At 40.5% G+C, this 72,089-nt stretch overlaps 1 protein-coding gene across 1 annotated transcript; it reads right to left on the bottom strand.

The window, feature by feature from the left end:
• Positions 1–15,126: 15,126 nt before the first annotated feature.
• Positions 15,127–60,944, bottom strand: LOC124170904. The gene is made up of 3 exons (XM_046549950.1): positions 60,810–60,944; positions 31,695–33,135; positions 15,127–15,567 (listed from the first exon to the last, which is right to left on the bottom strand). The coding sequence occupies exons 1-3, from the start codon at positions 60,927–60,929 to the stop codon at positions 15,320–15,322; spliced, it is 1,809 nt and encodes a 602-aa protein (XP_046405906.1). The 5' UTR covers positions 60,930–60,944; the 3' UTR covers positions 15,127–15,319.
• Between the last annotated feature and the right edge of the window lie 11,145 nt (positions 60,945–72,089).

The following is a 72,089-nucleotide window of genomic DNA, read 5'->3' as shown; positions in this document are numbered from 1 at the left end:
AATGACCTAAAATGGAAGTGAACTACGTGCTCACTGGTTTGTCTTGGCGTCATTTGCGTTTGAGAGCTCGGACCTCGTCCGGCGCGGATGACCTGAAGCATGGGCGTACCCAGCGAGGGACAAGGGGGGGGGGGGGCAGCTCCCTAGAAGCAAAAATCGCAAAAGTCTTTAAGCAAAATCGATACTGAATCGAAACGAAATTATTCAACAAATTTTCTTTAAACCCACGAAAAATGATGTGTATTAGTATAAGATATGTAACTAAAATAAAACTATTTTTTCAAGGAAATAATCACATAAAATAATGAAGCGCTGTTACAATTTTCTTAAAACTTTGATTTCATTCACCTTTTACGTGCTAAATGTCACAACTTCGCTTGCCCCCCCTAGAACATGGCTTCCCCCCCTAGTTATCATCCTGGATACGCCCTTGATCTGAAGCAGCGACCTTCAATGCCAGGTAGGCATTCGAGGGCGGGATTTTTCGTGATTTCTCACCTCGGTCACTATTTGTTAGAAATGTAGGTACATATCGTAATTTTTTTTACGTTAGAAACCACTAGTAAGTTATTTGGATGCTAGAATCCATTAATTTGTGGAAACACTATTGATTCACTTTGTTACAGAAGAAGATCCTCCATATAAATCCACTGATTAAATATGTATCTATGCACTAAAGCCACGCGAATTTCGAAATAGTTCGCTGCAAATCAGTGGCATAACTATGGGGGGAATTAGGGGATAGATCCCCCTCAAAACCTTAGAGAAATAAAAAAAATATTTAAAACTATTGTTTGGTTTTACCGAATAATAACTGCATCTGCTTAAAGTTAAGGATCATTTATTAATTACGTAAGGAATATCATTTTTTTATTTCCCCGTTGCATCTCCCCTCCCTTTTCCCCTTTAATATCCCCCAAGCCTCCCCATCCTGCCCCCTAAGCATATTCCTAGCTACGCCACTGCTGCGAATGACTGTCTACATTTAATTCTGCTCACCAGTACACATTCTCAGTATTTTCTCTCCCCTCCTCCAATTGCTGCATTTCGATTAGCCGTCCCTGACCAGCGACAATCAACCCTTGACCCCTCCCCGCGCGTCCTGCGAAGGTGAGTGCCGAGGCGCTCCCTGCTGGGATCATCCCTCCCAACCATCAGAGGCGGGCCTTTCGCGGCCATTTTCACTTGTGCGTTGGAGGCGGGCGATGAGGGGGAGAGGGCCCTCTCCACTCCTCTGGCAGCTGAGGGGAAAAGGGGGGGGGCAGGCAATGCGGTAATCGGAGCTACGGCAGTGGCGGCTCGTGAGTCAAATGCTGGGGGGGGCGCACTCCACCGGGGGTCATAGTTTTTTAATATTTCGTGTATTTTATTAAGTTTTTACGGCAATCTAGGAATAAAATTTTGTGATGCCATATGTTCCGTTTATTTCAACAAAAATACCTTGTTTTCCTAATAAAGCTTGATTAATAAATACTAAATGCAGTAGACTCTCGGTCATACGGATCGGCTTAGTCCGGACTCTCGATTATATTAATCAATGATCTTGAAGAATAAAAATATATTTGCTGCGATATTTTGCGAATACAAACGAAAATACGTAACTTTAGGTTTTAGCGCCTAAATTCTTCGTGCGGATATGCCCGCAATACACTTATGTTGTTCATTTTGCAATCATAATGCGTTATTTGTCAAATCTATTCAACATTTGCAAAGATTTAGGTAGCAATGACACTTGTAACACCTGAGGAGGGAGGGGAGTGTCACTGACTTCCACTAGGTAACAAACACTACTAGAATGCGCGCGCTTTGCTATTGCAGATGTAAACTTTGATTGCGGTGTACGCGTTGCTTCTTGAATACAGTATGATTGAAAATCAATAATTAAACATTTCTCACACATTTTTAACAAAATCTGAAATACTCACATGCCTTTAGTTATATTGCAGAAGTCCATCCTTCTTTCCTTTTGTCCAGCGAAGTGATCAATTACACGTTCGTTGAAATCAGCGCCGGACAACAATTTCTTTCCGATTGAACATATGGTAAGGGGCACTAGTCTATAAATAAACAAGGGACGACACAAAATGGGCCGACGAAAAATACGACCAAAAAGAACAAGGTGCCTGGACACAGATTTGGGGACAATTTTTCCCTATATTTCCCTATAACAAAAACGAGCACTGTTGCTTAATTCAAAATTGTCTTCTTGAATGTACACATAGCACTAAGAAACTTCTTAATCGGCAATTAAGCACAGTTAACTCCTCAAAAATGATGTCTGAACTCATTTCACTCCGTTCTTTCCGAGAGTCTTGCCGTTACTATAAGGAAGACTCAAGGGAGAAGTCGTGGTCCACTAATGCTGATTCAGCTGAGGGACGAATTTAAGGTCAGCAAAGGCATTCAAGCAGACGTCACGGACCATCTCCTTGAGTCTAAGATTCATATGTGGTAAACACACGAAACGCCAACGGTTCGCACTTGGAATAACCATGTCTTCGAAATCATTGCCATGATATAATAGAATATAAATTCTAGATCGTAAAAGAAGACGACTCTGAACCACAGATAGGAGCTGTAAGGATATCCGCACTGATATGAACTCTTCGAAGCCACTTAAATCAGACCCAAGGGGACATTTTCCGTCAGACAGCTACCGCTCTGCCGCTGAGGAATTAGGTGAACATGAACTAATAGAACAAGGATGGCTAGAAAAATGATGACCCTACACACAAAAGGTGCATTGTACTCGGAACTTCTTGACATTCATTGAATAACTCCATTTAAAGTCACGTTTTACGGGTTAAATCATGTTTAATCCTTCCCTATCATGCACGCACCTATTTCTTAAATTATAAATCAGTGGGGAATGTTAACTGATTTTCCTAATACTGCAGGTATTTTGATAAATTTATCTGAAAAATAGGTACCGCATTTCTAAACATCGGGAAGATATGAATACATTGTTCAGGCCTAAACATTATAATATTAGTTTCCCCAAGGTTCTTGAAATTCGTAATCACAATAGAACTGTGGCAAATACTCGGGAATAGTTTTCCTACATCAATACGGCCTTTAACTGGTTGATTTTATGTATTCCGGAAACCAAACACCAAAAAAACGCAAGCATAATGGGATAATTTATTTTCTGTAGCAATACCTACCAGTAATTAAAAATTAAAATCGTATAACTACACCCAGTACAGTGACCATTCTGATTCCGTACGTCCCTTTTCTGTGGCAGCACCAAGTAGACGCCAGATTGTACGCCCGCCGGCCTGCGCAGCGATGTCAACTCACACGTCGCTCTGCGCATTTTCGGACGACGTCCCAAGAGTTCCATAAGACACAACGTTAGACGCGTCATAGCACCAGCGGCCCCCACCACTACCACTCTCCATATAACTGCATGGGGATGGATTGGGACGTTCTGGCCAGCGCCCCACGGCTACAAATACGAACTTCTCGCGCTATTTCTTTTCGTGTTTTTCCAACACTTTCGATGTATGTGACTGAAAAAACACTTTGATTAATTAGATATATAATTATAAATTCATGGATATTTTTTTTTTTTACTTTTTCAAATATTTGGGAGGGGCGGCGTCCGAGAGTCCTTATGGGCAAGCCGCCACTGAGCTACGGTTGTAGGAGGTGCCGACCATAAGGTGGCTTATTATTTATACTTTTCTCCATTTTCGGTCCATAACCCCCTTAACCAAGCTTAGATATTATGATATGTAAAGTATGATGAGTAAAATATCAGTTTCATTGTTTTATATTTTGAGGTAGCTCAATAGGATGGAGAAAATTTTTAATTTAGGGAAATTTAGGCCTCTTAAGCGGACTTTTGTAGGTTTCGAAAAAAATAGTGTAATCCGTTACTGCTACGGAAATTACTTACATTTTCTTTTTGGAATTTTTTAAAATTATTTTTATATTTTTAAAATTATTTTTGAATACACAATAGAAAATAGCTATTGTGAAACATGCCATTATTATAGTATTTTTTCCCATTTTTCTTTCGATAAACAAGGCAGTGAAACAATTTTTACCTTGAGGAAACAAGGGCAAACGCAAATAATAACCTGTGATTAGAGGAAGGTTAAGGCATACGAAAGACACATCGACGCGTAAATTATTTAAGGCAGAGTAATTTGTAAATGAATAAAATTTCTGTAATTTTTTATTTTTCCCTTCCGCCTGGACATTATTGGGAGTGGATTACAAGTAGTTGAGACAAGAGAAATGATTTTTTTCGGCGATAGAATTAAGGGGAGGCAGGTGGGAATTGATTCCCAAGAACCACGAAAGCAGTTCTTGGTTGTCATTGGCGGAAGGCGGTAAAGAGTAGTTTTGGTGATTATTTGAAAGGGAAGGAAAATCTGAGTTTGCGGCAGCGGCGAACGATCTCGTCAGCGGAGGTGGGGGAACAAGAGCTTGATGCCACTGCCGCTTTTGCCTCTTTGCGTTTCATGCAACCGCGGTAGCTGGCAGGATGATCATTGGAGCACAAAGCACATTTTGCAGGCAGTTCTTTGGGCTTGGCACATTCATTGCTAAAGTGGTCTTGGCTGCAGCGTACGGACCTCGGAGGGATAGTGCAGTGGGTCTTGGTATGTCCAATGCCTTGACAACGATGACATTGGACAGGGACCGCGGGTTTAACAAAATTAGAAATTGTTGCTCGTAAACCAAGGGCGGATTTAATATTATGGAAAGCGGAAATATCAATTGACAGAATCTGTGGCGACGTGACAAAGATTTGTTGGGTATTCAGGAACAGAATTCACGCCGTTTTCGCGTTGAGTGGCTGAGGGCCGGGTGGGAAAAATACGCTTGACAGAAGGAACGGGGAAATGATTGGACTGAAGGTCCGATAAAATTTGATCGTCCGTCATGGAGGGAAGGGTGCCACGCAGCGCGAAGTCACGACGACGATTTTCCGGAAGCTGATAAGTGGTGAAGGGAATCGACATTTCTTTTAAAATTGATTTGGCAGTGTTATAATCGGAAACAGGATGACATTGGATGATGGCAATGGAAGAACTAGTAGCATGGGAAACCGGGGTAGAAGCACAATATTTAGATAAACGTTGGAAGATTGTGGGCCGTTTTGTAGTGTCGGCCAGGAGTATGAGAGGAATTTTTGGCTTTTTAGCCGGAAAAGTGGAAACCGAATTAGAATTGTTATTAGAATTAGATTATGAGTGAATGGAGTCTGAAGGACAAAAAGAAATATTTGGGTTCGTTGAAAGAATAGCATACTGGTTGTTGATGGGAATGATTACGGGGGCAATGGGTTTGGCTTTAGCCGGGACGACACCACAGTGAAGTTGTCCAGGCTGTTACATGGGTCATGCGCTCTCAAAGACTGGCTGGAAGTGGGATTTTGAATCACCACTTTGGAAGACTGGACAGCGGAAGGACAGGCGAAGGCACTGGGAAGCTTGTGGTTGTCTCTGGTAATGGTCCTCTTTAGGGCCGTTGATATCTCGGGAGGGCAGGCTGTGGGCTGAAATCGAAAAAAGCTGGATAAAAATCGCTGAAGTCTTAAGTATTGCTAAATGAATGAAAATTTTTGCGAATTGGGTATTTTATGGACACATAGAAACTTATTTAGGATGACTTAGTCCAGAACATTGCTTAGGAGGGCAATAAAATTTAAAAATAGGGAAAGTAATGCGGGAACCATAGTTACCGGGGGCAAGTCGAAATTTTGCTATGGAAATATCAAGGGAAAAACAGAATTTCTTCCATTTTCAACTATGTTTAAGCTATCTAGTAGCTTATAATAAGGTATGTGATGATTGAAAATTGCTATTGAGTCTTTTAAACCTGAAATTTTGGTCTTTGAAGAGTAATAATAAAAATGAATACCATTGACAAATATTTTTATTGCAAATTTCTCAAAACAAAGGTGTGCCACATTAAATTATATTCTGAGTCAGAGGATAAAAACTCCTCATGTTCTAAAATATTTTCGCTATCCAACAGAAGATTTTTCGTCTCCTCTGGTAATTTTTTTACTTTACGGGGAACCCCCGCAGAACAAGAAATGAAAGTATCTGACGTAAGCAGAAGCCTATGGAAAAGGTCATAGTTTGTGGCCATTCTAGAAATTTTCCTGGTGTGTTTTTCAAATATCTTCTTATATCCTTGTGGCGGGCTTCCAACGCCTTTGAATTATTTCGCGAATTCCATTGAAGTTGCTACACTTGATTCCTCCAGTGAAATAGAACTTCTCAGTTTTATCACTTCTCTACGTGTAGACCTCTCACTTATATTGTCAAAATGGAGTGACGGTCTTCCACGAGGAGTGCTTTGAGTTAAGCCTCAAACAATGATAAATTACGAAATAATTAAAATTTACGGACTAAGGCAACAAGGAATGAAATACTCGCGCAGTTGTGTATGCCTATAGTACATATTATCATTTATCCGTAAACATTAGCATTCACCTGAAGGAGACGAACATTTTAACACAGCGTCAGGAAGTGTTGTTGCCTGTTTTAACCAAATATGATCCAACTTCAGAAATCTTCTATTCACTCTGGTGCACGCATCCCACTTTCGAAAGTATTGATGAAAAAACACTTTTTGAATCAAGGCCGCAAGATAAGTTTTTAATTTCTCATCTCCTCCCAAAAATGTTTTTAATGTAAAAACTCCATTACTAACGATTTCTTCTGCTTGATGGTCCCCTTCTATTTGCCAATATAACACTATGTAAATCTTGGTGAGTCACTAATGCTGTATCCATAACTGGGGAACTAAACTGTGAACGTCCTTCGGCACACACTTCAGCAAGGAATACTGAAGGGAGACTGATGCTGAGCACTCGGCTAGAAATGAGCAAGCCAATCGCATATACGGCGTATTTTGGGAAAACCCAATTTGTAGAATGGAAATACTTGCACGTAAAAGAACATAGTAAAAGAACAAATCTGGGTACATGAAGGGGTAGCCGCCGAGGACAAAGGGCTTTGAGAGCCCGCGAACCGTTAGGTTTTTTACCATACACACGCGACTCCCGCGGAAAGAACCGTCAGAAGAGGGTACAAACCATAAATAACAGCAAATAACAAGTAGTTGAGTACAGTGCACTCGCAATTAAGGGAAAATCCAGTCTCTCAAACGGACTGCGACCCATGTCATTATAAGTTCCCGAGTGTCTACGCCGTGCATTGCGGGTCATGGGTCGAAACAACCGCCCTACATCATTTTGCTTTACCACGAAAAAATCGGAAGGGAGCAAGTTGGAGCAAGATTTTTCTTTTCTGTTTAATAATATAGACTTCAGTCTAACTCCTGGTGAAAATATCGTAGGAGCGGCAAGCGGCGGTAACTACTTTCATCCTAGCATTAGTTATAATTAACGAAAAACAGTGATATTTTTAACAATTCATAAAGTTAATAAATAACAATTGACTAAAACAAAAGTTTGCTCTTAATTAACTAAAAGAGTGGTACTATCAACAAATATCCTCGAAATTTCCGAATTATTCACTGTTTTCCATTGCATGGGGAACAAGCGTTGAACTTTCACGTATAAATTGCGCACTCACGATTTCATAGATTTTTATTGATGTTTGGTGAGCTAAAAAAATTAAACAAAAAATTTTGACAAAAAATTAACTTCAGATTTAAATGCTATGTACCTTCTAAAATGATAATATAGCATTCCCGGTTCGAAATTTAAAAAAGTCGATATTTTGATTTTTGGCCAGCTTTTTTCGATTTCAGCCCACTGTGAGGCGTGATTCTAGAGGTTAAAATAGCTAATCCAAGGAGAGAGAAAGCGATGTCTCATATCCACGTGCCGCGGCATTGCGAGCAGGCGTTGATGGGCGCAAAGCGTTGGCTGCAGAGCGAACTCACATGATCGAGTGGAATTACGACTAACAATAAGTAGCAGTGAAATAATTGGCTGCCTTCACAACCTTTCAACATGTCTGAAATCTGACACTATCAGACTTTTTATCGCTTGAAATACACTCCCCTCCCCGTATATGGTTGCCTCATATCATCGAAAAATCGCTTTCGTAAACCTAATGTCATCACCTGATGTAGAATTTGGCATCTGTCAGAGTGAAGGCTTCGATTCAACTTCGAAATTTTTCGCTTAAAAGCTGAAAAAATATTCCTGCTCTATATGGTCTTAAGTTTTCTTGGTAAATGATATTCGAAAAATATTTTTGCGTATAGTATCGAGTCATGAATGCGCCAACTGTTCAACGAGCGACTTCCTCATTGTAACCAAAGCTAAGTCCGATTAATCTTGACCCAAGTTAATTCAAACAAAATCAAATACGTTATTTATTGAATCCTATGCATTTAAAAGACTTAACTTGTACCAAGCCAGAGAAATTTTACGGAGTTTTGTACTACCTTAGAACTTTTTGCAAAAATAACCTATGTTTAAAGTGTTGGTAGAATAAGTCTATGTTCCTTTGGATAAATACTAGTGTTGCACCTCGACACAGTTTAGCAACATTACGCTAAATACCCTTACTAACCTCGAAAGATATATCATGCAGGAAGAGGTACGTAATAGATTCAATTATCATTCGTCTTTCTGCCGAGGTGATGTCAGTGGCGTGGCCAGGAATTTTGTTCGGGGGGGGGGAGGTCCAAAACCAGAGGTGAAAGTTTCTGAGAAACAGGGTACTAAGTAGAGGGTTTTGAACTAATTTGTCACTTTTCATAATCGAAAAAACTTCATTTCTTAAAGATATATTTTGTCAATTCATGATTTTTCAATATTTCGTTTTCTTTTATTAAGGAAAAATTTTTTTTGGTTATATTTCGGGGGGGGGGAGGGGGGTCGGGACCCTCAGACCCTCCCCTTGGCCACGCCACTGGGTGATGTACTCTACGAAATTCGAAATAGCGCCATCATTTTCTCCTAGCATGTAAAGTATAAGCAGAATAGCAAGTGTCGCTGCACAGTGGGATGAAATCGAAAAAAAGCTGGCCAAAAAACGCTGTAGGCATAGATATTAAATATTAATAAATTAATTTAACTTTTTGCGAATTATGTATTTTAGGGATACAATGAAACTTATGTTGAGCGATGTAGTCCATAATATTTTTTAGGAGGGTAGTAAGAATCAAAACTAGGTTAAAGTGATGCGGGAACCCTAGCTGCCAGGGGCAACTCGACATTTTGAAGCGGGAGTATCAATTTTCCATTGTTAACCGCGATATAGCTATCAAATAGCTTTTCATAAGGTGAGTGATGCTTGAAATATGCTAATGAGTCTTTTAAACTATAAATATTGGTAATTGAATAGTTATAATAAAGAAGCATGCCATTTACAAATATTTTTATTGCTACTTGCTCAAAAAGAGAGACATGCCAAATTATATCCCATTCTGAATCATAAGGTGAAGACTTCTCATGTTATAAAATATTTTTGCTATCGATTAGAATATTTTTCACCTCTGGTACTTTACGGGGAATCCCCACAGAGCATGAAATAAAAGGATCTGATGTAAGCAGAAGCGTATGGGAAAGGTCATGGTTCGTTGCAATAAACTTTCCTGGTGTGTTTTTCACGATATCTATTTATATCCTTGTGGCGGGCTTACAACGACTCTTCGGAAAGCTCCCCATAAGGAAGTGTGGCATTTTTCACAATTTCCGCTCCATGTATTAAAACTTTGTGAATAGTTGGTGGCATCTGATACCATGGATAAAGTGTTACATACAGTTTAGTAGCTTTAAGGCAGTAAGCTAATAAAACCGTATCATTTACTCGAAGTTCTATCGATACAGCTCTCAAAATTACTGAGAAGCGGGTAATTAGATCTCCCGACAATCCTGGATGAGGATTGTATATGGTTGTACTTTATCAGGGTTGTCGATAACTAATAGTTTACCAAATCACGCAATGATAACATCCATACTAATGAAGAATGATCGTAGGATTTCCCGGCGTATTGAATTGTGGAAGGCTACTCGGGATTTCCACCGGGTCAGGTTCTCCAACTCCATCTCGCCCATCGAAACGTCGGCCGAGATGGAGTTGGAGAACCTGACCCGGTGGAAATCCCGTGTAGCCTTCCACAATCCAAACTAATGATTTAGAAAATCCACTGCGTTGACAAGTTGTCACAAATCTGCTTTTCATTCAGAAGCACTCATCCCACTTTCTAAAATATTGATAAACACATTTTTTGAAGGAATGCCGCAAGCAACGTTTTAAATTACTCATCTCCTTCCAAAATAAGTTTTTTTGCGTAAAAAGTCCAACACGAATGATTTATTCTGCTTCATGTACCCCCTTTATTTGCCAAGATCACCCTATGCCAATCTTGTCGAGTCACTTTCGTTGTATTCAGAACTTGGCAAATTCTCTGTGAACGTCCTTCGGCATCTACTTCAACAAGGAATACTGAAGGGAGACTAATGTTGTCCTCTCGGTTACAAAAGAGCTAGTCAATCGCATAGACGGCATATTTTGGGAAGAAAAATTTCTATGATGGAAACATTTGCACGTGTTTATATTAAAAGAACAAATCTGGGTGCATAAAGGGGGAGCCGCCGAGGACAAAAAGGTTGGGGAGCGCGCGTACCGATTATGTGTACGTTTATTTCCGTACGCACGCAGCTTGCGCACAAAGAATCAGGGATAAAACCATTAACCACAACCATAGCTACACCGCAAATAACAAGTATTTGAATGCAATGCACTCAAGATCAAGGGAAAATTCATTCTCTCTAACGGACTGCTATGCATGTCACGCTAAGTTCCCGAGTGCCTACGCCGTGTATTGCGGGTCGCGGGGTGCGACAACCGCTCGCCATCATTTTGCTTTACCATGAAAAAATGGAAGGGGTGCGAGTTGGAGCAGAATATTTGTTTTCCATTTTGTAATATAGACTTCAGTGTAAATAACTCAGGAGCGGCAAGCGGCGACAACTACTTTCATCCTAGCAATAGGTTTAAAAATTAACGAAAAACGGTGATATTTTAAAAAAATCATAAAGCTAATTTTTTTAAATTGACTCAAGCAAATTTTCGCTTTTAATCAATTAAAATAATATTTCTATCGAGGAATATCCTAAATAATTCCGAATTATTCATTCTATGTCATTGCTTGAGGAACAAACATTGAACTTTTTCGTAAAAATCGCGCACTCAAGAATTCGGAGATTTTTTACGATTTTTGGCCAGCTATAACAATTAAACAGATTATTTTAGAAAAAATATTAATTCAAGTTTTACATTCCTAGGGCATTCTAAAATGATGATATACTACTCCCAGTGCGAAATGTAAAAGTGGATATTTTGATTTTTGGCTAGCTTCTTTCGATTTCAGCCCAATGTGCTCTGGGCGATACTTCACACATATGCGAATATAGTCCAAGATATATATTTGTCGTGGAAGTAAGCACTTAAAAATAATATTTTAGATAGTAGTCTAATTTTTTCTGGGTAAATTTTCCAAAGTTATTATCGCTGGAAACAAGGAAGCAGTCAGCATTTAACACCTCCAGCGCCGTGGGTATTTAAATAAATCCCATCCCAGCGGTCGGATGAGATTTCAATGAATTCGACTCTTTGGCATGCTATCATTCAATAATTTATAACTTTCATGATATACAATCAGTAACGTTGTAAATTTTTTGTAAATTTGCGCAAAATAATGTGTTACTTTATGATGATTTTTCAAACAATGTGTATAAATATTTATTGGTTTATGTATCTCTTTTTCTAAAAACAATGGATAAACTTTCAGTTTTCAAAATTTTGAATTTTTTCCACTAACCAGCGAGATCTTTAACATGCCATGCATTAATTTAAAATAATTACATTGTATAATTTAACGATCAGCGGTTAAAAATTTCTAAACCGATTTGATATTTTCGATATGACTACCCGTTTTACCTACATGAAAATTCATTATGTCACCCATTTCCTTGACTTTGTCGTATTATTACCGAATCATTTCTTTTAGGTACTTACGTTTTGTTGTTCCAAATGTCAATATGGAAATATTAAAATGATTTCACCTTAGTAATTCTGCTTCGTGTGACATGGTGCGAAGTAATGCAAGCATAAGTTCTCTACACACCAGTACACGCTATTTCTTCTTTCCCATGCTTACCACAAACTTCACACCTCCTTTGGTGCTTTGATTTCTTACCAGCAGCAGGAATTCTCCATTGGAAATGTCTTTCTGTGAGTCTTGGTTCTAAATTATCTATGGAGTGGCAGCCTTGTACACACTGTCCGTATGAAGTTGCATGTTTCAAAAATATTCCCTTGACCAGCTGCACGCGGAATGATAAGAGGGGCAACTTTTTATACATATTTTCCCTGTGAAAAACGTTTTGAATTTAGGACTGCGGCATTCAATTGTCTCCTAAATAACTTCATACAAAACTTGTTATTGCTTTATCTTTCAATTAAGTACGAATGTAATAATAGGGCCTTGAGATCCACCCCATCCATGAATTCATTATAATCTAAAGGCCTGTTTACTTGAAACCTTAATATTTACGAGTTAATGTCTGTTTACTTGAATGAATTTTTTGGACCGGAACGGAACATGTACGAATGCATGAACCAAATTAGACCAGGTTCTATTTTCTGTGCATGCATTCACACAAGTTGGGTGGTTACACGGTGCATTTTGGCGATCATTCTCGCGTTCATACATTTAGACATTAACCCGTACGTATTCATGTACCGTGTAAACAGACCTGAACACACAAATAGACTTCCGAGTCTCTTTTTTTCCTTCCAATTTCTTCCATTTTGTCATTGCGGAATGCGGAGATCATGAATACAATTTTTTGCCCTCCATTTGAAAACAAAAACGAGCCCAAAATGTTGTCCATGTATTTCGACCCTTTACAGTTTCATCTCCTTCGCGTATTTTGGGACATCCTTTCGGTTCAACCTTGTGCTTGCTTTTCAGTAGACTTTTGAAAGAGCAGGAGAACTATAAAAATTGTCCATTCACGTCAAATGTCAATCCATGTCAAATTGTCCACAGCGTCCTTCATGTAGCAGCGTTTCAGCCGTATGTGTTCATTGATGTAATTTTCTCCATCATTAGCCGAACGTACGCTTTCGTCTGAATCACTTGCAAGTAATTCTTCAATATTTCGTCAATCGGGAATTGCAACCTTTTCCCACTTGTTGAAGCCATAGTACGGATCCCCCATTATAATAACCACACGCAGGAAGTGCACCCGACGAGAATTGCAACTCACTGCCTGAAAGAACACCACACAGCATCCGGGGGACTGAAACGCGTGGTTTCGAAACTCTATCAAGAGAGCATCTCGAAGGGGCCCTAGTGCACGCTGACTGTTTAGAAGGACTCTTATCTTCGCGGATTGCTGTCCACGAAATAAGAAAGAAAGAAATGCAGAGCGAAGCACGTGGCCCCTTCGCTTAGGACTAATGATGCGAACCAGGGGCGCAGCTAGGAATTAAGGCTGGAGGGTGTTTAGGTGCAACTAATACCGGTGTGTGTGGGGGTATAGTATACCTACCAGGATAATCGGTAAATGCGAGATTAAAAAATTGCGTAATTTTAAAGATAAATGGTTCAAAATGGTGAGTTTTTCGTCTTTAAGAGGGATATTTTATTCATCCTTACACTATTCCATTAGTTATATCAATCCAATTAAGTAAAATGGATTAAACTAAAAAAATTCATAACCCCCCCCCCCCCCTCGCTGCACCACTGATGCGAACAAAACACACTTGGGGCTCGAGGTGATGACACATAGGGGAAATCAAAGGGAGGACAGAGAGTAAATTAGGATGTATCGTATTTGTATCTCATGCTAAAGGAGCTGGCCCTTCTTGACGTCTCGTAAGCAGAATAGGCTGTAGTTTTCAAGATAGTACAGTTTAAGATAGACGTTCATTTTTAAGACCAAATTCATTTACTCGCCGATTTAAAACGGAATTTCATCGATAAAAAATCTTGCGTACATATAATCACAATGAGTATTTTATAGGAAAGAAAAAAATCCATAAAAAACAGAGTAATTACTTTTGATTTAAATTACAATATCCGACGGGGATAGATTTTTGGATAAAGAAGATGAGGAAGTGGACTGGGGGCGCATTTGGGCGTTGAGGGGTTAACACTCCCTTTCTTGGCTCCAGAAATTCGCTCGCTCGTTCGAAGAAACGGCCGTGCATTCAGAATTGACTGTTTCGGCAAAAATTCATTTTTATAGTTAGATAATTTATCGAGAAGGTAGTATTGAATTAAATTTCAAATTTCATACTTAATAAAAATGCCATATTTATGATAAAAATAAAAAATGTGGATTTTTCGCACAATTTGTGCATTGCGGGTGACTTCGTAAAAGTTATCACCGTGGCTAGTCCCGGTATACTTAAATATGTAATATTTACTTCGTAATAACTAAATTCGTAATTCGAAGCCTCGAATATTGGGTTTAGGCACCAAAGAGTTGAAATTCAAGCGTTGGCTATGGAAGATATTCGTTAAGCCCTTGCCGGAGCGTAGCAGAGCCTCCGGCTGCACCTTGGAGATTGCTCCCCGATGGCAGAAATTCTGGGGTATGTGTACGATTCTCTGGACCAAGAGGCTGCACTGGGTGCCGTGGGAAGGGTCCTTTGGATTCCCACGGAAACAGTTTTCCAGGGAGAGCAACTGCAATATTCGGGCAGTGTGCAGGTGGCCAATTAAACAAAAAACCCTTATTTCACTTTTAAATCCCAACACGGTTTGACGGGACGTCTGCCAAAATTAGGTCGCCTGACCAGTGGACCAGACCACCTAGAAATGAGCAGCTGGACCTTAAAAATCTCCCCTTCGCTCTAAGCGTGACCCTCGAACGTTCCAACGCCTCCTCCTCCAAGAACCCATAAAGTACCACGATAATTTCAACCAAGATACTTACAGCTTGAAGATGGGGTGACATGCTTAACGATGGGACATGAAGTTCTCCTTCAGTAAATGATATCCATCAAGTGATGCGACCAACTGCCATCCTACCACCCATCTGTACAGCTTCCGTAAATACTCTCAGGACACATTTATTTCTACTGATTGAGAGCAGACCAAAATTTGGAAATAAAATGGCATATAATTAATTTTATTTTAGTAAATGAATGAGGTACCTTTGATTATTTTTTTATTTGGCTTTAAAATATATATTTCATTTATTTGGTTTGGATTTATAAGTTATGGTCCAAGATTATTTTGACAATATTGGCTACACGGCTTTGTTTATTGGCTCTGAATACATTATTTTATAATTGAACTCTTACAGTGCTAAAAAATGCATGAATATAAGTAGAACACAAAATGCATTTCATGTAATTGTTGATAGCCATTTCTTCAGCTCCTTGAGGCCGTCCGATGCAGCAGTAGCCATTGCCGCTTCTGAAGACCCTGCAGGCTCATACTTCAGTATATCTTTGGCTTCTTCTAAGCATTTCAGCACTTCCTGAAGTTGATTCAGAAGTTCCCGTTTTTGATTTTTGGGATTGATCCTACCTTCTTCTAAGTCTCTCGTGATGAGCGTCATTAACGGAGCATGAAGTTCATAGAGTGTGATGCCTGGATGGGAATAAAAAGTTAATTACTTTGAGCAACTTTGTATAATTTTGTCAGTATTAGTTGAATAGTTGAACTTTGGGGTGAGTTATGGTCATTAAAATCACCTTTAATGGCTCGTGGGGATATTTTTTTACTAATTTAAACTTGAAGTGAAATAGGTTTTTACTTCGACTCAGCGAATACGATCTAAGCTTCAATAAATTTCTATTCGAGCGTTGAGAGCGTTGGCATTTCAGTCGAACCTTTCTCTCAATCAAGCGATGGCGGAAATCATTTCTTCAGTCGATAGTTTTCTTCTGCAAGAGTTTTATTTTCATCCTCTGAACTGACTCAATTCATTAATTTTCGGGTGTTAAATCAAAATCCTGAAGAAATTAAGTGGTAATTAGTGCAATAATTTCCTTCAACGGTTAGCATTAATTTACAATAACATCATATTTTAAGTGGGTACCTACTGAGATTGCTTTACCCGTGAAAAATTATTATGTGGCAGAAATCGATAATGGTAGTCTAAAATTGAGTCAGAATTGAATTCGTAGGAGAATATCTACTCATTAGTAATTTTTGTACGACTTTGGTCTCACCCCATGAGAAAACAAAATTTTGGGAAACCGGTCTTCGATTCAGCGAAGATCCGCTGCAAAGAAGCTCTTCTCGCTCAAGAGAGGTCTACTCGACCTGTTCAAGGCCCCTTCCACAAATTCCGTGAAACGTCATCGTTCTACAAGGTCGTAGCGAGTGGGCGGGGGAGGAATCAAACCTCCCTCCCCCGGTATGTTTGGGAGATACACTCTTAATTATAGCCCACTCTGAAGACAGTCCCTGAAATTTCTTCGCATTTCCAGAAATTCGAAACTTGAATTTTGTATTTAAATGAGAAAGATTGCATGTATTGAACTGGATTTTCAAGATATTGCTTGTGGTAGACTAGCTCCGAAAATTGCGAAAAACTTGAGATTTGTATTTTACTGGAAATTCACTCCCGTTGTATTGGTGTGCTTTCGGAAGAGCGAATGCATCCATTGCGCGTGTCTTCCCGCGCCCGCCGCTCTTGCCCGTGGCGCTGGCCTCCGTCGAGCGCCATCATTCCACTCTTTCCCTACCACGAGGTCTATGTCGCATGAGTTACTTTCCTCTCTCGCGGTTCGACGCCAATGATTCTCATGTGTCTGACCGCATGCGCCTCTCTTCATGATAAGTAGTCGTTTTCATTCGGCTATAATCTCACCCGAGAAGCACCTGTTGAAGGACAAGTGTCGATTCCTCCAGAGGTTCTATTGATTGAGTCCATTTACTCGCGATTCTTGGCCCTTAGTACAAATCTTTTTACGAGTTAGTGGAGTTCGGAAGGTGATGCTCGCAAATGAATGGATAGAATTAATCCGCCTAACCATTTGATTGAGACTACTCAATAGCTGAGATTTAGTGTACTTTCCGGATGCAATAATCGTTGTATTTGATACAACTCTTCTTCTGCAGTCTTTTGAGCTGAGCACCCGATGAAGATCTGACATAACGCATCAGTTCCCTTTCAGAGATGGGCTGGATATTTGGTGAGGCATGTCACCTGCCATCCTTGCGTCATCTTCGAGACGCTCAATCCTTTCTCTCCCTCCGCCCCCGCTTCTATCATCAGTTTTCATTCTATCCATCTCTTGGAAGTAATGCCATTTTTTGGCTCCCACTCTATTTGCCCTTTCGGATGTTTCTGAAGAGTGACAATGTTCCATTTTGCAAAATATTTCTTTGATGAATGTCGGAGGGCATGTCAAATTCAACGGTAAAGATGCTGTTTATATTATATTTGGATAATGGGAAAAGATTATAACCAGAAACCTCCTCATGTCGTGAAGGACCGTCCATTGCCGTTGGTCATCCGTCATTTTCTGCTCTTTAAATTCCTCAAATTAACCTTTTTTTGCTCTCGCATTTCAATTCCCTTTAATTCATGCGAAGTGTACTTTACCTAGTTAATTGGTGATGCATTGAACAGATAGAGACACAGAAACGTAACCGCCTATACTTTTCTTTTCATCGTAGTGCTCATTGAATTATTCTGTGAGAAAATATTGCTATTTTATGGCTGTTTTCGCATTTATTTACTTGAAGTAAAGCAGATTAAAGAAATCGATTGTGCCTGTTAAGCTGGATTTTCGATTGAATTCATCATTGGAAACAGTTTTCTGCTTTTTGGAGATATTTTCACCCTGATAATTTTTATGATAGAATGGTTCCAAAAAATGGAAACTTTTCCATTCTTTTGCCAAGTCACTACAGGAATTTTTGCCTCCAATTGATTTTTATAAGAATAAGAGCAGGTATTTCGCCGGTATAACCAATTACAGTATGTTAATTTTTTTTGCTACAATAGGATATTCCCTTTCTTTAACTGCTTCGTAATAAAATGAAGTGACTTTACGGCACAAACAACAAGCTCAGTCTTTTGATTTTAGGCTCATTTATTTCTTTCGGCGTGTCGTAGGTTTCCGTTGATTAATTATTTTTCGATATTTTTTCTGTTATTTTGTACTTTATGTGTTCAGTCGATATTCAGTTTTGTTTAATCATGAATTTTTAAATATTCTTATCATTCATGTGACGATTTATTTTACATGTTGCGATTATAAATTATTGTTTTCGAAGATTATCTAGTGGGTGTGGAGAAGGCTGGAGAGAATCAAGTGGATGGATTAAGTGAGGAATGAGGAGGTGCTGGAAAGAGTTAGGGAGGAAAGTCTTACAGAGAACTGCAATGAAGAGGAAGGGGCATATTTTAAGAGGGAAGAGGAATTTGAATGCAGCAGTCGAGAGAAAAGTGGAAGGAGAAAAGAGAAGAGGCAGAAGAAGGCTGTGAGGATGACAGAAGCGGTGACGTTAGGAGTTTTATTTTCCTGGGAATATTTTTTTCAACTTTTTCGAACATTACTTCATATTTGGTATCTTAATTCCAATAGATAACTAGGCGCTCCAGTATGTTTTGTTCGTAAGTAATGAAAATCGTGATCATATAATACCCATAATGGTACAGAAACTTCCGCGGTTATTAAGTGACCGTATTTTCTTCGGGGTTTGACCACGTTCATTTTGAATCCGAAGAAAATGCGGCCTTTTAATAACCGCGGAAGTCTTTGTACTAATTGTAAGTTATCCACTTCTTCGGTGAGGATATGCTCGGAAGTAGTAGAAGATTCTAAAAACTCAGGAAGAAGAAGTTCAAATTTCTGTCTACCTCAACCTTTCATGCAGGGACCCGATAGCATCTTTTGTGAAAATGGAGAGTCGTATCCAGGTAAGAAGGTGCAGTGAATTCTCCATGGGTCGTGGTCTGATCTACTGATTGTGAGGGTAAGAGTGCGTCACTCTCCAATCACTCTCCACTACTGCTCCAAGGAGCAGCTCCACTGCCTTTGCGGTGACGAGGGATAAGCAGATTAAAAGGTAAACCATGGAGTAGCATCCATCATCTCAGAGTCCACCCGTCACAAACAAGAACGTAAGCAGATGATACCAAATGAAGCTACAGCCTCCGTCCGAGCCAAAGGGGTGGCTCTCGAAAATGCTAGACGACCTTGCTTACAAAGACCTGAAGTCAGGTCGTACAGGAAAATTCAGAAGAGCATGAGAGAACCTGCGAAGCAGTGATCGCGAGGTGAGACGGTCAATGATCCAGTCGGTCCTGAAACCTCCACGATGACACGGCGTTCCCAAAAGACGTAAGGATGGGATTACCACACAGGCCAATCGTGAGTGCCATTGATTCCCCGCCACATCAGCTAGCGAGGCATCTATAAACAACTTGCGGCCGTTCTTAGGCCTAACTACGACACACTTGAAGAACTTCTCCAATGTCATCGAAGTTATGAACAAGGCCAAAGTTAAAAGAGAAGAGTTATTCGTCAATTTTGACGTATCGTCTTTATTCGCTAGATATCCTATTGAAGATGCCCACCAAATTACAATGGGGCTACCAAAATAAAGCCTCCCAAAAGACATTGGAAATATTTGGAAAATGGTGGAAGTTTTGACTAAGGAACTGTTACGTTTTGTTGAACGGGAAATTATACGGACGGTGTGAAGGAGCGACAGTTGCTATCCCCTTATACCAGTCATTTTAGGCCCTCATATGGAGGAATTTGAAAGGGCAGCTATGAATGCTAATGACAAGAAGCAAAATTGTTCGTTCGATACCTCGATGACACTTTCGTTCTATGGCCTCGTGTGAGTGAAGAACTACAAAGCTTCCTTCTGCACCGAAACAGCCGGAGTACATCCATATAATGAAATTGGAATAAAGCAACGAACGGTTCTACCATATTTTCAAGCTCCTATAAGACGCACGATTATATGTGTACTGACATATAAAACACAACGTAATCATATAAGGTATCATTATTATTATTGCTGGTAATCCTCTTTACTTCCGTCATAGGATATATCCGAGGAATTGTATTATTAATGTGCTAATTCAAGCAGCTTTTTCCTCTATTCGCGGTGAGGAGGGGAAGAAGGCTCGTGACCTGTCTCGTGCAAGGAAACGAAATTGGTAATGATTATCATAGGGAATTAAGGCTCCCGGATACCTCGGCGAAAAACTACGCTAGAGACGTCTGGGCGGATTCGTCTGAGGCCTCTGCTATTCTATCTACATAACATTTTAATGCTTCCGAAGAATAAAAACCGATACTTATTTTAAGTGTAACAATTTTTAATGTCACAATTATCACGCTGCAATATTGACCACGGTAAAACACTAATTTCGGTTAAATTAGCTGCCTGCTTCGGCGTGTATGACGACGTAGTTCAAAATCGTTTGCATTCATGTAAAACGAGTATCTTTTATCTCCATTTTAGTCCATACCATTTTAATATACTCCCCACAGTAGCGGAACTAACAAGAGGTGACCGCGTACAATCGTTTTCAATAATATGTAGACACCCACGAGTCCCACTTAACTGATGGGGCCGGGTCAGTGAAAACTTGGAAGGTTGGCACATGAAGCAACCTGCATCCTTTGCCTTCACGGCACCAAGAGCCGACGCAGACAGAAGCGGACGCGACCGATCTACCGAAGCTGTAGTCAAATCCAGGGGCAAAAGGTCCAGCGAATTTCGGATTATCGCAAGGAATACAAAATATACTGCCGTGAGGAAATCCCCATTGCAAGCCCCCTGGGTGAGAGTCGACGACGCTAACCACTACAGCAACTAACCAATCTGGAGGGAGGCGCTCTTTTGGAATTAAATAAGGCTTGTTAAATGTACCGCATGAAAATTAATTACAGCCAAACTAAGACCCATTCAATAGAACCACTACTAGTTCAGAGATGTATTCGCCATTCCGAATACCATAAAAAATACGGCATTGAAAAATGCGGAGCAAGTTACGTGGTCTCCCCTTGTAAGTCAATCCAGGCGAACCAATGCACGCTATTTTTGCGTTCTCCTCGGCAGCAGCATTCTCCCGTTTACATCGCATTCAGCCACTGATTGTGAGCGAGACTCAACGTGCGGGAGGAGGGGCAGAGGAAGGGGGGAGCGCTGGCACTGAGTCTGTTGCCCCAGTTACGACCAAATATGCTATGACTGAATATTAGCTTGAAACAACGAAAATTGAAATAAATAGTAGACAGCCAATGGCTGGGAACAACTGATAATAAGAACAAGTGAAATACGTTGCGTGCGTTCGTTGCCCTCAGTTCGCCGGAAGCCGCTACGTAATATTCGATTCATTAGTGTCCCTTACGGCGTTTTGCGAGTGATACGTGCTTCAGGGTCGAATTCTGACTGTCACTTGTCATTTTCACACCCGATGTTTATTTTTAAGTTGAAGTTTAGGGATTTGATCAATGGATTTTTCTTCCTCATAGGAAAACCCTCTAAAATCGCTCGCACATAAATGGCTTATGCATGGTTTCGCTAATTGTAGGGCCCTCTTCGCTTCTATAGCGTTGGGGTGTTTTTCCCTCGTCCCGTCCCTTTCCTCTCTCAGAGGCGTCGTCGGGCTCCTATCGCGGTGGCGCCTCTTTCCCTTTTCCCTTCCTCTCCAGCCCCTCCCCGGGTGATCGGGCGTATAATCCACGGGCTTGGTTCCCGGTCCCGGTGTGTTGTATCCTTCGAAGGGTTCGCCTGGAACCCTCATACTCTGTCACTTGTCATTTTCACACCCGATATTTATTTTTAAGTTGAAGTTAGGGGATTTTTTACTCTGTTCACAAGAGTATTCTTAATAATATTCACAGTTACTACTGCGACATTTATCGAAAAAAATTGCTGAAATTGCGAGAATGCGAGCTTGGAATTGGAGCAGGGGCTGTTTTGCCGTCTCGCAGCCACGCATTCTCGCATGTGTTCTAGCAATTCACCGCTTTACACGACGCAATTTTGATTGCGCCTTCGTACGTACGTCAGATTGCCCAATGACGTGCCCCATGTAAAGCGGCCTTTATGTTTGCATGAAAGTAGGATTTAGACGTATCCTGTGGTAAGTGCAGCCAAATCCTAGTGAATCCTAGTTCTGGTTTCACGGTCTAACGGCCGTTTTACACGGAGCACGTACTTGCACAATCTGACGTGTGTACGACGGCGCAGTCAAAATTGCATCGTGTAAAGCGGTGAATTACAAGAACACATGAGAGAATGCGTGGACGTGAGATTGCAAAATAGCCTCTGTTTTAATTTCGTTCATAGATTCGCGCAATTCCACGCCATTTTAGAAATTAATGCAGTTCTATACTACGCATTTCCGTGTAAAACGGCCTTAAGTACCTAAGGTTCCTTGTGGCACGAGTCCGCTGTGCGATTATCGCTGCAAGCTGGAATAATGTTATGCTTCAGGATACTAAGACTTCTCTGGGGCTTCAGAGGCAGGTCCTCTAGTTCATACTGTACACAGTTCACAAAGCATGGGCCTTTTGCTTCTGAGCAGTTTCATCTTTGGTGTGCCGCGGATATAACCACTCATCAGCGAAATGAAGTTTTTGCTTTATTTTCGGGATTTATCTTTGGAGAATTATGATGATGTTAGACTCGCATTTTCCAGCAGTAGAAACATTTTCCGTGGCGCCCCGTAACAGTGATAAGCTCTCCGTGCATAGAGTGGCAGATCACACATGGATGATGTATGCAATACGGGTTAGAGGAAGAGGAGAGACTATATCCACCTATATTTTGTTTGTATAGAGGGTTAAATTTTGGGAATTTTACTGAGATGAAGATACTTAAGCTTCGTGCTAATCTACAGGCCGTCGTGGAGGACGAGGAAAAATCTTGAGCTCCGGATTGGACCGCCCCAAAGGCTCTCCACAAAGTGCACATCTGCAATTGCAAGAAATCGTTCCAGGTGTGACTCCGTGAAATTTGTCAATGCTCATTATGGAACGCTGAACCAATACTCCAAACTCAATTCAATATCAACCGACCCACATTTCAGTAGCTTAGTGAGACCTTGAAAGTTGTTCTGAATTGCAGAAAACCTGGTCGGGTAGTCAGGGGCGGTGCGGGGTAGTTGGGGGTCCTCGGCCAGGGCTCATGATGGATTCATGAGCCCTGGCCGAGATCAACACAAATTTCGGACATTCATATATATTTTGAAAATGAGGTTGGGGACGTAAATATAGATTTTGACATTGACGGAACCTTTGAAATACAGGATGAAAAATCAGATGCAGTGAATTATTAGAGCGGTCGTCTTTCAAAAGAAAAGGTATTAGTGCTATTCATCGAACTCATTTTCAAAAAGCAGAGTTGTCTCCTAAGTGGAGGAATCATCTAATATGACGATATCTGTAAAATACGTGCCAAAAAAGACGTAGGATTATATCTGGCAAATAAAAACGCCACATTCCTACGAGATGGCATTATATGACGATGCGGGTTGCATAACTTCCTTTAGATACCTAACTCTACCAAAATTGCGAAAACGGAACGTTATGTTTTCGATCCGATTTTCACTTAATGTTGACTTCCCGACGAAATATAAGCTATAATATCTAGTAATTGAAATTTTGACTAATATATGGACGAATAAAACACTTAATAAAGGGAATGGTTACTCCTAGAAAAACATTTATCTTGCGTATCAGGTGACTTGATAGTTGACATATTTTTAGTATTTTTTTAAATACAGAAATTCTTATGAAATGCCAATATTATCTCACTAAAATCATTTTAACCTCATATTTATCGAAAAAAGCAAATTCTATATGAAGAGAATCCGCAAAATTCAATTTTTTTGCATTTCTATATAATATTGCGTTTTCGCAACTTTGGCCGTAAATGGGATAATCTGAGCAAATTCACGGCGTGCCGCGGCCGCGTATTCCTTGCAGAGGTCGTCCAACTATCCCCATAAATGTATATACTGTGGGGTGTGAACATAAAGGCGACTGATGAAGCCCTCGGGAGTTACGATAACTTCGAACCTAAAGTGGGGCACAAATACGAAATGTTGTGCCTGAGTCCTGAATAAGTTAGGATGCCTCTATAACGGGAAGATTTTCAGGCGAAAAAGTAAAGGAGAGGTACTATTACGCAATCCTTCGGCCACACCATGAATATACAAAGACTTTCAGGGTTCAAGGCGAACCCTGATGAGGGTACAACGCACCGGGGCCCGGAACCAAGCCAGGGGCTTATACGCCAGGAATCCCGGGGAGGGGGAGGAGAGAGGAAGGAAAAAAGGATGGAGACGCCATCGCGATCGGAGCCCGCCGGCGCCTCCAGGGAAAGGAAAAGGGATGGAAGGGAGGGAAAGAGGGATAAAACACTCCAGTGCTATGGAAGCAAAGGAGGCCCAATCTAGCGAAACCAAGCAAAGCTATTTCTCTGCCACCATCCCGGAAGGATTTTCCTATGAGGAAGAAAAATCCCAGATAGGGACAGTGGGAATACCATGAATATACAGCGAGCATATGGGATCCGGTGAAGAAAGATTTAATCCGTGAACCTAATAAAGTACAAACGAAATCTGCGCGACTCGTCAAAAACTGCCGCGGGCGTACAGATAGCGTATCAGGGATGTTGAACAAATTGAGTTGGGTGCCGCAAGAGACTCGGAGGCTGCGCGCTGGGCTTAGAATTCGAGAATAGATATCTTTAAGTGTGACACAGAGAACATCACATTCGAGCCCCACTGCATTTCTAGGCCCGACAGAAACGATCAATTGAGAGAAATATTTTATCAAACGGAGAGGTTTGGGAATTCATTTTACCCTCGCACAATAAAGGAATATAATAAATGCTAGGCGCAGTTTTGTTGGAACATTTCCTTTTTATATGCATACGGCTGGTGTCCTAACACCCCCCGCCACACGCCTTTTAGGCGGCTAACGTGGTAGTATGTAGATGTAGAAGAAAATGAACTCATATGCCTCTGGGAGCAGCCTTTACAATCAGAAGGCAAGAAACAATTATTAAATGTGGCATGTAGTAGAGAAACGATTTAAGAACCAGGGGCGCAGCTAGGAATTAAGGGTGGGGGGGTTAAGCGGCAACTAATACCGGGGTGTGTGGGGTATAGTATACCCACCAGGATAAGCGTTAGGTGCGAGATTAATTGCGGAATTATAAGTTAAATGGTTAAAAATGGTGAGTTTTACGGCTTACTGAGGGATATTTTATTCATCCGTACACTATTCTATTAGTAACATCAATCCAACTGAGTAAAATGGATTAAATTAAAAATTTCTCTGAGCTCTGGGGGGTCCCCCAAATTGGGGTTTATCCCCCCCCTCGCTGCGCCACTGGTAAGAACATATTTCGACACATTAACTCATGCCATAAATTAAAATCTGAATAAATAGGACATTAAACTATTTGGAATGGAATAATATTTTATAATAGCCGTTAGCCGTAATAAGTGAATATGTTACAAGTGAGCAAACGGTAGGTTACATACTTTTTACTTTTAAATAAAAGCAATTAAACAATTTTTTAAATAATTCCAACGCAATGAAGCATAGATTAACGTATCTGCATTGAAAATACGCATTTTGAACAATCTCATGGGAGATTTGTGGGAGGGGGTCGAGCCAAATCTCACGATATCTCAGAAAAGGGAGAGTTAAAAAATCCCCAAAATCATCTCACGTGATCAATGGACGCCCCCATTACAGAATCTCCATTGGAATACAATACGTTCATAACTATTGAATGCATTGCTATTACGATTCCAAACCTGAACGTGCATGTAAACTGTAGACGCCGAATGTCTCATGTTAATTAGTAAATTTTTAAATATATATATGGTCGATTTTTTTATCAATTGAATACATTCGCAGATTAATAACATGACGAGAATCCTTGTCCAATATTTCTTGGCGATTTTAAAATTATTTTCAATACCTTCAAGGCACTGTTGTTGGTTGTGATAACTTTTCTATATTTAAAATATCATCTTGCCATGAGTATTTTGTAGCCCAAAACTATATAAATTAAGGGTAATTACGAAAATTATTTGTTTTGGATGATAATTTTAATTCACTATGGTTTATAATATTTTCAATTAGGATGTTATTGTAAATTTTAAAGTATTGGTACACGCTTGTGACAATCTCTGACATGGTGAAAATTTTGTGAAGGATTAAAAAAATGTTACAATAATAGGTGAACGTTTGGTAGTTGGTAAGAGATATTGGTAAATTAATTGCGACCTTAAAAATGGATTGCAAAAGTCACCTTCCCAATATTTTTCGCAGAATTTGTCCATTGCGGGTGACTCCCGTAAAAGTTATCACCGTGGCTGCTCCCGGTATACTTAAACCATTGCGAATATGCTTAGGTAATGTACGAGGGCCGTTTTTTTCAACCTCCGTTTGATTCGCACAGCAATCAGACGTGCGACAGGATTATCGTAATGTGCAGCACTTCTTTTTTCATCTCCCCCACCACACGATCCGTCATTGCCTAGTTCAAGACAACATTCTGTGTTGAGCTACAGTCACATAAAGATGGCTACCTTAATTGATTCTCCCGGCAAGTTTGAATTGCGAAGTGTTATTCGTTTTCTTCAAGGAGAGGGGATTTGTGCGGCAGAAATGCACCGAAGAATGTTCCACGTGCATGGAAAAATCTGTTTAAGTGATGGAATGGTGCGTGAGTGGTGCCGGAAATTTAAAGATGGCCGAACTGACGTGCTTGATGGAGGGGGGTAAGGGCGCAAGTCTGTTACCACGGAAGACATAGTGCAACGAGTGGAGGAAGTGGTCAGAAAAAAGCGTAGGTTTACAATAAATAATTTGCCAATACAATTTCCTGAAATTTAAACGTCTTCTTTCTAATCAGTTATTCGTCTACATTTGGACAACAGAAAAATTTGTGCCCGCTGGGTTCCGAAAAAACTGACTGACATCCAAAAAATTCGTCGAATGGCTTCAGCCTTGTCATTTCTTGAGCGTTATTACAAAAGAGGAAAGGATTTCCTTAAATCAATTGTAACCAGAGATGAAACTTGGATTCAATATGGTACTCCCGAAAAAAAACCACAATCACAAAAATGGATGCACTCACTTTCGCCCAAGGGACCAATAAAATTCAAACAAACCTTTAATAATCGAAAGATAATCGCTACCGTCTTTTGGGATGTAAAACGCGTTCTGCTTGTTGAGTTCATGCCACAAGGGACCACAATTAATGCAGCTGCTTATTTTGAAACTGTGAAACGTTTGCGAGGAGCAATTCAAAACAAAAGAAGAGCCATATTGACTTCAGGCATTGTTCTCATCCACGACAAAGCCCGTCCTCACGGCGCTGCTGCAACCCAACAAATCCTTCATCAATTTCAATGGGATGTTTTTGATCACCCACCATAAAGTCCTGACTTACCACCGAGCGGCTTTCACCATTTTCCTGGTCTCAAGAAATGGCTCGGCGGGCGGGGGTTCGAAACTAACGAGGAGCTTCAAGACAACGTGAAAGCTTATTTCAGTTCGTTGGCGACTACACTTTATGAAGAGGGAAATGAAAAGCTTGTTCACAGATATGATGAGTGCCTAATCTTTACGGCGACTATATCGAAACGTAAGCATAAGTAGAGTAGGGAGGGGCAAGAGTCCGCATGGGGCAAGATTCCTTTTCCGAAATATTTCTCTAAATACCGGGATGATGCCACTTGGAGTCAAAAGGTTTCATTTACGTGACCGAATGTAGCAGAGGGGTGCTTTCAGTGGAAGACAACGAACGAAAGAACATGAGTTTTACTTAATTTTCATTTTTACGCGACTTTTATCTAAATTGTACCACCTCGTAGTTCTTATCTGTTCTTCAGGCATTTGTTTCACTACTATATTTGTCTAGCGATCCTATTTATGCATTATTTGCCTCGAAAATGGATGCAGTTCGCAGATCGCCGCTCACCATGTGGTTGTGCAATGGCGTATTAGGTGTAGCAAGTGCCGTTGGGGCAAGAGTCCTAGGGCAAGTGTCCGCATGAGGACTCTTTCCCCACGGGCGCTGACTCCTGCCCCAATTTATTCCATTGCTTTATATATAACCTGATAGTTTCTGTAATACATATGACGTGTATTTTGTTGATAAATGTATTGAAATAATATGCGGTACTTAAGGAGAAGAACCTAACGGAAAGAATTTGGAGAACACATTTTGAAAGTAGCTACACTGAGGAGGAACAAAGGAGAATTCGTGCGTGCTATTGCAGCTGGTATAGAAATTGATGAATAGGGTGGTTTCCTATCATTTTTTATTGTCTAAATCGAGAGATTATTACTCCTGGAGTATGTATTTCACGCTTTTAGATTTTTAAATGACAATATCTATTTTTCGCGATTAAATGAAAAGTCAAAATTTTCAAGCGCACGAAAACGCGACGGCTAAGTATGAATGCTAGGAAAAGCCCGTGTGACGTCATTCTGGTTCCGCCTGCCGCCGTGTGAGGCCACCTTGGTGCGTGGCTATGAGCACCGCTACGATGCAGGCTGCTAGCAGGTAGCGGAGTACTCAGCTAGCAGGTAGAGCTTGGCTTAATTAAGGATTATTAATACCCTATCAAACGAAGGAAACTTTCCAACCTTAGGCAATTTTAATAGGTGATTATTAAGAAATGTTTCCCCGAGCTCTGTGCCTCATGCATGCATTGGTAATCTCAGACGATGTAAAACTCCAAATTACTCGTATAGAATATAGGGCCCTGTTACGTCACGTGGAGTCGCATGGGCGCCAATCTGGCCTTTTTCAAATATGGCTAAAATTGATAATTAACATTCGTCTAAACTGCGATTTTTAAAACTAAACAATTTGTATATTATGGATACACTAATGGTGGGTAACGAATCGCAGTCAATGCCTTCTTTGATTTTTCTGATTTCTTTAATAAAGGAAACTACCCTATTATGTCGGCGTAAATATTGCTTACTCTCAGAATTTTCGGTGCGTTTCATTCATAGATATGTATAATACAGCCGAATGTCTCTCCTGAGAGCATTAGACTACATCTAAAATCATTGCATACGGCATTCGCGGCGCATAAACTCAAAGCAAAACTCTGACATTCTTACGAGTTCCCCTGCACTAAGAAACTGTACAGGAAGGTATCTAAATATAACATTAAGGGTTACGATGCTAACCGCCATGGCGGTTAGTGGACGGCAAACTGGGCATTAACTTCATCGGAAAAACTGATTTTCACTGTAGAGTTTGTGGGAAATTGTGCTCATATCCACCAATTGTTGATTGTATAGTGTGTAATGAATTTAAAACATGGAGGAAAGAACCTTGCACCTCATCTTCTGGAAAGGGAAAGTACACATGCCAAAACTGTGGTTAGGACTATTGCCCCAAAAGAGAAGGACACTTGCCCCACATGAGGGGCAAGATTCCTATTTGTTTTTCCCTTACATTTTTATGAATAACGGCAGTTCTTTATTTTTTCTACAGCAATGGAAGATAAGTATTGTATTACACGTAACTGCAAACAAATAGTGTAAAAATAATTTTTTTATTAGCACCTGAATGCATAATTATTTATAATTGTTTGTTAGATGCGTACTCTTTCACCTCATTCCCCCACATAAATTTTGGTAATAAATTCATTCCTTAATGCGTGCTGGTCTTCCTTTAATTACCCATCGGAGGTTGAAAAACACGTCCCACGTACAATCGAATTCAAAAGTAATGCATCTAATGGAGCGACGCGGGCGACGCTTTCGCCGCAGTTCGGAAATTCGGAGTTTTTGGTATTTTCTATAGTGCAAGTTGGAGGGAAATTTGAACAATATTCCCACCTCCCACAGTATTTTTATTACAATATCATTAGAGGGAAATTTATGTGGGATATCTGTAATACTTATCATCACATAGACTGTGCAGCTCATGCTAGGTAATAAATCCACCTCCAGAACTTTAATTTACTTTCTCTCGTAAATTGGCCGATCTGTCGAAGTATATTTTCTCACAATTAATCCTTTAGTTTTTATGAGGAATAGCGTACGTAAAATATATAATATCCGCCGTAACAACACAGCAAACAAAGCCACTTCGTATCACCAGTGGCACCACTTAGTGGCACCAGAAGACTGGTTCGTTCCCGTGGATGCTTTAAGAAAACTCGGCGCCGCTCCATTCGATGCAATACTTTTGAATTAGACGGTACAAGCTTGTAGCGAGTGCTCTCAGAGGCAGCTGTGAGTCGTAGAATGATAGGTTTAAGAAGCATCGAGGATATTCCCGGCAGATATAGAATTTTATAATAATTCAAGTGAAGGCTGAAGCATTGGTGATACGGATATCGATTTGGTCCCGTAGCTATAGTAACCGTTGTGCAGATCTCTAAGGAACTGCCTTTGCTCATTGAGAAAGGAGAAACGAAGCACCAGTGAGGCTATTCCAAGCAAAGTTATTGAGATTAAGAGAGTCGTTCGGCTGAAAGCGAAAAAGTAGTCGAATAGAAATCTAAAAACCAGCGCAGCGCAAGAAGATTTCAAAGAAGGATAAGGGCAACCTTCCCGTCAAATATGTATTACTATCGATTGGAACTAAGGATCGCCGTATACCCTGGGACCATACTGGTGGAATGAATTCATTGATAATTATGGTAGAGGAAAGAGGCCCTCGGAAGTGTTACAAGTTGAGTGTATTCTTTCTTTCTCTTTAAGTTTCCCAAGAGGCACTGGCCACAAATCTTCGTGGCATGAGAGCAATTAAAAGTTGCGTCTCTTCGGATTCTTTCTTTAATTTGCCTCTTTTTCAGTCAACGAAGAATCCTTGATCACAAATCTTCGTGGTACCTACGAGAGGAAATTCCCTCTCTCTACCTCCACGCAGGAAATACTTTGAATTATAATTCCCAAAATATTGGTCTTTTGTTACTAACAAATATTTTTCTTCAGTATAAAACAAAGACATGGTAGGTAACTCTGTCTGGGGGTAATCTCATAATCGCGAACGCTTGTATCACCAGTTATTAGACGCTAGTCTACTCGCTCCCATGTCGCGAGAAGCCTTTCTGTCCAGCCATGCGGATTTGACACAGGCAAAAAATACGATCTGAGGATGTCATCCAAATTGAGAGAAACTTTTCCGTATTTCCTTAACGGAAAATTGATGCTGAATTCATATTTGGAAGCATCGTTTGTGAGGTGTTAGCTCTCCGCCACTTGAATGAATGAAAGTAGCGACAACCTCGTCGGTGGAGGTTGTAAATTAGAAGGGCGACTTGAGGACCCTGTGAAGACTCAATAAATGGGTGTAATAATGGGAAGGGATAGTGGGTGTTTCAGCCGAAGGGGTGACTTTTGGAGGGGGAAGTCTGACAAGTGTCACTGATTTTATTCCGCGAAGTATTATCGATTTCTTGACGTCTCTCTTGAAGTTCTTCGATTGCATAAGAGTCGTGCTCACACCATGCACTTCCTAAGTCAAAGAATGCTTTGGCAAAGGACTCCTTTCCACCCCAGTCTTCCTCAGGTATGCTTTTAAGGTGACTTATTGAAGTATTATTCTGCACAGGTCATCGCCTCTTTTAATTTTGCCTTCTGTTATTTTCTACATTCATTTGTCAGGGGTATTCCAGGCAGATTTATTTTGATTTAGATACGAAAGAAATAAAACTGATCAAGTGCACATACTTCTTAAACAGAGTATAATAAATTACCTCTCCATATCCCCCCGTTACTTACCACGTAATCTTGATTTTCCTGGTTCGACCACGTCGAATACAGTCAATAACTCCCTACAAATGTCCCTTTTCCTCTCGAGCAGCGATCTTGGCATTTCATGAATCGTGTAGCCAGAAACCTTCCCGTAAATCTGGCTCAGTGAGTGTTTGGCCCCAATGGCTAAGTAGTGTGTTGGGTGGAGAACGTTGCTGTAGCGTTGCAGGAACGTTTCGTACGCCTCGACGGAGGAAAGGGACTCGGATTCGGCGGTGATGCGCTCCACAATGGCTGCGACAGATGGCGCGCCCACGGAGTACCTCTGACACGCGTCGCACTGCCATTCCGAGGCCTCGTCCAGTGGCTCCCTGGGCAGCACTCGCCCCTGCGACCCGGCCCTCTCGCATGCGGGGCACCGCAGCGCGCTCAAATACGTTCCCAGCTCCGTCGCATCCTGGCAGCGGCGGCACGTGCACGAGAAGAACTTGCTGAGGCGCAAATGCTGCCGACGGGCCACCGTCCCCTGCAGAGTGTGCGCGTAGCTCAAGAATAACGCCTCCCCCCTCGCAATGGGCGTCGAACACCGGACTTTCATCCGGAACGTCCCGATCTCTCCGCTCTGATCACCCGCCATTTTCTTCCGCTTCGAAAGCGGTTCGAACTCATCGACGTGGCTTGTATTTGGAACACAGTCGTGCGCTATGAGGTAGGCATACGGCCCGAAAAGCGCTCTCAATGAGGACCCGTTGCGTCCTATTTCGAAAGCGTTCACCTCCAGTGCCCCGCATACTGTGTGGATGTCCTCCTCCGAGAACTTGTCGCCGAGGCCCCAAGGGCCCCGTATCACGTCCACAACTTTCTCTTGGTTATTATCCCAGATGAGAGGTTGCGTTTTCCGTATGGAGTCGTGTGATTCCATCTCCGAAATGATTTTCCACCGCTGAGGCTTCGACTCCCGGCATAGGAGGCACCTGAGGGGGACTATGGCTTCGTAGAGGGCGTGCTCCTTGAGCGGGTCCTGGATTGCCCTCCTCCCCGCCGCCGCAAACACTTTGCATTCTAGGCTGTGGTCGTGCTCCGCTCCGGGCTGCTCACGCGCCTTGACGCACGAGTCGACGCTGCAAAGTGGCCACTGGCATCGCGTGCAATGCGAGACTGTGGGTGGTGGGTTGTTGGCGATGGCCGTGAGCGGGCGGTAGCACACGAGGCAGAGGGGCTTGGACCCTTGGCAAGGCCCCACCACCACGGCCTCCTCGTCCAGAATCGTTTCCGCCGCTTTGAAGTCTTTCTTAGCCACCAAATATCTACCCATTACGTCAGATAATTTGATTTCGAACGGCTTCTTGTCTTGCTCCTCAGATTTCCCCTTGGCCGATGCTGGACTCCCGTCGCCCTTATTGCCGCCCGCTTCGCCGTTCGCCATGTTGTCCCTCCCCTTCCTCTCCTTCTTCCTCCTCCCGGATTTCTGAAACCAAACAATCAGAAGCATGATTGCAGAGCATGGGAGAGTCAAAGACCGAGATATCCCCAAAAATGCCCCTTGCCATGGTATTCCCACTCTCCTCCAGCGCGTATATCTGAGTGTGCACTAGAAAACGGATTTGAATTTTTATGGAGTATTTGATGCCCTTAGTTGGCACCCTTAGTCTCTGAATGGACCACGTAAACCGCAATACAACTGTGAGGCATTTTTTAATCCCTATTTATCAAGCTCAAGATGTGAAGAGGCTATTTTTAAGCCGATCGTATATTAATCGCGTTTTTTTTTCATTTTTCTTAGCAAGCCACAGAGATAAAACGCTTCAATGGCCCATATTGTCTCTTAAAATTGGAAATTAATTTAACTCCTTACTTTTGCTGTACTCGTACAAAATGGCAGATATATCCAATCTTGAGTGATGCATGCATGAGCTTTTGAGCTTTCCATGCCCCTTTTTATATCATTTAATGTGAAAGTGTTCCATTGTTTGAGATGAAAATGTTATTTCTCTATTTTTCTCTACATTATTATCAACTGAAGCGATCATTTTCCGCTCAGAAACGCATGGCGGGGTATTTGCTATTTTTTTACTTAAAAATGTAGTATTATGGAAAACTGTGAGTGATATTTTTCTGAATTCTAGGGAGAAGAAAATGTTTCGATAAAAAGGCATGGAACACGTATGATTTCCTAGTCCTCATTGAAGAACGGTGAAAGTATTAGAATGCGGATACTGATGAAGGATGGGCTTGCTACAAGAAAATAAGGAATGAGATTTGCCGCGCAGCGAGGAAAGCTATAGAAGTGTGGTTGAGGAGCATATGCGAGGACGTGCAAAATAACCTCGTGCAAGGGAAAGTCGAAGAGGCCTATAGAATAGTGAAGAACCGTTTCGAGGAACGAAGCACAAGATTTAATGCCAAAAGGGACAAGTATGGAAATATTTATATCCAAAACGAAGAAAAAGCCGAGAGATGGAAGGAATACTTGGAGGAATTATACAACGGAAGCTAAGTTAGCTAAAAAATTATCGCAGAGGAAAGTGAAGTAGAAAAGGATGAAATGGGAGCGAGCATCTTAAGATCGGAATTCGATGCTGCAATAAGATACCTGCGAAAGAATAAGGGCCCAGGTATAGATGACATTCCAGCAGAGCTGATCAAAATTGCAGGAAAAAGTCTTAACTAAACTGTATAAAACTATCAGCGACATGTACTTATCAGGAGATTAACCTAGTGACTTCGATAATGGCATCATCATTCCCACACCAAAAAAGAAGAGAGTAGAGAAGTGCGGAGACTTTAGGACCATAAGCCTGACGACACATGCGTCGAAGATTCTGACAAGAATCATTTACAGGATAATAGAACGAAGAGCAGAAGAATTCCTGGATGAGGACCAATTCGGATTTAGGAAAAGCAAGGGTACAAAAGATGCAATTTTGACTCTTAGGCTGCACATAGAGAAGAGAATGGAGAAGTACAACTGACTTTCTTTGCATTTTTCGATTTAGAGAAGGCATTTGATAACCAAGAATGGAATTTAATGCTTAGAATTCTGAAAGAAATCAGAGTTCTCTACAATGATTATAGAATTGTTCATAGTACGGATGAAAACCAAGTAGCTGTGGCCAAATGTGGACCCAACTGTGCAGAAGCAAGAATTGAAAAGGGGTGAGACAATGGTGTGCATTTTCCCCCATCATTTTTAATGTTTGCATTGAAAAAGCTATCAATGAAGTCAATACCCACGGAGAACAAATTAGTATGCTGCGATTTGTTGACGACATAGCAGTCGTAGGCGAGACAGAAAAGGACTTGAAGAAGACTTCGACAAATATGTAAATAGGACAATGATCAGATATCAGCTCAAATCAACAAAAAGAAGACTAAGATATTGGTTTGCAGCAAAAGAGAGAAGGCTAAGACAAATAATAACCTAGGAAAGTATACGCTTGAAGAGGTGAAAGAGTTTTCTTGCCTGGGAAGCCGAATTACCAACGATGGACGAAGCAAGAAAGATATAGTCAGTAGAATAGCGCAGGCGAAGAGGGCTTTCTACAAAAAGAAGAATCTTCTTACCGCTGAGAATGCAAGCATAGAAGTAAGGAAACAATTCATCAGATGCTACATTAGGAGTATGTTTCTCTATTGAAGCGAGGCCTGCACGTTGACAGCAACAGAGAAGGCGAGAGTTGAAGCATTCGAAATGTGGTGCTACCGAAGAGTGATGAAGATAAAATGGATCGACCGTGTAGGTAACGAGGAAGTGCTAAGAAGAGTGGGAGAAAAGAGAAGCCTCCTAAAAACCTTAAGCAGAAGACGGGACAACTTAGTTGGCCACATAATGAGGCATGATGGCCTGATGAAGACAATCGTAGAAGGACCGGTGGAAGGGAAGAAGGGCAAGGGACGTCCCCGAATGAGTTACATAGGACAGGCTATGAAGGATGTGAAAGAGAAGAAATATGTCGCTTTGAAAAGGCTAGCGGATAGGAGAGAGGATAGCTGTGTCAAACCAATCTTAGGATTGTTGACGAATGATGATGATGATGATGACGATGCGTGAAAATCAAACCGAATATTTGCTCACTGCAGAATAGTCTGGGAAATCGAAGTTTCGACACTGTATGCGGTCTGTTTTCTCACCACCTCCCAAACTATCCATTACTTTCCAGCTGTTGATGAGTTTCACTGATACACTTACGAACAGTAAAATGGGGGTGGGAAGTTGACCTAGTGTTGGCTTCGCTCGGAAAATGGCCTTCAAAGAGCCGATCTAGTTCTTCAGATCCCTTCCGATTTCGATGATAGGGGTGCAGCTGTGGCGGCCACGGAATTTTTGGGACACGAGTGTGTCAGTCACTTGGATGGGCCGCCATTTGCACCAGCCGGCTGAGGGCATGCTATTTCGAGGAGACAACGCCGGCGTCTGTTCTCGCTGCGAAGGAAATCTCACTTATCCTCTCCCTCATCTTAACTACTCTCACGACCGCCACAGAGGAAGACGATCCGGGAAACATTCAATCAAATACTCAGCGAAAAATTATCTTGGTGTGTTTGGGGCGTTGACGAGTAAAGTAACGCGTGGTGAACGCCATATATTACTGTTGTAAGAACTATCAGCACACACAGCACTCCGTTCAAATTGAGTCCAGTAGTTCCTCAGTAGGTTGGTCCTTATTTTTCCATTTTTCGAATTTCTTTCGGGACACCCCCTCATTTTATGCCAATTTGTGTGAAAATACGTCCTGTGAAATAGTATTGCAATTGGATAACGGGAAGACGTGCCGCATCGCATTCAAAGTTGAGAAATTTTGGCATTTTTGGCTGTTTTACGGACATGAATGGCTAAAAGAAGGGGCTGGTATTTTTCAACTGATTTTCTCAGCCTGGATTTCCAGCCTTCTCTTTCGTATTTCTCCTTTCCACATTCATATCAATGCTATCATTCCATACGATACTTAATCATCTATAATTCTTGGTTTGAGAGACCAAAAGACGGATTGAAATCACATGAAAGAAATGACTACAACACGGTCCGCTCGATAATATTCGCGATGATTCCAAATTAAATTACAAAAAAATTAAATTACATGGAAACACCTGTTTCTTTACACTGAAAGTGTAACAAAATGCAACGTCGTGAAAACATATAGTATCAGTATGACGAATGGGAGCATGCTGGAAGACATGTTTTTCGTCACTCCTTGAATTAGAATTAGAATTAGATTAGGAATTAGAAATGGCGCCCACTAGTGATGACGTGTCTGTTTATGTACCGATAAAAATCGTGTTATTTGTGACATTAATTGCATTAAGTGTAACAATATTGCAAGAAATGGAATTTTGTGCGACAATTGTGATAGGTGGAACCATTTCAAGTGTGCACAAGTAAAGGAGAATGAACAACCGGATGAAAAAAGTGAGTGGTCATATCCCGCATGCAACAACGCTACTGCCTCAGGAAATAATATGGGGACATTGAATTGTTTAAATAACTTCAATAATATAAACAATAAAGGTCAAAGGGCCCTTGAACACACGCCGATTTTGGACGGCCGGTAAAATGTCGGCCGTCCAAATACCGATAGTGAACAATTCGAGGGCATGAGAGCTTGCGCACTCTCTGACCACGCACTGGCACAGGTAAACAGCCGGTTAGCTGCCGGACAGTGCCAATGTCGCTAATTGCTTTATACCCTCGTTCTCTGAAGGAGTTTTTGCACTTTTGAAGATCGCTTTTCTACGAAATCTGCATGAACGATTTCTTTGAAGTAGCCCAAGGTTCATTTTCGCTCTAGCGTGAAATTTTAGTGTTGAGGCCAAACTATCTCTATTGAAGGATATCTCGGAATGATAAAAATGTATGTTTTCAAGATAATTATCTCACTGCTTTCAAAAAGTTAAATTAACCTTTCAATATCTTCTCTCTAGGATGAAGGAAGGTTTGAAGAATGTCCTGAAAAAATACTTTTTAATGCATATTTCCATAAATCGGAAGAAGAAAATGGGGCTTTCCATTGATATTCCAAAGGTTGGTCAAGGCACGACTAATGAACGAACACTTCCCGACATTTTTTATGATCCTAAGCCTGCATCAGAAATTACCTGTATGTTCACCATCAAATACCCATAATGTATGTACTTTTATTCATTGATTCCAACATTTTAGATGAATAGGTATTTAGATTTTTTGGAAGAATTATTTGGTGAGGATTGATATCTTTTTCAAATAGGCATTAACGAGGAACTCATCTCATGGTTTGACACAGAGTTAAAAGCTCTCTCATCTGGACTTGAGATGGATTACGGCAATTTCAGCGTGCACTACTCAGAGACTGCTTCCCTATTGGTGGATTTTTGCCCGTGGTAGTACCTGCCGCCCACGGTGCTCTTTCGAATCTCGCCACAAAGACATTTGAAGAATACGAGCGCACCACACGTAAAGTATTTTGCGTTTATCTGGAGTGGAAGATTTTTTCCAAAGGCTCCTCATTTCTTTGAATCCTTCACTATCTAGCAGTTTTATGGAAAAATGTTAAAATAAACGTTTCAACGGAAATACGAAACATACTTACTAAAGCCTTTGTCCTCGGAGGATATCCCTTTATGCACCCAGATTCGTTATTTTAATATGGATACGTGCAAATGTTTCTATTCTAAAAACCAAAATATGCCGTCTATGCGATTTGCTCGCACATTTTTTGCCAAACACTCAATATCAGACACCCTTCAATACCTTTTTGAAGTTTGTGCCGAAGGACGTTCACAGTATAGTTGCCCTGTTATGGACGCAACGAAAGTGACCCGCTAACAGCTGAAATTTCAGGTAAATTCAAACAGTTCCTTATAGCGATATGATTAGAGATATATAAAGCATTTAATTCCCAGAAATATTCTAACGTTGGCAATTGGAAGTTAAAACTGAAAATGGTGTTAAGTTTATATTAATTATAAAATTCTTTAAAATAAATTGGAAGTGTAATAGTATTTTTACATCAGGGAAATAATTTCGTCAACTTATTGGGTTTTTTTTAAATCATCAGTTTGGATATTATCAATACTCGAGTAGGTAAACTATTAGCAATTGACAATTCTAATAGAGCGCCATGTACAATCCTCTTCCAGGAATTTTGGAGAACCTAATTACCCGCTTCTCAGTAATTTTGAGAGCTGTATCGGCTTGATTTCGAGTAAATGATACGGTTTTCTCAGCTCACTGTCTAAAACAGCTGAGCTTGAGGTAGACCTTTATCCATAGTATCATATGCCACCAACTATTCACAAAATTTTAATACATGGAGCGGGAGTTGTTAAAAATGCAATTCTTCCAATTGAACAGCTTTCCAATGAGGCATTGGAAGCCTGACAGAAGTGTATGAAAAGATATCGTGAAAACGTACCAGGAAAGTGTCTAGGATTGTCATAAACCATGACTTTTTCAATAGGCTTCTGCTTAAATCAGATCCTTTTATTTTTTGTTTTGCGATGGTTCCCTTATACCAAAATTACCAGAGGAGGTGAAAAATATTCCTGTGTAAGAATAAAATGTTTTGGAATATGAGTAGTCTTCATCTTCTGACTCAGAATAGCAATTAAAGTGGTATGCCTCAGTTTTTGAGCAAATAGCAATAAAAATATTTGTTAATGGTATAGTTTTATATTATTACGCTTCAATGACTAAGATTTAAAGACCTAATACCAATATTTAATCATCATTCACCTTATGCGCAGCTATTTCACAGCTTTAACATTGTTAATAATAGATGAAATTCTATCTTTCCCCAAATGTTCCCGTAGCAATATTTCTACTTGCCCCTGGCAAGTGCGCATCCCGCATCCATGATTCCATTTTTCTCATTTTTAATTGTTATTGCCTTTCTAAACAATGTTGTGGACTGCAGAATTCTAAATAAGTTTCATTTCATCTTTTCAATCCACAAATTGCAAAAAGTTTCATTAATTTAACAGTACTTAATACTACTGCAATTTTTGGCCTGCTCTTTTCGATTTCAGCCCACCCTGCGCAGTAAATGCTCACGAAATAATCATTAATTCCTATATAAATCGAAATACAGTGATAAATTGGCAAGTGAAATTTCCGTCTGAGATCATATATCTTCATGCGTAAACGAAATATTTTTGGCGAGTGACCAAGGAAAAAAAAGGAAACGGCAATTTCTCTAGAAGCAGAAGTGGCGCCACAAATTTTGTTCTAAAACGTTTGAAAGTGACTGTACATAGGTATGTGGGACATAGGTATAAGTATGTGGGATGGAAACAACATTGACGAGATAGACGACTGCCAGCCATATACGGCTGTCCCCATGGCCGGAAGATATATAAACGCGGGCAAATCTTGACCTAGCACTCAACGCCCTGAGGACGATGGCAGAATTAACGTCGGTTCTGATAGAACATCTCAATTGTTGGGAATCACGCGAAGCTTTCATCCATATCGTTCGCCAGGAAAGCCTTATCTTAATGAACGCTCTTATCGCTTCAATAAGATTTTAGCCACGCACAAATAAGACCGTTTGCGGCTTAACTGCCTCGTTCAATCAAATCGTCAGAACGTTCGTTCCTTGCGTGCCTTCACTCAAGGATATCATTATCGGTGTCTTCAGTAATCATCGAAACTCTACCATTTAGAAAGAGGTAAATTGTGATTTCACTTGTCATCCATCCTCTCGCCGAGGTGATATGAGGTGTTGCCGAGAGACGAGACGGGACTTGAGCCAGTCTCGTCTCAGTCTCGTTTTCCGAACTCGGGTATCGTTTCGAGTCTCATCTCGTGAACCCCAGTCTCGTCTCGGTCTCGAGTCTCGGGCGAAACTCTCGTATCCCCTTTTTTCCCCAAAATAACTTAAGCACCACATGATGCCGTTTCCTTTGCGTACGTAATCCCTGAAACGGTAAACTCTAAATAGGAAAGCCCTTAATATAAATTTTAAATATATGTATATTAATCTGGATACCTATTACATCAAACTGCTGCTAAAATCATTATTTTATTGATACTCAATGAATAAACTAGTAACACAAAACATAAAATTTCTAACAAGGGAATGTAGACAAAAATTTACTGTAGAAAAATCCACAGAAGGTTAAATAAAATAATCGCAATGATAATTTGATTGGTATAAGAGATAATTTTCGGTTTAATAACGTTGTAAAAATAATTTTAAGATTTCGAAAAGTTAATGAGCATAAGTTTTTTATTTGACCTTAGCCATTTAAGCAAAAGGACTAGGCCACAAATCGAGGGATCCGGGTTCGAATCCCGGTCAGGGCGAATGATTTTTCTTTCAGGAATTGTTTACTATCTGAAATAAGGTTACCTGCCGCCTACATATTTCTGGAGAAAATATGACGAATAGAGTTAGAATGAGTAACTGATGAATAAAGTCGGTCAGAGGATGCAGTAATGGACTTTTTGATTAAATGGATTTTTGGTTAGCAAAATAAAGGCAAATTAAAGAAATTAAATCCAAAGGAAAGCAAATTGTAGTTATCCTTTTTTTATTGTAACATCCTCAACACAATTTACCGACATTATGCTAAATACTCTCAGTAACCTCGAAAGATACACCATGCAGGAAGAGGTACCTAGTTATTTCAACTATCATACGTCTTTCTGCCGAGGTGATTTGCTCTGCGAAATTCGAAATTGCGCAATCATTTTTTTCCTAGAATGCAAAGTATAAGCAGGGTTGCAAGTGCCGCTGGGTGATACATTACTCATATGCAAGTATAATCCAACATATTTTTAGTCCAATTTTTGCTGGATAAATTTTCCAAGGTTATTGTCGCAGGAAACAAGGAAATATAATCAGCGTATAACCTCTCAAGCGCGGCAAGCATTTAAGTATATCCCATCCCAGCGCCGGATGAAATTTCAATGACTTCGCCTTTTTGGCATGCTGTCTTTCAATACTTAATAGCTTTCATGATATGCGATCAGTATCGTTGAAAAATTTTGTAAACTTGATAAAATATTGTGTTACTATATGATAATTTTTCAAGCAATTTTAGCAAATATATATTGTTTTATGCATCTGGTTATCTGAACACAATGGATAAGTTTTCAGTTTTCAAAATTTTAAATTTTGTTTCCATTAACCAGCGAGATCTTTAACATGCCATGCATTAATTTGAAATAATTACATGATATAGTTTAGTGATAAAAGGTTAAAAATGTCATAATCGACTGGATATTTTCGATAGGATTATTCGTTTCGCCTGCGTGAAAATTCATGACTTTACCTTTTTTAATGAAAAGCTTTGTAAATTTTTTCACCATTTTAAATAAAAAATTTTCTGAAGGTTTTTATTTAAAATGTTGAAAAAAATTACATTGGATTGGATATTTTAGATAGGATTACCCGTTTCGCCTTTGTAAAATGACTTCATGACTTCAACTTTTAAAATAAAAAGCTTTGAAAATTTTTTCACCATTTTAAATTTAAAAAGGTGAAAATTTTTTCACCATTTTAAATTTAAAAAACTTTCTTAAGTTTTTTATTATAAATATAGAAATTTCACCAAGTCACGCATCAAACCATCCATTTCGTGACTTCACACATTTTTTTACTTTCTTCTATTATTACCGTATCATTTCATATAGCTACTTACGTTCTGTTTGTTTTAAACGTCAAAATGGAAATATTCAATAGATTTTACCTTAGTGATTCTGCTTTGTGAGACATGTTTCGAAGCAATTCAAGCCCACTGCAAATTGTTCACACCAGTACACGCTGTTTCTTCTATTGCCATGCTTGCCACAAACTACACACCACTTTTGGTGTTTTGACTTCTTCCCAGCTGCAGGAATTCTTCTTAGGAAATGTCTTTCAGTGAATCTTGTTTCTAAATTGTCTATTGAGTGACAGCCTTGTACAAACTGCCCGTATGGAGCTGCATATTTCAAAAATATTCCCTTACCAGCTGCACGCGAAATGATAAGATGGCCAGCTTTTTATTCATGTTTTCCCTGGGAAAAATTAGGGACGTATGTTTTAATATAAGTATGAATTTAGGACATTCATAGTCTCCTAAATAATTATTTTATTGAAGTTTTCTTTCCATTGGGTACGAATTCAATAACAGCTACTTGAGATCCACCCTACCCATGCATTTATTATGATCTAACAAACAAACGGACTTCTGAGTCTCTTTTTTGCCTGTTAATAGTATTCCCATTTCGTCATTGTGTAATGCGGAGATCGTAAATACATTTTTTTTTCTCTCCATTCGAGAACAAAATCAGGCCCATAACATTTTTCCATATATTTCGTCCCTCTGAAGTTTCTTCTCCTTCACATATTTTGGGACATCCTTTCGGTTCAATCTCAACGTCTTAACACATTCAGTCTAGTATTCACTTTTCAGTAGACTTTTGAAAGAGCAGGAGAACTATAAAAATTGTCCATTTACGTCAAATGTCAATTCCTGTGAAATTGTCCACTGCGTCCTTGATGTAGCAGTGTTTCAGCTGCATTTCGTCAATTTCAGCGTATGTTAACTGAATTTTCTTCATCACCTAGTGCACGCTGATTGTTTAGAAGGACTCTTATCTTCATTGATTTCTGTCCACGAGAGGAGGAACAAAGAAATGCAGAGTGAAGCACATGGCCCCTTCGCTTAGGACTAACGAGGCTAACCAGACACACTTGGGGCTCGAGGTGATGACACATTAGGGAATATCAGGAGGAGGATAGAGATGTAATAAGGAAGATGTCGTATCTTATGCTAAAGGAGCTGACCCTTCCTGACGTCTCACAAGCAGTATAGGCAGATTTTTTCAACATGGAAAAATGGAAATACAATTGAAAAAAGACGAACATTTTTAAGACCAAATTCATTAACTCGCCGGTTTAAAATAGAATTTCATCGACAAAAGAACTTGAAGACATTAAATCACTATGAATAGTTTATGGGGAAGAAAAAACATACCTTCGAAAAATAGAGTAATTTCTTTTAATTTAAAGTACAATATGTGACAACGAATACAATATCTAAATGTTTTAGATAAAGAAGATCAGAGAGCGTACTGGGTGAGCATGACGACGATGAGGGGTTAACACTCCAGAAGTCACACTTATGCATTCAGAAATTGACTTTTCGGCAAAAATTCTTTTTTACAGTTAGATAAAATTTATCGAGAAATTATTATGGAATTGAATTTTAAATTTAATACTTAAGAAAAACGTAATATTTACTTCATCTTAACGGAAGAAGATAGTTTTAGGGATAAAGCTTTCTTATTTCGCTGTGAGCTTTTTTCGCGATGACCGTTGAAGCTCCCCTAAAAGAATGTTAGAATTGCTAGGTAGCTCAGGGAAAGGAACCAGCCCCAAACCGTGAATACGTGAAATTCTTACGGTTGTATGCTCCACCGTCAACTAATCAAATTAACCCTCGAGTTGAAGCACTGGGTGACTGAATGGTATAAGTCACTTATTTAAACGGCGTGTGGCCTTCATTATTTCTTCGGCAGCGTATATAATATCACAATTTGACTTAGAGCACAACAAAAAGTTGTAACCAACACAAAGTACTCATTAGCACTTGATTAAAGCATTCTGACAGTGTGATTGCGCATGGGAATTTTCAAAGACGACTGAAATGGTTTGATGCCAAGGAAAAATGGTCAATAATTTTACTTATTCCGAAATTATGAATCTAGATATAAATAGACCTTATCTGTTATTATCATTTATGATGCATTTCCGTCATAATATTTTTATTTTATTTATTGACGACTAATTTCCTAGCACCACCCGCCACTTGCCTCATGAGGCGGCATGCAGGAATGTGGAGGTATAGAGATATTCAGTAATAATTCGGACTATGTGCGCGCCCATGGGACCAGTGGCGCAGCGAGGGGGTTTTTTTGGGGATAAACCCCCCCCTCCCAGAGCTCAGAGAAATTTTTAAGTTTAATCCATTTTACTTAATTATATTGATATTACTAATAGAATAGTGTAAGGATCAATATAATATCCCTCATAAAGCCGTAAAACTCACCATTTTGAACCATTTATCTTAAAATTCCGCAATTTATTAATCTCACACCTACCGCTTATCCTGGTGGGTATTCCATACCCCCACACACCCCGGTATTAGTTGTACTTAAACCCCCCACCTTAATTCTTAGCTGCACCCCTGCATGGGACTACTGAGAGAGTCTCGTGGAAATGGTATCGTCTCGTCTCGTCCAAAAGTGGTCTCGTCTCGAGTCTTCGTCTCGAGTCTCCTCTCGAAAACGAGACGAGAAAGTCTCGAGTCTAGCGGCAACACTAGTGATTTGAGGTACAATTTGACATTTTGGCATAGTGTTTGAAAGCAGGTAAGTTACATGCAGCATTGAAAGAGTCACTGTTTGATATCACACATCATGCGACCAATAGACATAATATTTTTATCGTGGAAGTAAGCACTGGGAATAACAGCTATAGGATGGTAAAATTTCTCAAGTAATAAGGAAATTAGGCGCTAAAGAAAACCATAAGTCCATAAAATCACCATATTTGGCTCCAAATTCCAGGATTATGCCACAACAAATAATAGTATCGGAAAATATTTAGGTTGTTAAATAATTCATCGTATCATTTTCTTTATCGTTGAATACCGAAAGAAAACGTAACATCTATGCCCTTCTGGAGTTTTAAGGTCAATTTTACACCAAACAGGAGTGAACCTCATAAATTTGTCTTTTGAGGGGCTCTTGGGAGTGGTCTCGTCGAAAGCGATCACTCCACCGATTATCCATCATGGCCTCACGTTTCGTTGTCGAGAACGTTTTCGGCAACACTGCTTCTGATCCTCACCACATCTCTTGTCGTCGCGTCATAAGGGCGCTCTTCGGTTTCCATACGGTTTTTGGGAAGAGCTTCGACCTCACATCATTTGACGCGTTTCAGCTGTCCCAGTGAACCAGTTCACCACTACCAGCCAGTTTACAATAACATTTATTATTTTGCGCATATGTAGTGTGTTTTTTTCTAACAGAAACTGAATAATAAATTGATAACATATGAAATCTGAACAGAATATTATATTTTTTACAGTCGTATTGATTTTTCCTTAAATGGTTCCATCATATTTATTTATTCCATTGCAAGTAACAACTTTTAGCATTTTTAAATTACTTGTTCAATGAAATTCAACAATTCAAGCAAAAGCATTAATATAATATTAGCAGAAGGAAAGACGCAGTATAGACTCATTGAAGAATTACTTGAAGAGGCGGTGTGTATGTGGTTGAAACCGAAGGATCGTAATTCCAAATGTCTGCAAGTAATGAGTTTTTAGTTGCCCCGAGCCTGGACATAAAATTATAAAATACAGTAGAAGATCGATAATCCGGAAATCTATTTAACGGAATGATCTAAACAACGGAAGGTTTTCCCGGAGTTTTTCAAAATTTCTATTTTTTAAGTTGCATCGCCGAAGATATGGCTATCTAAGTGGTTAAATCGCCGTCTCAGAGCCTGGCTGTCTTCTCGCTAATCCCAAGAGATATAGTCAACTAATTTGCCGTTATTTTCTGTAAAATATTTCATTTCGTGATCCGGGATCCCTAGATGTAGTGATTTCGCGCAAAAGATTTCACGGAATCAACGTACCATGTATATTCCTCGAACTTTCCGGACTTCAGTAGAGGGATGAAAGTGGATTGAAGTTTACATTGTGCGCGCCGCACGCCCAAAATTACTTCAAATTAATCCGAGGAGATTTGCAGTTAAAATAAAACTGTAAGGAACATGAATGATAACTGCTTATTTTCTTACGATTGCCTTCTTTTTCACTCAATGAGCTCCGACCGTCAGGAAGAGGAATTCTATCGACGTCTTTAATCTGCATGCGCTCATTTTGCAGCAGTGAGAATCAACGTATTGCTTAAAACACATTTTTTCAGCTGGCATATTCCCTGGTGAAAGCACTATTTTCCGATCAGAAATTTGCCTTTTTTGAAAATCTACGAGCGAAATTACCAGTTGCTTCAATCGCGGGAGCCCTTTAGTAGTTTTAATATTTATTTATTTATTTATTTAAGTAAATTTCACATACAGCCGTGACGCCAATTTACAGTGAAACTTTTAACAATGACATACATGAATTAGACACAATACAATAACAATATAAAAACAAACAAAGAATTAACCAGTAGGGAAGTATAACATTCAATTAGCAGACATAAGGGTCAAAGCTTGTGCGGTGAATTTTTTGCGTGGCAGGTAAAAAGGATCTATGGAAGGAGGGAGCGAATTTAGAAGGGAGGAGAGGCGATATAAAGGTGAGCGCTTGGTCAGGGAAATTCTGGGAATCGGTAGGTGGAGTAGGGAGAGCGAGCGGGTGGAACGAGTCGGTATTCTAAAATTCAACTGAGAGAGGAGTTCAGGGCAGTCAAAAGTCGAGTTCAATATGTTGTGTAGAAAGTTGAAGTCCGTTTTAAGTCTGAGATTTTGCAGATTAAACAAGGAAAGAGAAGACAATACAGCATCAGAGGACATATTGCGTAAGTGAGGGATTCTATGCCTAACTATTTTGGCAAAGAAGTGGGGGATGCAATCGAGGGATTTTAGGTTGGTCGGGGCTGACATGGACCAAATTGGAGAGCAATACAAAACTATGGGAAGGACAATCGTTGAGAAATAGGAGTGAAGTGCAATGGGATCCTTAATTTCCGTGAAGCGGTAAAGAAGGCCTAACAGAGACATGGCTTTCTTTTTTACAGTCTGAATGTGGTCGGAGTAGTTTAGTTTGGGGTCGGTTATAACGCCCAAATCTTTCATCGTCGTCACTCTGGTCAAGGGAGATGAATTTATGGTGTAGTTGAAAGTGATGGGCTGTGTTTTTAACGCAATAGTCATGATGCTGCATTTTTTAGGGTTGAGCTTTAATTTTAATTTAATTGGATATGGCAATCCCTTTTCACAAGTAGATGTTCTCAAAACATATTTAACCCTTCCTAATGACCCGCGGTTGAACCTGAGATTGCGATAATTAAATCCAAGAGAAAAATGAAAGGCCACCATGCATTGCATTCTCGAGTTGGTCGTTGGGCGGGCGACCCCCGCCGCGAGGCCCTAAGACTCTCCCTATGAGTCATGCGGACTGGTCGAAAACGTCGACTGCACCACTCCACCCTTCTCCCAAAGACATTGTATTCGCCGCAGGTCAAAAATGACTCACAATGTCCCAATGACACGCCTTGTCGGTCACGTGAAATAGTTCTCGCAACATAATGTAACTCCGTGGGTCTCGTTGTCAGTTCTTTTCAGCTTCAGTAACAAGGCGTTTGCCATCAGATAGCGTTGTGCAGTTTGTGTCGTTAAGTGAATAACCCTGCAATAGATTGATTTTCATCTCTATTGGTCATGGAAGCAGCGATCGGATCCAAGAGAAAGAGGAAAACTCTCTCCCTTCAACAAAAAGTGGAGTTATTGAAAAAATTGGATCGAGGTGTTAGTGTGTTAAAGCTTAGCTGTAGCTGAGTAATGAATTGGCTGACTCTAGGGATAAAATGAGCGGAAAGGATATCTCTCATGGTGGTTATTTCGGGAAGGTTTCGAGGGACTCGGAATTTTGAATTAATTCCAGTTTATCGCGTGGTTCTTTTGTTGGCGAAAATTTCGCAGCCATAAATAAGGATGGATATGTATATTGAAGCATATAATTTAACTCTGGATCTATTGGAGAGTGGAGAGGTACGGGAAGACGGAGTAAAAATTGATTGTATTACAATCAAAGCTTTCGTGGTGCAATATTTTGGGTGAGACCGGAAAGTTAATTTACTGTCTAAGATGACGCCATGGAATTTGTGAGAGGAAGTTCTAGGTATTCTTTGCTTGTTCATGAGTAATGTGAATTGTGGTGCGAATTTGCGTCTTGGTGAAAAGTACATGTGTGTACTTTTAGTAGCGTTAATGTGTATGTTCCATGAGTGAATTAAAGAATAAAAGTTGTAAGTGGTTGTAAAGTTTTCTGATGTTAGTGTCACCACGCCTCGGTACAGTTGTAGGGTCGTCAGCGTATATGTGTTGTGTTGTGCTGTCTGTAGATGTCATTGATGAATAATGTAAAGAGTAGCGGACTTAGACTGTGTCCATCGGCCGTATAGATGACAAAGTATTGAATAATTAAATGGATGTCGGAAGGAGGGAATTTTAATTGATTGAGTTTGTAAATAAGGCCTTTGTGCCACACTTTATCAAACGCCGCAGCAAGTCCAGAAAAATCGCGTCTGCCGAGAGTTTACAATTAAGATTATGACTTTTTTCAACAAGGCGCAGAATTTGGTGAATGGCAGACATTTTGCGCCGAAATCTAAGCTGTTCCAGACGAATGAGATTGTTTTTCGAAGAAAAATATTCAAGACGGTGAAGAACAATAATTTCAAGGATTTAAAAAGATTGGAAAGAAAGGAAATGGAATGAAAATTTTCGGGTCTTTCCCGGTTTTGGGAATAAGAATAGCTTATGCTTTTTTCCAAGCCTTTGGGAAGTACGGGAAAGAATAGCAATGATAAAGAAAGATTGGATCGAGGGGAAAGAAATGTTGAAGACCGGCAAAGGCAAATTTCCTTGGAGTGTTGGTAATTGTGTTGCGGGTGACTCCGTAAAGATATCACCGTGGTTAGTCCGGGTATACTTAAATCAGTTGGTAATTTTGTCCAAGCTGGGGTTATTTTCACTTAAAGGGAGGAAAGAATACTGCGCATTTCTGACGGAGTTGGAATTGGAGAGGAAGCAGGAATAGTCGGAAGATTTGTGAAGAAAGAATTAATTGATTCTTCTATTGGAGATGAAGAAGTATCTAGGGACATAGTTTTTTTGCAAGTGGTCAGCTTGGATTTCGACGTTTTCTAATCTAGGGGGACAGGGTTTTCAAAAGTAAACTTCGAAATATGGTTTGCCCAGTTCGTAGTGCTGATTTTTTTTTCGTTTTTGATAATATTAGATAGTCGGTTATAATTTGTTTTTTTTTTCGGATTGAATTCGTGATCTTAGCCAATCATGACGGGCGCCGTTTGATTAGTGCGACTGAGAAGTACGGCAATTGTTGTGGTTTTTGGGAACGGTGAGTAAAGGAAGGAGCGTAAAGCGCGTTTTTTGGCGGAGTGAAGTGCAGCGGTGATGAATCCCGTTGTCGATCAAGTCATGCAGGGGAGAAAATGGTGAATTGAATGAACGGAATCGTCTCAAATATTGTCGACTTTATTCCAATCATTGACTGTAAATTTTGATGGCGAAACGGATTTACTGGACAAGGGAATTGAAATTTAAGCGGTAAATGATCGAACTGAATGAATGCTCGACAGTGGACACCTTTAAATTATGTATTGTGATTTTTATATCTACTTGAAATTATTTGTGTTATATAGACCTATATATACACCTTTGTATATGAACAATAAATACCAATATTTTTCTCCGTAACTGGAACTAATTTTCATGTTCTGTTTAAGTTCCCCATGTCTTAAGTGCACCCACTGTGGATGACACTTCATAATTTTCCCAGAAAAATGTTAACAAGGTATCTACCTTTTCATATTGCTCCGAATTCCATGCGGCCTCCAGTTTTTCGCCCTCTTATCGGAAGAATTGACGGTGCACATTTACTCCGCGCCATATTACCCACATTTTCACCCGAATCTAGTAAATGCACTCTCATCTAACTTGAGATTGACTATTTTCCTATGCCTCTGTTCATTTTCAATGATGACGATTTGATGCCACTTCGCCGGCAGCGGCGGCCAGGTTGCCTGCTGAGCGGATAAGCAAAGTTCACGGGTTTGATGAACCGCCTCAGGCGTCGGCGTGGTCCTTATCAGAGCGTTAAGGTCTTAGGTTAGGCGGTGCGATATAGCACTATCAGACAGAGTACCTATCACCAATATATCACCATTTGCCATCCGATGTTAAGTAAGAATTGTGGTCACTCTCTCGCTTCTTCAGAGATGGGAAGACTGCAACGAATTCCTTCCTATCTGCACCGACAACCACTTTCCCCACTGTATACTGTATGTGGCGGCAAAATATAAAACATGAGGACAATTAACGACTTTTTGGAAGTCCTCTTCAATATTTTTAACGGATAATATTCTAGGAAATGTGAAAATCTCTTTCAGCTGATTTCCATCATGAAAAAAATGAAGGCTTAAGAATGTTCGGTGGATAAATTACAGCAAAAATACATGTTAATTTAATATTCCATCCATATCGCTTGGATGAAAGTGGTATCGCCTTGATGGCATGGCAGTTAAGGCATTCTTATGGGCTTCTATTCTTAACGGACATTCGTCCATGCGACCGCATTAATGATATTCTCCCGAAAATTTGGTTTTGGTTCACCAACAGAAACAGGAAGCTATTAACATTTTGGAAATAAAAAACTAAATCAAGTTCATTGACTTTTCATGCGTTACCGCAGATTTTTACAATTAGACGAAGTTTCCTCGCCGATTTTAGAGTTAAACACTTTTGAAATATAAAGAACGATGCAAATATAACGACGGATTATTAAGGTTATTGAAAAAGTTTAAGTTAATGTTAATTAATTATTGTTATTCAATATCCATCGCCTTTCCCTTGGGGTACAACCTAGTTGCGGTGTAAAGGCTTGCGCGTTCCTATGACCCCTAGAGCTGCACTGGCGGGTTTAATTCCGGTAGGAAACCGAACCGAAAAAAAGATATGAGACAATGTCAGGAACTAGTGGGAAATGATATCCGGGGGATTGGAAGTGCACAGATTGTGGAGGAAGGGTGAGATAATATTAGAACTGGAATAGTCAAAGCGGCGGAGAATAGGGTAGTTTCCTTCATCAAATAAAACGAAAGGCATTGATTGCGATTCGTTACCCACCATTACTGTATTCATAATATACAAATAATTTCGTTTTAGAAGTACCGGTTTAGACGAATGGCAATGGTCCATTTTTATCCTCATTTGAAAAGGGCCAGATTGGCGCCCATGCGATGCCACTCCACGTGACGTCACAGGGACCTAGTTTCTATACGAGAAGATAGGAGTTATACATCGTCTGAGGTTACCAATGCATGCATGAGGCGCAGAGCTCAGGGAAACATGTCTTAACAATCACTTATTAAATCTGGCTAAGGTCGGAAAGTTTTCTTCATTTGATAAGGTATTAATAATCCTTATTTAAGCCAAGCGCTACCAGCCAGCAGGGTACTCAGCTACCCGCTAGCAGCCTGCGTCGTATCAGCGCTCAACTCGCCTCAAGGGCACCTCACAGGGCGGCAGCGGGAACCAGAAATACGCCACACGGAGAGAGATTTCCCGGCATTCATACTTACGCGTCTCGTTTTCGCGCGCTTGAAAATATTCACTTTTCATTTAATCGCGAAAAATAGATATCGTCATTTAAAAATCTAAAAGCGTGAAATACGTACTCCAGGAGTAATAATCTTTCGATTTAGACAATAAAAAAATAATAGGAAATCACCCTATTCAACTGGCAACGTTAACAGTACTAGGATAAATAAGACATAGATTAAGAAGGCAATGGTAAAAGAAATGGAGGAGAGAACGAAGTGGATAAACGTGGACACTGAGCAGGGCAAAAGTATGCATAGGGAGCTAAATAATCGATTACGACGTGAAACTAAGAGGGTAAGGGAGGTTTGGTGGAGAAGGCAGTGTGAGAAAACGAAAAAGTGCCAGAAGTAAGAAGAGGTAGGCGTGTTTTACGCCAAAGTTAAGAAGCTATCGGGCGGCAAATGAGGACAACCCATGTCAAAAATCAAGGATCAAGATGGAAGGATGCTAACCAATCGAGAAAAGGTACAGAGTAAATGAAAAGAATACGTGGAGGATCTGTATGAAAGTAGAAACAGGACGGAGAGATTGACTTTAGAGGAGGAAAATGCCAGGGGCGCAGCCAGGAATTAAGGATATTGGGGGTTTCAGGCACAACTAATATTGGGGTTTCTGGGGGTGTGGCATACCTGCCAGGGCAAGCGGGAGGTGCGAGGGCCCTCCTCCAGAAAAAAATAAGATAAATGGTTAAAAATGGTGAGTTTTACGGCCTTCTAAGGGATATTTTATTAATCCTAACACTATTCTGTAAGTATTATTAATCCAAATAAATAAAAAACATTAAACTTGAAAAATTGTCTGAGCTCTGGGGGGGATTTTATCCCCCAAACCCCCCCCCCCTCGCTGAGCCACTGGAAAGTGCAATGGAGGAGGATAATCTAGGGCCGGGGATCTTAGATTAGGACATCTAGAGAGCCCTTCGTGATATAAAGGCTAGGAAAGCAGTGGGCGTGGATAATATCCCATGTGAGGTGTTGAAGAATTTTGGGAGGGATAGTAAGAAAAGGTTTTTCGAGCTAGTTCGCAGGATCTATGAGGAGGGGTGTTGGCCAGAGAATTTCGTGAAGACGGTTCTAATTCCACTATGAAAAAGGAAGATAGCTGTGGAATGCGGAAATTATGGGACTATTAGCCTAATATCGCCACTGCTATTTAGCGTATACGCTGAGGAGATGGTAAGAGAGGCGTAGGATGAGTTTAACCCTGGAGTAAAAGTGGGAGGAGGGATGTTTAAATCATTGAGGTTCGCGGATAATCGGGCGTTGATTAACTAGTCAGCCAGGTGGCTTCAGGTTCTATTGGATACATTAAACGAGTGTTGCGAGGAGTATTGGTTAAGGATTAATCGCAAGAAGACCAAGGTCATGTGGTTTTTAAAGCATCGAGAGCGAGGAATGTGAGACTAAAGATAAAGGTGTGTGTGGGTAGGTAAAAACTTAAGCTGGTAGAGCAATTCAACTATTAAGGCAGCGCGTTAGAAGAAAACGGATACAGTTGTAAGGACATCAGGAAGAGAATTGCATTAGCAAATGAGGCGTCCATGAACAGGAAGGAGCTTTTGAGAGGGTGATTATGTATGAGTTAAAAGAAAACTTTGTTGAAGAGTCTGATCTGGAGCATGTCATATTCTTCACATTTTTCATTCATTCATATATTTTTGAATTCTTTTCACTCTGCCGTATTTTGATACTACCTTATAGTTGAATATGACTGTAAATTCAGAAACTTTCTTATTTATCCTAAATTATTAGCAAAGAAGACATTTTACTTTAATTCCATCTCATTTTGCAGTAACTAATCGGATTCCCTCCCGAAAAATATCGCAAACCTGGTTACTACCACGGCACCCGAAATTCGGACAAAACCCAAATCCTCACTCAAGTCATCACTCAAGTGCGGACGGTGGCGGGTTCGGGGTGCTCCACAGTAGGATATCTACATCTACATATTACCCCTCAAGCCGCCTAAAAAGGCGTTTGACAGAGGGTGTTATACCAGCCGTTTATGTATAAAAAGCAAATTCACATACAAATTTATCACTAGCGATAACAAAATCTTTTATTTTTCGGAGGAAAAACGACTATTCCCATATCTATCCGTTCGGCAAAATATATCTCTTAATTATTTCTTTTGTCGGACCTCGAAATATAGGGGGGCTCTAAAATGTTGTTCTCCATATCACTCTGGAAGAAATCTATTCTTAATTGTTGAAGCAAATTAAGCCTTGCGCGCAGCCTCCGGGTCTCTAGATATCCCAGCCTAATTCGCTTAACATCTGGGTAACGCTGTCTGTACGTAGCAGTTTTTGACGAATCGCGTAGCTTTCCTTTGTGTGTTATTCAGTTCACGAATTAAGTCCTCACCGGATTCCACATGCTCGCTACTTATTCTAGATGCAGTCGTACGAGTGCAAAATAGCATCGTTCTTTTACTTTCTAATCAGAAAACCTTACCACAATACGCTTGACGAATCCTCATTTCTTCATAGCTATGCCGCGATTATTCCGTGTATGTGTTCCCTACGAGAGTTTCGAAGTTATCCCAACTCCACGGTACTTCAATTCGTCTGTTGCCTTTATGTTGATACCATCTACAGCATAGAAATGGTCATAGTGGGACGAACTCCGCAAAAAAATTTACCGCCATGCATTTGCTCAGGTTAAGTTCGAGTCCCCACTCTTTGAATCCTCAAATGAACGTTGTTTAAATCCGCCGATAGCATTAAAAAGTGAAATAGATGACAGCGTCGTCAGTAAAAAACGCATTTTATTGCTAAATCTGGGGCAGGCTTCATTAGTGTATATAATGACCGAAAGGGAAATTTACAGAAAATTGGAAAATTACGCTTCTTTGTGGAACACCTGACGTCACTTCAACTATATCAGAGCTAATTCCGTAATGAACTGCTTTTTTCTTACGATCACTCACCAAGTCGCCAACCCAGTTTACCACTGTTTCGTTTAATCCGCATGATTGTAATTTGTATAAAATTTCATTTTGAGGTACCGTGTCGAGCTGTGTTTCGTATCATCTACCTTTTCGGAATCCGTGCTGACAGCCATGGAACAAGAAAGAACTGTCCAAGAATGTCATGATATTGCTAACGACGATATGCTCAAGTATATTGCCTATAATCGATGTTAAAGAGATTGGACAATAATTGCCTGGGTCATGTCTGTTTCTCTGTTTGAATATCGGAGTAACACAAGCCATTTTCCAGTCTAGCGGTAACTTTCCTACAGTGAATTTCCTATTCCCTCCAAACCCAGGGATTTAGTATTCTTTATCGATTGTTGCAGTTTATTTATCCCATCGCGTTGAATAGATTTCTTCCAACGATTCCTCAGTACATGGGATGTCTAAATTACATGCACTATCGTCTGTAGTGGTGGGAAAGGCTTTCGAAATGGGAATTTAACGTGTTAGGTTTGTCAATATCTTCTATGACAATTTTACCATTTTTATCAAATAACGAATCTACGTTTGAAGATTTTCCCTGCGGCTCTCTCGCATACGGCCCAAAAGATTTCGGATCTTCCTCGAGTAATTCACCGAGTCGTTTTTTCTTGAAATTTTGCTGTTCAGTTTGAATTGATTTCTTGGTTATTGAGCGTTGTGCATCGTAACTTTCTTTTGCTTCAAGTTCCTTCGATTTATCACCCAACGTAATGGACCTTTTGTTCAAGTTGTATAGTTTTCTCTGTTTCCTATACGGTCGCTTCTGACATCGTTGTTGTACAAGCGAGGTTTTTATTATCACATTTCAGTTTTTGTGGAATATTTATACGTTGATTCCTTGGCGCAGAACTCCTAAGAAGTGTTTTAGTGTTACATCTGTGCTTTTATCACCTATTTTAGCCACGAATTTTGTGCTGTAGTCATTAAGCATCTCTCCTAATTTTATTAAGTTGATTTAATCAAATAAGTAAATATAACCTTTTAGTTTTACAGCTGACTCTTTCAGTTTTTAATGCTGCAAAAATTACTGTTTTATCCCTTATACAATCAATAATATTGATTTGTTTTATCAACTTAGGATGGCATACTGCTAAAAGCTCTAGTATCTTACTTCCTCTCGTAGGCTTGTTAACTACTTGGGCGAGAGAGTGATTTACAAGAATGTTGAGTGTGATCTCGCTGATTTCTCTATTCCTTGAATTCGGTTTTACAGTGTAAGTATCCCAATTTATAGAGGGAAGATTAAAACATACCCCAACAACTTACACACTTTTACTGTCTCTCAGAGTTAATGCGGATATTTAATTTTCTAGTCGGTAAATAATATCATTGGAGTTAGGGGGTCTATAAAAAGAGCAAACGTGAATACTCTTTTTGTTTAGTTGCTCAATTGTACACCATACGCTTTCTTATTTCGTTGTCACTTATTTCACGGGCGGTGCCGTGTAAATGTGATTTAACTGCCAGAATAACTCCGCCGCCTGTTCTATCGCGTCGATCGCATCTGTTGATTTTATATCCTGGAGGCAAAACTTCGCTGTCGCTTATATCTTCCGTAAACCATCTCTCTATTCCCATGACCAAGTCTTCGTCCTGAAAAATATGCTCGATATCGGCGCGTTAGTTTTAAACGCTACGGCGATTAACAGCAACAAAGTTGATGTCATATTTAGTAGTTTGAATGTCGATTGTTTCTTTTACAAGCTTTAGCTTTTTAGGCGGTTGAATTTTACTGCAAGTACTTATTGCATTGGATTGTTTTCTTTCTCTGAAGCACGCGTTTTGGTTCCGTCTTGGTGTGGATGTTGGTATAACGATGCGCTTTCTAAGAAGTCTGCTCTAAGATGTCGTTTACTCCTCCGTAGAGCGACAAGCTGGTGAGACTTCAAGATTTCGAATACTCGGTCGCAAAGAATAAAATAGGGTATCAGATGCAAAGTAAGGCAATGGATATAATTAGTTGAAACTTTTCGGATCGATGGGATTTAGTTCGGTGCAACATTGGGTGCTTTCCAATCACCTTGCGCAGATTAGCTCACATCGCAACAGATTGAAACACACAAGCGCACATTGAAACAGACGATTGGAACGCATCTGCGCTGATGTGTTTAGAAATGGTGGACCGATCGGCGGCAAAAGTGGAATGTTCAAATGACCTCTAGCTTTTGAGCTGACCTTCGCCACATTATTAATAAAAAAGGATGATAAATGTTCGTCTATTTCATTTTGTATTTAGTTAAAGCACTCGTAAGTATTAATTGAAAGAAATTAATGGAACTATCGCTACTTAATAATTACCTCTCCCGAACCGCTTAAGTGCCGGCAGTTATACTTCATTGTGCATTTCTGGATTGAGTAACATATACAACTTACATCCATATCACGCAGGTGATGCCGTAAAAAATGTTAACACTTTTGCATTATAAATCTGCCGATAATTTGCGGCACTGAATTACAATTAATAGAATGCCACATGAACGTTAAAGGAAATTTTGTATACAACACGCCCGCTATCCATGTAAGCTAATGAAATAAATCTGCTTAGTATCTAAGCAATATAACATTTTAGTTTAGCCTACGTTTTCTATTTTTTTTAATAAGGGACAATTACTCGAGAAAATCTAGCAACCTCCTCTTGCTATCGTCCTTTGCTCATGTTAAATCAATCATTATGCTTGACGAAGATAATATTATATTTCCCAAATTATGAGGTTAATTAAATTTATCTAAGACATATATAGATCAAATTATTGTTTATTATTCTCAAATGATCATCATACTTATTTTTGGGATGGTGGAATTCATTTTCCGTGAGCAATATATTTTCCCGCCATCACAAGTTTGTCTGCTAGCGCAGACGAACAACGGTGCAGGATGTGTTCCCATCTGTTTAGCGCAGATGACGTCACAGCTGCGATTGGAACACGCTCTGAGCTAAACAGTTTAAAACAGATCAGCGCAGATACGCGATTGGAAAGCACCCATTATCTCCGGCTCGACCGCTCTTCAGCCACTCCGCATCACTTTTGGCATATTTCAATTCTGCCACGTGAATGGAGGGAAAATTCACATCAATTGCGGTGCGAAAAACTTCTCGTGAGCCAGGAGTGAGAGCTTTGGCTTTGTAAGAGACCGTGCGACCCACGATTAACGATTCCCATGCACGCGAAAAGTTTGAAATAAGAAAGAGGAAATGAAGGAAGGGTGTCGAAGCGGTGGGAGGGGAGTCGTGAGTCCAGGACCGCTCCACCACAAGGCATTTTGCACACACATTTTTCATTTTTCGTTACGTTCTATTCGCTATAAATAACGCTATCGCCTTGACCTTTTCGTGGTATACAGATGAAATACTTGACAACATTTAAATCTACACTTGTATCTTCGCACTGGGACGGGAGCCGTAAGTTCAGGACCGCTCCACCACAAGGCTCCTATTTTGCATTTTTCGATACAATCTATTTGTTATGAATAACGCTATCGCCTTGACATTTCCGTGGTATACAAAGGAAATACGTGACAACATTTAAATCTACACTTGTATCTTCGCACTACCCCGCAAACCCCACGATCAAGACACAACTGCCGTTCGCAAAGAAAAACAGGCTCGAGTGCTTAAAAGGGGAACATATTGGGGAGACAAGTGGCGAGGGCAAATGCTCAGCTCTGAGTGACTCTGGGAATGAGAAGGAGAAGGTGTGGGGGGTGGGGGGACGCTGGGAGGGGCGCAGGGGGGGGGCGGAGGCCGTGGGAGTGCACTCTTCAGGGGCGGCCTGTATCTTTATAAGACCACCTGTAAATGGAAGGAAAATGGCACAAATGTTTACAATCCTCCGAAAACAACGATTTATCGTCCCTTCATATTTTTATTGACCTGTCCCAAATTCGATGTCATTTTCACGACTGCTAACATAAACTTATCGGTAATTACAAAAATCCTCCGATCAAAGGTACTCCCACTTCAAATACATTACATACCGTAACCGATTATGAATTTTAACTCTCAATTAATATAAGTATTCTCAGCTAATCTTGTAAGTGCGGAGAACGCCAGTATTTTGGAAAAACTATTTTGCAATAATTTCATAAGCAATCTTCGACTAATTCGCATGATTCATATGGAGAGGGAGGCTTCAGTGCGCGGGCTTTGCGGCGGTAGTTCGCCCGCCTCAACACCAACGTAATGCAGGCTGGCCTCTCATTTACACAACATTGCAACACGGGATTTTTTCCTGAATGTGCGTTGGCGTCAGAGGAAATTGTTGCACTGAACTGCTTGTCCCAATTCCAGGTTTAAAAAATATTAGGAAGGGTAAAAAATGCTTTAAGAACAACTACATGTGAAAAGGGATTAAAATATCCGATATAATACTAGCAAAAGGCTCCCGCGCCTGAAGCAACTGGCTATTTCACTCACGAATTAAAAAGAAAGACGAAATTTTGATCGGAAAAGAGTGCTTTTTCATCTGAGAAAACGGCATTTGAAGAGATGTGTTTTAAGCAAAATGTTGATTTTCACTGCTGCAAAATGAGTGCGTGTAAAAAAAGGGCGTCGGTGGACCTTCTTCATGACGGTTGGAGCTCAATTCATTAAAAAGTAGACAATCGTATTTCAAGGAGGAAAATTGACAGTCATCATTCACGTGCCACACATTTTTCGTGAAACTGCAGATCTCCTCGGATAGGTTCGAAGTAATTTTGGCGCGCACAATGTAAACTTCCATTCATCTCCTAATTAAGTCCGCAAGGTTCGAGGAATAGACATCGCATGTAGACGCCGTGAATTTCAATGCACGAAATCACCACATCTAGGTATCTAAAGTCACCTAATGAAACATTTTACGGAAAAAATGGGTAATTTTGTCGATTAGCCGTCTCGGGATTTGCGTGAGGACAGCCAGGCTCTGAGACGGAAATTAAACTACTTGGATAGCCGTATGTCCGAAGATGCAACTAAAAAAATTCCGGAAAACCCTCCGTTGTGTATATCATTCCGTTATTTATATTTCCGGGAAACCGATCTCCTGCTATATAGCTAAAGCTCTTCATCTTCCTTTCTTTTCAAAAAAATATTTGCCAGAGATATCCTGTTGATTACCTGACGATACGACCTGTAATGGCCTCTGAAAGCTAGGACCATAGCAATGTTTACAACCCTTATTAGCCTGTTGGGTTATGTTTACAACGCTACCCGCTACAAAAAAAGCATATCTAAGTACAAAAATTTTTTAGTGCCGTATTGCGAGTACGCAAGTGGAAAAAACACGAACTTGAATGAAAGATCTTCAAAGGATTTGGCGCGCGTGAGCGCCCAATTTGAGACATTTCTTGAATGGAAAATCGTTTAGGGCCGCGATTTGAAATGGATTCCCCAGAATTCACGTTCTTTGCTCCAACTGGGAAATATAATACCTTGGTAGTATCAGTGGCAAAAACCCACAGGAAAAGAAGATCCTTTGGTGACTGAATTTGTGGGAGAGGCTGGCGCTAGTGCGGAGGATCCGGGCACGAATCCCGGTCAAGATAAGTTTCCACGCAGAATATCCGCACTTCGAATCAAACTGCGGTGCTTATGGCGCAGAATTGTTTTCTTCATTCCATCGGGGTAATGAGGCTACCAACGTTTTGACGAAAGATTTGTCATTTGGTCTTCTCGGATATGGAAACGTTGGCAGCCAGAAATTTCATCAGCCGGACGGAAAGTCAAGATCTCTTTTGCATAAAAATCCACCGGGAAAATGTATCATTCTGTAAAACAACATATCGGTCACACCGGAAGCAATGGGATGGATTGGCGGGACAAAAATCACTCCGGACACTTTGCACGATGAGAGCGTGGACGGCTTCTCACCTTGGCCCGATGCATGGTGGTCGCCGCTGCACCGCCGCCTCTCCACACCGCCTCGTGACACCGACTGGCCGATTCCGAAAAGCGACGCCACCCCCGCCGAACCTGGCCCTGGGCCCGCATTTATTTTCGAGTCGAGCCGCGTCGCCGTGGATTGAAAAAGCGGCGATTGCGACGTCGGGGAAAGGGATTTCGAGGGAAGCGAGGCGGTCACGGCGCCGCCGGACTCGACCCTCTGCGGGCCACGCCACACAAGAAAGCCCCTTCCCACTGGGCTCCCGACTGGGCGCCGACTCAGAAATAAAATTCAGTAATCCGCGTCACCTCGCCTCCATTATTGCCGAAGACATTTTGGTAATTAGGAGAAATTTTGGGAGAAAATACTAGCTGCGCTGATGCGGATGCCGTCAGTTGCGCGAGGCAACAGTTTCACCGGAAGACACCGATTGCGAAAATGCAGTGCATTTGTGGTCATGAGCTGCGAGCAAAGATGGAGTTGGACGAACGGGTGGGAGTGCAGCGAAGGCGACGACATTGCAAATAAAATACAATAACCCAAACCCCTTTCGAGCATTGCAATTGCGTGTATGAGGTGGTGGAATCGTTTGCGTTAAAAATTCCTGAGGTACTCTGTCTCGTGGCGCATCCCAGGAGGAGGAGCACAAACAAATGGAGGGGGTCATCTGTCCAGTGGTGCTGCTGGAGTCGTCTGATGATCAAACGTTAAATATCCCAGAGGACCCATACTTCCCAATACGAAGGTAAATGCTCGGTCCGTACTCCTGAATCCCCAAATTGTCGCACTCCCCACTCATCGGACCCGCTTATCGCTCGCCTCCCTAAATAGCCCATGAAATGCTTCCGTGAGACGGGAAATGCTGGCTGGAGCTTTCAAAGGGAATCCACGAAATGACATGAAGGCAAGGGGATACACGAAGGAGGATGAAGGAAATGGGATGAAGGAAAGAGGACGAAGAAAGGAGGAAGAAGGAAAGAGGATGAAGGCAATGGGGGCGAAGAAAGGGAATGAAGTCAAGGGGACGAAGGAAAGAGGATGAAGGGAAGTGGAAGAAGGGAAGAGGAGGGAGGAAATGGGGGCTAAGAAATGGAATGAAGGCAAGGGGACGAAGGAAAGAGGAAGAAGAAAGGGGTTAAAGGAAAGGGGATGCACGAAGGAGGATGGAGAAGAGGGGATGTTAGAAAGAGGATGAAGGAGAGGGGATGAAGGGAAGGGGATACGCGAAAGAGGATGATGAAAGTTGATGAAAGAGATAGAACGTAGGATAGGGGATGTTCAAGAGATGATGAAGGAAAGGGGAAGAAGGAAAGAGGATGAAGGCATGGGATTGAAGGCTAGGGGATGAACGAAAGGGGATGAAGGGAAGGGGTATACGAAAGGGGATGAAGGCAATGGTATGCACCATGCAAGCGGTGTCCAACAGGGGTATCGGAAAAATCGATTTTTTTTTTCTAATACATCGGGCCAAATGAAAAAAGTGTTGGGACTGATCAAAAATAAGGCCTGAAAAAAGACCTTCAGGCTAATCCCTGACCCTCCCTAAAATGCCATTTATGGGAGAGAGGGTCAGAAATCAATATAATCAATATTTTATGGTCATTCCCGATAGATATTGCCGAGTTACTCAGCATTTAGAGCGAAAATTTCGTGCATTTTGACGTATCCTCCACCCTCAAGCCACAAAATGCAAAATTTGGATGCGCGTCCGCGATGAAAATGTTCCATCGCCCACGCAGCGTCGCGGAAAGAGGAACGGTAGGACGCTCCCGTCCCCACCCCGCTTGCCTCTCCCCCTCCCACGCCCCAAATACAGCAAAATTCATCCTGCCTTTGTTGCTAGGTGGGCTCATCTTTCATAATATAAATCGGAAGATGGCAGAAGGTAAAAAAGATAGCGTAGTTGACGACGTGTCCCTTTTTGGTGTCTCGTTGGCGTTAAACAAATCGACGTCAACAACTTTTAGAGAAGTGATGAAATATTTTTGTATTGTTCTCGATATTTTTAGATCAGAGAACGCTAGAAAAGATCCTACGGTCTATGAGGTGGCCTCTAGAGTGGCTAGTGTGTGCGAACTTTGTAGACGCGCATCTCTTCCGGTAATGTCCGACAGCTGCGAGTAAATGGATTTTCTATGGAGGCCCCTTGCACCCTCCCCCCCCCCCCCCCCCCCCGCTTGCCTCCCCCCTCTCCCACGCCCCAAATGCTCCGAAATTCACACCAAGTGCGTGTTTCTTCGTTAGTCTAACTAATATTTGGTCATTCCGCAGCGTCTGTGCTGAAAAAATCACGAAAAATTTACTCAATTATTTGCTTTCTAGTCTGTATTTCTTATGTCAGTGTCGTTCCTCGTCTTTCGCTGCTGTCGACAAACTTCGGATGACTTCTTTCACGAATCTTTCGACCGCATGGATAATAAAAGGAATACTTAACTTCAAAGTTGAATGTTTCCCAAAAGATGTTTTAATTTCCACAGCGGTAAGGTCAGATATAACTGCAGGTACCGTCGTCTCTCTCTATTATATTATCAGCGTGTAGTCCTTTACGTCGATATTAAAATCTAACAATAAAAAAATCTCGGGTTGGTCGTCAAACGCATTTTCTAGCGTGCATCTAATTTTTTCCCGCCCATCCTGTCTCATCTCCTCACGCTCATCAGCTATTACATAGCAAGTAGTACATTGTCAGGGTGACGGAAAAATTCGTTCCCTTGAGTAACCGGACATATGACTGCTTTCAGCTCTTCCGGCAGTGTTCTCTCTCAACCAGTCGATGAGTCTCCACAAATGTACAGCACCATCGTGCATGAAAGTATCCTGCTTTACTAAAAACCAGACGGGCGTATAGACATTATGAATGAAAGATTTTGTATGTATTTATTTTGCGCTCAGATTTCCGGTGGGAAGGTAGAGCCTCAACAGACCATTGGTCGTTGTAAGCCAGTGGAATGGGCCACTTTTCCCGGAGGTTTCTTGCAAAATTTTCGGAGTAAATTCCAATAAGCACAGAATTTAAATTTTACAAAATATATTGCTGATCTTGGCTCAGCGTATTTAAGTCAATTTTGGGAGACAATTTTGATGGTATAGGTTCACAACCTACAATGTTATGGCTGTGTCAGTCTCGAGCAGATAGGTCCTCATATTTGGGCCACTAGATCGCTCTCCATGTTTTTATGTCGCAATGCTAAGTTAGGGACGATCATTGCTGCTGCTCGGAATGACACGACGGTTCTCGCATATCACCTCTATCACCGTTGGCAGACGCATTTTCCCCGCATAAGGTCCAGGTTGATTTTAGTCCTTAATGTACATTTCATAAGGAACGTAGAGATACAAATCGGCTGATTTCTCGTCTGTTTGATTTTCTTCCTATGAATTGATGAAGAAAATTGTTGATACTGTTGACCCGTACAAGAATGGACTATGTTAACTCACCGCTCTCGGAAGATTCCCTTTTCGGTTTTTCCTCTACTTTCGTGTTTCTGTAGGATTCAATCCAGCAGCGATCATTTTTCGCTTCGTCCGCTAGTCTCTCAAAATGCTTCTTCATAAGTGGGAACTTTATGCTCTTATTGCACTTACTTGCAAAATATCGCATGATTGCAAAGGTCCCTTTAAAAATGTGTGAGTTTAGTTTGTCAATGTAACCATTCTTTTGGCCCATTCGCATTTTTCCGCAGGTTTTAACACTCCATATGGCACCGAAAAATCCAATTAGTAACAGACATTATCGAAAGACAAGCGCGTCTCCAAAGTTCGCATACCCTTTCTAGCCACTCGAGTGGCCACTTCATAGATCGTAGGCTCCTCCGTTCTCGGATCTAAAAATATCGCGAACAATACAAAAATATTTCATCACTTCTCAAGTTAGTAGCATCGATCTGTTTTACGCCGACGAGGCGCCAAGTAAGGGACAAGCCACCTCAATACGCATTCATTTTTACCTTCTACCATCTGCCGATTCAAATCATCAAAGATGAGCGCCCTCCTATTCGCACACGCAGGATGAATTTTGAATGAATTTAATGAGTGGGTGTGGGAGGGAGGGAGCAAAGCGTCATTCAAAGCCATTGCGGCGTGATTTGTGTCACGTGACCATGGTGATCATTTGCGAAAGAGTTCTTCACTGTTGTTGTAGTCACGCTCATCGTCAGGTATTTGTATCAGGGTATTCGTTCCCCGCTGTTATGCGAATTCATGACGTTTCCATTTTCTAACTACCAGCTGGATCTAAACGAAAATGCTCCAAACACTATGCAGCATAAAGAGTTATCAAAGACTTCTCGGAGGCCATGCCAAGTTTGTTGCTTCAATGTCGAAATTTTCGTCTCACATCTCTTTCTGAAAGTATGGAAATCCTGCTTCCTCAATAGTTACCATAATAGTAGGTATCAATGCAACCATTATACGTGTTATAAATAGTATATTGCCAGCTCCTTCCACTGTTGTCGCTCCATTGATCTTGCTCTTCGGGCCATATACTGATGTGAAACAGACCTGCTGTGGTCGGGCTATCCCTTCCCGTAGATAATACAAATCTCATTTCACCATACCCGCGCCCGATCTAGAGTATTGCGATGCCATTGGAAGGGTGGGGAGGTCCACTTTGCTGTTCCGCAATGTTTGGAGGTCCATCGTATTGGGCGATCGGGTATCGATTTATCTGTCGATCCTTACTGCGGCCATAGGAATTGGATCGCCGGCAGTGTGATGGCACCATGGAGACAATGTTCAAGGAGCTAGCCAGCGGCGTGCCTTTTCGCAATCGCCCGCTAGTGCACGTGAAGCGCGAAAATTGCACGGAGGAAATGTCAATGATGCTGGCAAATGATTTTTCCTCCGTAGAATTTTCGTGCACTCCACAATAATTTCCTATGAGAAAAAATCTAGCATGGTAGTTGTTGAGAATTTCTCGGGCGCTGGTGCGGCAGATTGAATGTGACTCACCTATAAACCGCATATGTGTTCATATGACAAAATGTTGCTTTCCACTAGACGTGTGCATTGCCGATGTCGAAGACTATCCTTCGCCGCGGCCTCAACTCCATTGGAAATAAGGTCGAGAATTTCAGAGTGCACTTAGCACTTCATACTCAATATTTAGTCTTACTTTTGCCCTCCTTAGTTCTTAGAACTGAATTCTTAATCGTTTTTCAGCCATTCGCGACCGCCAGCGTGAACGCGCACCGTCCCTCTCACCATCCATTAGACCGGTTGCACGATTTGTCGTACTTTGCTAAACGAAAAAATGATCAAATTGAGATTTGATAAGATAAACCTGGAATATTTCTACTGCGCCGCCATTAAAAAAATCAGTTTTCAGCGTTTCCAGGGTACGGTTAATAGGAACCCAAAAAAATGATACTTTAATGTTCCATAGGGATCCCAAACTGCGAAAGAAGTGGCTCATGGCGGCACGAAGAGACAAAATGCTCCGACCGAAATCCACTTTCCCAATGTGAACATAAGCATGCCGTATCGTAATTTTCTTTTGCGTCTTTTCTTAAAAGGCATTCGTCAGCAGAATGTGAGGGCATTGCTCTTGATGACATTGACATTGTTTTCTGTTTCTATCCATAACATTTTAGCAAATTTTCTTTTAAACAGGCCACTGATGGCGTCGAAAATACACTTGAATACAGAATGGGAATGATCTCAAAACTCTATTTTAAAAAATGAGGTCATTCCGCGCTTTTCCAGCTGTCAAGAAGGCTGACAATGAGTCAGAAGTCATGTCAAGCCCCAGCGAGCTCCAACTGTGAAGCGACAGAGATTAAGTTTGGTGTCCGATGCGATGAGCAAACATCAGGAAATGGAACGGATGGACGAATGCCACAATGAGAGTATTGGATCAACGGAATATCCTCGTTCATTGCCAAATGCTCTTGAGAAGAGACCTGAAATGGACTGCGACGGACACACACCGACACAGAAAACTACCATGGCAGTTTTCCCCTGCAGACTTTTACATATCTCCCGTTAATTTGTTTTTAATTCTTTCGCTAACAATTCACCCTTAACCCATTACCGGCCGAATAAATAAATACTTGAAAATATATATTTTTCACTTCATTTTACCTAATAACATGCTAAATAAGGTAAATGGAAAATATGGGCCTTATGAAAAATACGTTATCTTCTGAGAAAAAATTCGCTTTGACCCATTTCTTTCAAACCGTAATGCATCTATATTTTACAATGGAATTAGGTGAAATAATACAACATCTCATTGGAAACATAATATTTAAGAATTTTAACTATCAAATATGATGGTACTTGTCATATACGTGGCATAAAAAGGCGTAGGATTATATCTGGCAGTAAAAAAGGCATTTTCCTACGAGACAGCAATTAATAGTAATGCGGGTTGCATACTTGTCTACAGATTCCTAATAGGGTGGTTTCCTATTATTTCTTCATTGCCTAAATCGAAAGATTATTACTCCTGGAGTACGTATTTCACGCTTTTAGATTTTTAAATGACGATACCTATTTTTAGCGATTAAATGAAAAGTGAAAATTTTCAAGCGCGCGAAAACGCGACGGCTAACTATGAATGCTGGGAAAAGCCCGTGTGCCGTATTTCTGGTTCCCGCTGCCGCCCCGGGTGTCCTTGACCTTGGTGACCTTGGAACGATACTTTGAGCACCGCTACGATACAGGCTGCTAGCAGGTAGCTGAGTACCATGCTAGCTGGTAGCGCTTGGCTTAAATAAGGATTATTAATACCTTATCAAACGAAGGAAACTTTCCGACCTTGGGCAGATTTAATAGGTGATTATTAAGACATGTTTCCCTGAGCTCTGTGCCTCATGCATGCATTGGTAATCTTAGACGATGTAAAACTCCTATCTACTCGTATAGAAACTAGGTCCCTGTGACGTCACGTGGAGTGGCATCGCATGGGCGCCAATCTGGCCTTTTTCTAATGCGGTTAAAATTGACCATTGCCATTCGTCTGAACTGGGATTTCTAAAACCAAATAATTTGTATATTATGAATACACTAATGGTGGGTAACGAATCGCAATCAATGCCTTTCGTTTTCTTTGATGAAGGAAACTACCTTTCCGGCCAAAGTTGCGAAAACGCAACATTATGTTGTCGATCCGATTTTCGCTTAATGTTGACAAACTGACAAATTAAGAGGTGTTACATCCATTAATTGAAATTTTGACGTTTATATGGACGAATAAAAAACTTAATAGAGGGAATCGTTACTTTTAGGAAAACATATTTATCTTGCGTAACGGGTTACTTCATAATTGACGCATTTTAAGTGTTTTTTATTGAAATACTTATGAAATGTCATTATCATCTCACTAAAAATCATTTTAAACTTACTTTTATGGAAAATTTGAATTTAATATGAATAAAATTCAATTAAAACAATTTTTTGTATTTCTTAATAATGTGCGTTTTCGCAACTTTTGCCGTAAATGGGTTAATGGCAAAAATAGTTGTAGTGTACAAGGGTATAAGATGCGGAATAATAAATAATTGTAAAATTTGGACTGCGGGTTAACTCTGGTGCAGGAATAATGTGAACATTTTATTAGCTTCTGATAACCTATTACCATATGATAAATAATGATTTTGAAACTGTTCTGATAGAAAATTTTCCTTGGCTCTTTTACTTACAGTAAAGTGGAATAGCTTCCTAATAGTTCACTTATCCACTGCCTGTTCAGTTGAATATTTTTATGGATAAATACCTTGCCATATGCGAGGTGGGAGATTTTTGTTTTAGGATTAAGCGAAGGATGTGGTCAATTTGGGGACGTGGATGCATGTTACAATGACATTAATGAATGGTAAATGTGTGCGAATATGTTTGAACTAGTTTTTCATGACTGTGGATGAAGCATTAGAGTGGTCCTTGTTTTTAAAGTTTTCGAATTTTTTTTGGGACGCCCCCCAGTTTTGTTCCATATGGTGAGGAAATAAATCATGAAAATTATTTTTGCAATCTGATACCGGGAAAACGTGCCGCATCGCACTTAAAGTTTTGAAATTTTGGTATTTTTGGGTGTTTTCCGGACATATGTGAAAATGATGTCACTCTCGGATTATTCTATCACTTTTTTGTCCTCTACAACGACTCGTAAGACATTTGCAGAGTATCACTCCAAACTTATTTCATTTCTGCCCTTTGGTTCCCGAGATATCGCACCGAGAGGGAGCGGGCGCCACCCCAGTCAAACACTTTGTGTGGCACGCGGGTAGCATACTCTCAGCATTTGTTAATCATTCTCACTCGTCGTAAAAGCATAAAATTCTTTGGATAAACTTTAAACTTCATTTATATAACCATGAATGTTATATTTATCACTGGTAATTACCTTCATTATATGAAAGAAAGAAAAATATACCTTCAAAAACAGAGTAATTTCTTTTAATTTAAAATACAATGTATGACGGAGAATTTTTTTTAGATAAAGAAGATCAGGAAACGTATTGGGTACCCATGAAGGCGTTGAGGAGCTACTACTCCCTTACTTGGCTTCAGAAGTCACGCTCATGCATTCAGAAATTGACTTTTCGGGAAAAATTCTTTTTCACAGTTAGATGATTTAATGAAAGTTATTATTGAATTAAATTTAAAAATTTAGGCTTAAGGAAAACGTAATATTTACTTCATTTTAACAAAATGACATAGTTTTAGGGAGAAAGAAAACACAAATTCAGGACATACATTTTCGACACTTTTGAGGGTCTCCTGGAAGTGGTATCGTCTGGTCTCGTCCGAAAGTGGTCTCGTCTCGAATTCGACCCAGTACTACCTGCTTAGTGCTTATATTCCCCACTTGTGTAGTTCAATTTTATAATATATATAATTACCATAATTTCATTTATTAAGTCTGTACACCACAGTTATTCGAAATTCTTGACGATGCGATCAAATTTGTTAAGATATGAATCGACTATTAATATAAATTATTAAGATACGTCGTGACCCGTTCAAGAATTACAGTAATGAACTCAAAATGTTGAACATGACAATGAGCTTTAATAAGTAGGTACCTTTCTTATTTTCTCATCATTTTACGTTAACTTTTAAAACCATGTGTTAGAGGCAAGCGTTATCATTTTTATACATAAAAGATATTTTATGTTACAGAAGGCAAAAAAATCAATGTTACTGAGCCGCAAAAATTTATTTCTCCAAACTAAACGGAACTGTGATTCGAAACATTCGAACACATCGAAATTTATTTGATCGCAGTGTTTTAGTCTTGGCTAAAACCGATGCTAGCAATGTAAAATCGTTCAGTCAAGCGTTTTTACATTATAGACGCGTTTTTACATATTTTTACTCAGTACGATAGAAAAAAATCAAATAATTAATTAGAGCCTTTTCGGATATCTCGTGATTCCATTTTATGCAGCCGAGATTTGTGTCAGACTGACACCGACATGTCTTTGAATGAGAAGAATTATTCATTAAGATCATGGTAGAAGACGTTCTGATGATGGTCCTAGAGTATAACAAAAAATGCTGGCTGTAGGAAAATCACTCAACTGATGGAGTTCCCGAGAGAACTTCACACATACTACGTCAGGTAAACACCAGAACTGAAAACGTATGCACCGAAAATTGTTTGCATGACGTTGACTTCGACAAATACATCGCTATCACCCTACTCTGTATTAAATAATCGGACCTCCAATTTTTAAAAATGAGTTTCCGTAAAGTAATGCCTTTGAGTGACTTTTTCAGTGTAGTTTTTCTGCCTGGCATTCTAGTTTTCCGAAATACCGGAAAATTAGGGTAGTGCGAACGCTTATTTTCAATTTATTTACGTATTTTATCAATTACGAAAGTGGCGTTATGCTGATATTTTTTTCGCCGGTACTACCAGGGGAGTACTATCATTGCTTTTCATTACTCACCCCAAAAATATAGTTACTTTTTCAGTACCGCCTATGACTATCTTGCCCGGTCTTTCTCCTCCCTCGCGCCAATCGCGCATGCGCCGTGACTGCCGGTGCTGCCCTCTCCACCGCCGCAGGAACTACGTGCCGAAACGGCACATACTCCCTCTGGTCCCCCTCCAATCCTGCTCCTGCCACTGTGTAGGCTGCCGTATACCATGATGTTGGAGAGTTTATCAAAATTAAATAACACATATTACATAATTATTCACCACCTATTGTATCCGCGCACATTTCCAGCTGCGATATATAAGCCCTCCGCACAAAACTTCCGCCCTCAACATTTGTCAGTGCTACTATCACTGGCGTCAAGAACTGTAGCAGTGGCGGATACAGATGGGGGGCGCAGGGGGCGCGCGCCCCCCCTCCCTTGCGGGTCCGCTTGTATTGCCGAACATTGTAAAACCACCATTGTAACTTTTTTATATCATAAGATGGCATTGTCTTTTACATGTTTATAATCACTTTAAATAAAATTTTCATATACTTTGCCTGCGACTTGATCATCTTTTATTACGATAAAAGTAAAGACAACTCAAGATATGTTGCGCCCCCCCCTTGAGTTTTTTCTGTATCCGCCACTGAAATGTAGTGACTACTCCCGAAGCCCTTTATCCTCGGCGGCTACCCCTTTATGCACCAAGATTTGTTCTTTTAATATGAACCCGTGCAAATATTTCCATTTCACAAATTGTGCTTTCCCAAAATATGCCGCCTATGCGATTGGCTCGCTCATTTGTGACCGAGAGCACAACAAATCTCTCCCTTCAGTGTTCCTTATTTAAGTGAGTGCCGAAGGACGTTCACAGAGAAGTTGCCAAGTTATGAATACAACGAAAGTGACTCGCCAAGTTTGACATAGGGTGATCTTGGCTAATAGAGGGGGTCCATGAAGCAGAATAAATCATTCGTGTTGGAGTTTTTACGCAAAAAAAACTTATTTTGGAAGGAGATGAATGATTAAAAACGTTGATTGCGGCCTTCATTCAAAAAATATTTTTTCATCAATATTTTAGAAAGTGGGATGAGTGCTTCTGAATGAATAACAGATTTCTGACAACTTGTCAACTCAGTGGGTTTTCTTGATCATTAGTTTGGATGTTATCATTGCGTGATTTGGTAAGCTATTAGTAATCGACATTCCTAATAGAGTGCCATAACATTCCTCACCCAGGAATGTCGGAGGATCAAATTACCTGCTTCTCAGTAATTTTGAGAGCTGTTTCGATTGGACTTCGAGTAAATGATACCATTTCCTCAGTTCACTACCTTAAAACTACTAAACTATATGTTAAACTTTATCCATGGTATCGCATGCCACCAACTATT

Source organism: Ischnura elegans, chromosome X, assembly GCF_921293095.1.
Source record: "Ischnura elegans chromosome X, ioIscEleg1.1, whole genome shotgun sequence".
NCBI lineage: Eukaryota > Metazoa > Arthropoda > Insecta > Odonata > Coenagrionidae > Ischnura > Ischnura elegans.
The sequence above is the reverse complement of the archived record's forward strand: the minus strand, read 5'-3'. Positions and strand labels throughout refer to the sequence as shown.

What these genes read in the sequence shown, in the direction of transcription:
- LOC124170904 (XM_046549950.1), bottom strand. Translation starts at nt 60,929, where the DNA reads ATGCGGGCCCAGGGCCAGGTTCGGCGGGGGTGGCGTCGCTTTTCGGAA. An exon ending in CCACCATGCATCGGGCCAAG is followed by an intron (nt 33,136 to 60,809) that starts GTGAGAAGCCGT and finishes GTTTGGTTTCAG; the next exon opens with AAATCCGGGAGGAGGAAGAA. An exon ending in AGGAAAATCAAGATTACGTG is followed by an intron (nt 15,568 to 31,694) that starts GTAAGTAACGGG and finishes ATTCCCATCCAG; the next exon opens with GCATCACACTCTATGAACTT.